At 49.3% G+C, this 70831-nt stretch overlaps 1 protein-coding gene and 1 long non-coding RNA gene across 2 annotated transcripts; one reads left to right on the top strand and one right to left on the bottom strand.

The window, feature by feature from the left end:
- The first annotated feature begins 23114 nt into the window (after nucleotides 1-23114).
- On the top strand, nucleotides 23115-37022 carry LOC135548037 (solute carrier family 46 member 2-like). The gene is made up of 6 exons (XM_064977232.1): nucleotides 23115-23541; nucleotides 23667-24242; nucleotides 24525-24696; nucleotides 25783-25866; nucleotides 31828-31984; nucleotides 35867-37022. The coding sequence occupies exons 1-6, from the start codon at nucleotides 23299-23301 to the stop codon at nucleotides 35922-35924; spliced, it is 1290 nt and encodes a 429-aa protein (XP_064833304.1). The 5' UTR covers nucleotides 23115-23298; the 3' UTR covers nucleotides 35925-37022.
- Nucleotides 37023-61481: 24459 nt separating this feature from the next.
- LOC135547895 (uncharacterized) lies at nucleotides 61482-68092 on the bottom strand. Its single transcript, XR_010456746.1, has 3 exons — nucleotides 67965-68092; nucleotides 65871-66026; nucleotides 61482-61512 (listed from the first exon to the last, which is right to left on the bottom strand). It is a non-coding gene; the product is annotated as an uncharacterized LOC135547895 (long non-coding RNA).
- Between the last annotated feature and the right edge of the window lie 2739 nt (nucleotides 68093-70831).

Here is a 70831-nt window from a genome sequence, read left to right as displayed (position 1 = left end):
GGGTACTACTAGTGCCTCAGGGTGTAGGGTAATATGTTGAGGGTACTACTAGTGCCTCAGGGTGTAGGGTAAAATGTTGAGGGTACTACTAGTTCCTCAGGGTGTAGGGTAATATGTTGAGGGTACTACTAGTTCCTCAGGGTGTAGAGTAATATATTGAGGGTACTACTAGTGCCTCAGGGTGTAGGGTAATATGTTGAGGGTACTACTAGTTCCTCAGGGTGTAGGGTAATATGTTGAGGGTACTACTAGTGCCTCAGGGTGTAGGGTAATATGTTGAGGGTACTACTAGTGCCTCAGGGTGTAGGGTAATATGTTGAGGGTACTACTAGTTCCTCAGGGTGTAGGGTACTATGTTGAGGGTACTACTAGTGCCTCCAGGGTGTAGGGTAATATGTTGAGGGTACTACTAGTTCCTCAGGGTGTAGGGTAATATGTTGAGGGTACTACTAGTGCCTCAGGGTGTAGGGTAATATGTTGAGGGTACTACTAGTGCCTCAGGGTGTAGGGTAATATGTTGAGGGTACTACTAGTGCCTCAGGGTGTAGGGTAATATGTTGAGGGTACTACTAGTGCCTCAGGGTGTAGGGTAATATGTTGAGGGTACTACTAGTGCCTCAGGGTGTAGGGTAATATGTTGAGGGTACTACTAGTGCCTCAGGGTGTAGGGTAATATATTGAGGTACTACTAGTGCCTCAGGGTGTAGGGTAATATGTTGAGGGTACTACTAGTGCCTCAGGGTGTAGGGTAATATGTTGAGGGTACTACTAGTGCCTCAGGGTGTAGGGTGATATGTTGAGGGTACTACTAGTGCCTCAGGGTGTAGGGTAATATGTTGAGGGTACTACTAGTTCCTCAGGGTGTAGGGTAATATGTTGAGGGTACTACTAGTGCCTCAGGGTGTAGGGTAATATGTTGAGGGTACTACTAGTGCCTCAGGGTGTAGGGTAATATGTTGAGGGTACTACTAGTTCCTCAGGGTGTAGGGTAATATGTTGAGGGTACTACTAGTGCCTCAGGGTGTAGGGTAATATGTTGAGGGTACTACTAGTGCCTCAGGGTGTAGAGTAATATGTTGAGGGTACAACTAGTGCCTCAGGGTGTAGGGTAATATGTTGAGGGTACTACTAGTTCCTCAGGGTGTAGGGTAATATGTTGAGGGTACTACTAGTGCCTCAGGGTGTAGGGTAATATGTTGAGGGTACTACTAGTGCCTCAGGGTGTAGGGTAATATGTTGAGGGTACTACTAGTGCCTCAGGGTGTAGGGTAATATGTTGAGGGTACTACTAGTGCCTCAGGGTGTAGGGTAATATGTTGAGGGTACTGCTAGTGCCTCAGGGTGTAGGGTAATATGTTGAGGATACAACTAGTGCCTCAGGGTGTAGGGTAATATGTTGAGGGTACTACTAGTGCCTCAGGGTGTAGGGTAATATGTTGAGGGTACTACTAGTGCCTCAGGGTGTAGGGTAATATGTTGAGGGTACTACTAGTGCCTCAGGGTGTAGGGTAATATGTTGAGGGTACTACTAGTTCCTCAGGGTGTAGGGTACTATGTTGAGGGTACCACTAGTTCCTCAGGGTGTAGGGTAATATGTCGAGGGTACTACTAGTTCCTCAGGGTGTAGGGTAATATGTCGAGGGTACTACTAGTGCCTCAGGGTGTAGGGTAATATGTTGAGGGTACTACTAGTTCCTCAGGGTGTAGGGTAATATGTCGAGGGTACTACTAGTGCCTCAGGGTGTAGGGTAATATGTTGAGGGTACTACTAGTTCCTCAGGGTGTAGGGTAATACGTTGAGGGTACTACTAGTGCCTCAGGGTGTAGGGTAATATGTTGAGGGTACTACTAGTTCCTCAGGGTGTAGGGTAAAATGTCGAGGGTACAACTAGTTCCTCAGGGTGTAGGGTAATATGTGAGGTACTACTAGTGCCTCAGGGTGTAGGAGTAATATGTCGAGGGTACTACTAGTGCCTCAGGGTGTAGGGTAATATGTTGAGGGTACTACTAGTGCCTCAGGGTGTAGGGTAATATGTTGAGGGTACTACTAGTGCCTCAGGGTGTAGGGTAATATGTTGAGGTACTACTAGTTCCTCAGGGTGTAGGGTAATATGTTGAGGGTACTACTAGTGCCTCAGGGTGTAGGGTAATATGTTGAGGTACTACTAGTTCCTCAGGGTGTAGGGTAATATGTTGAGGGTACTACTAGTGCCTCAGGGTGTAGGGTAATATGTTGAGGGTACTACTAGTTCCTCAGGGTGTAGGAGTAATATGTTGAGGGTACTACTAGTGCCTCAGGGTGTAGGGTAATATGTTGAGGGTACTACTAGTGCCTCAGGGTGTAGGGTAATATGTTGAGGGTACTACTAGTGCCTCAGGGTGTAGGGTAATATGTTGAGGGTACTACTAGTTCCTCAGGGTGTAGGGTAATATGTTGAGGGTACTACTAGTGCCTCAGGGTGTAGGGTAATATGTTGAGGGTACTACTAGTTCCTCAGGGTGTAGGGTAATATGTTGAGGGTACTACTAGTGCCTCAGGGTGTAGGGTAATATGTTGAGGGTACTACTAGTGCCTCAGGGTGTAGGGTAATATGTTGAGGGTACTACTAGTGCCTCAGGGTGTAGGGTAATATGTTGAGGGTACTACTAGTGCCTCAGGGTGTAGGGTAATAAGTTGAGGGTACTACTAGTGCCTCAGGGTGTAGGGTAATATGTTGAGGGTACTACTAGTTCCTCAGGGTGTAGGGAGTAATATGTTGAGGGTACTACTAGTTCCTCAGGGTGTAGGGTAATATGTTGAGGGTACTACTAGTTCCTCAGGGTGTAGGGTAATATGTTGAGGGTACTACTAGTTCCTCAGGGTGTAGGGTAATATGTTGAGGGTACTACTAGTGCCTCAGGGTGTAGGGTAATATGTTGAGGGTACTACTAGTTCCTCAGGGTGTAGGGTAATATGTTGAGGGTACTACTAGTTCCTCAGGGTGTAGGGTAATATGTTGAGGGTACTACTAGTGCCTCAGGGTGTAGGGTAATATGTTGAGGGTACTACTAGTTCCTCAGGGTGTAGGGTAATATGTTGAGGGTACTACTAGTTCCTCAGGGTGTAGGGTAATATGTTGAGGGTACTACTAGTGCCTCAGGGTGTAGGGTAATATGTTGAGGGTACTACTAGTGCCTCAGGGTGTAGGGTAATATGTTGAGGGTACTACTAGTTCCTCAGGGTGTAGGGTAATATGTTGAGGGTACTACTAGTGCCTCAGGGTGTAGGGTGATATGTTGAGGGTACTACTAGTTCCTCAGGGTGTAGGGTAAAATGTTGAGGGTACTACTAGTTCCTCAGGGTGTAGGGTGATATGTTGAGGGTACTACTAGTTCCTCAGGGTGTAGGGTACTATGTTGAGGGTACTACTAGTGCCTCAGGGTGTAGGGTAATATGTTGAGGGTACTACTAGTTCCTCAGGGTGTAGGGTAATATGTTGAGGGTACTACTAGTGCCTAGGGTAATATGTTGAGGGTATTACTAGTGCCTCAGGGTGTAGGGTAATATGTTGAGGGTACTACTAGTGCCTCAGGGTGTAGGGGTAATATATTGAGGGTACTACTAGTGCCTCAGGGTGTTGGGTAATATGTTGAGGGTACTACTAGTGCCTCAGGGTGTAGGGTAATATGTTGAGGGTACTACTAGTGCCTCAGGGTGTAGGGTGATATGTTGAGGGTACTACTAGTGCCTCAGGGTGTAGGGTAATATGTTGAGGGTACTACTAGTTCCTCAGGGTGTAGGGTAATATGTTGAGGGTACTACTAGTGCCTCAGGGTGTAGGGTAATATGTTGAGGGTACTACTAGTGCCTCAGGGTGTAGGGTAATATGTTGAGGGTACTACTAGTGCCTCAGGGTGTAGGGTAATATGTTGAGGGTACTACTAGTGCCTCAGGGTGTAGGGTAATATGTTGAGGGTACTACTAGTTCCTCAGGGTGTAGGGTAATATGTTGAGGGTACTACTAGTGCCTCAGGGTGTAGGGTAATATGTTGAGGGTACTACTAGTGCCTCAGGGTGTAGGGTAATATGTTGAGGGTACTACTAGTGCCTCAGGGTGTAGGGTAATATGTTGAGGGTACTACTAGTGCCTCAGGGTGTAGGGGTAATATGTTGAGGGTACTACTAGTTCCTCAGGGTGTAGGGTAATATGTTGAGGGTACTACTAGTGCCTCAGGGTGTAGGGTAATATATTGAGGGTACTACTAGTGCCTCAGGGTGTAGGGTAATATGTTGAGGGTACTACTAGTGCCTCAGGGTGTAGGGTAATATGTTGAGGGTACTACTAGTGCCTCAGGGTGTAGGGTAATATGTTGAGGGTACTACTAGTTCCTCAGGGTGTAGGGTAATATGTTGAGGGTACTACTAGTTCCTCAGGGTGTAGGGTAATATGTTGAGGGTACTACTAGTGCCTCAGGGTGTAGGGTAATATGTTGAGGGTACTACTAGTTCCTCAGGGTGTAGGGTAATATGTTGAGGGTACTACTAGTGCCTCAGGGTGTAGGGTAATATGTTGAGGGTACTACTAGTTCCTCAGGGTGTAGGGTAATATGTTGAGGGTACTACTAGTGCCTCAGGGTGTAGGGTAATATGTTGAGGGTACTACTAGTGCCTCAGGGTGTAGGGTAATATGTTGAGGGTACTACTAGTGCCTCAGGGTGTAGGGTAATATGTTGAGGGTACTACTAGTGCCTCAGGGTGTAGGGTAATATGTTGAGGGTACTACTAGTGCCTCAGGGTGTAGGGTAATATGTTGAGGGTACTACTAGTGCCTCAGGGTGTAGGGTAATATGTTGAGGGTACTACTAGTGCCTCAGGGTGTAGGGTAATATGTTGAGGGTACTACTAGTGCCTCAGGGTGTAGGGTAATATGTTGAGGGTACTACTAGTGCCTCAGGGTGTAGGGTAATATGTTGAGGGTACTACTAGTGCCTCAGGGTGTAGGGTAATATGTTGAGGGTACTACTAGTTCCTCAGGGTGTAGGGTAATATGTTGAGGGTACTACTAGTTCCTCAGGTAATATGTTGAGGGTACTACTAGTGCCTCAGGGTGTAGGGTAATATGTTGAGGGTACTACTAGTTCCTCAGGGTGTAGGGTAATATGTTGAGGGTACAACTAGTGCCTCAGGGTGTAGGGTAATATGTTGAGGGTACTACTAGTTCCTCAGGGTGTAGGGTAATATGTTGAGGGTACTACTAGTGCCTCAGGGTGTAGGGTAATATGTTGAGGGTACTACTAGTGCCTCAGGGTGTAGGGTAATATGTTGAGGGTACTACTAGTGCCTCAGGGTGTAGGGTAATATGTTGAGGGTACTACTAGTGCCTCAGGGTGTAGGGTAATATGTTGAGGGTACTACTAGTGCCTCAGGGTGTAGGGTAATATATTGAGGGTACTACTAGTGCCTCAGGGTGTAGGGTAATATGTTGAGGGTACTACTAGTGCCTCAGGGTGTAGGGTAATATGTTGAGGGTACTACTAGTTCCTCAGGTAATATGTGTAGGGTGTAGGGTAATATGTTGAGGGTACTACTAGTGCCTCAGGGTGTAGGGTAATATGTTGAGGGTACTACTAGTTCCTCAGGGTGTAGGGTAATATGTTGAGGGTACAACTAGTGCCTCAGGGTGTAGGGTAATATGTTGAGGGTACTACTAGTTCCTCAGGGTGTAGGGTAATATGTTGAGGGTACTACTAGTTCCTCAGGGTGTAGGGTAATATGTTGAGGGTACTACTAGTGCCTCAGGGTGTAGGGTAATATGTTGAGGGTACTACTAGTTCCTCAGGGTGTAGGGTAATATGTTGAGGGTACTACTAGTGCCTCAGGGTGTAGGGTAATATGTTGAGGGTACTACTAGTTCCTCAGGGTGTAGGGTAATATGTTGAGGGTACTACTAGTTCCTCAGGGTGTAGGGTAATATGTTGAGGGTACTACTAGTGCCTCAGGGTGTAGGGTAATATGTTGAGGGTACTACTAGTGCCTCAGGGTGTAGGGTAATATGTTGAGGGTACTACTAGTGCCTCAGGGTGTAGGGTAATATGTTGAGGGTACTACTAGTGCCTCAGGGTGTAGGGTAATATGTTGAGGGTACTACTAGTTCCTCAGGGTGTAGGGTAATATGTTGAGGGTACTACTAGTGCCTCAGGGTGTAGGGTAATATGTTGAGGGTACTACTAGTGCCTCAGGGTGTAGGGTAATATGTTGAGGGTACTACTAGTGCCTCAGGGTGTAGGGTAATATGTTGAGGGTACTACTAGTGCCTCAGGGTGTAGGGTAATATGTTGAGGGTACTACTAGTGCCTCAGGGTGTAGGCAACTACTAGTAATATGTTGAGGGTACTACTAGTGCCTCAGGGTGTAGGGTAATATGTTGAGGGTACTACTAGTGCCTCAGGTGTAGAATAATATGTTGAGGTACTAGTGCCTCAGGGTGTAGGGTAATATGTTGAGGGTACTACTAGTGCCTCAGGGTGTAGGGTAATATGTTGAGGTACTACTAGTGCCTCAGGGTGTAGGGTAATATGTTGAGGGTACTACTCAGTGCCTCAGGGTGTAGGGTAATATGTTGAGGGTACTACTAGTGCCTCAGGGTGTAGGGTAATATATTGAGGGTACTACTAGTGCCTCAGGGTGTAGGGTAATATGTTGAGGGTACTACTAGTGCCTCAGGGTGTAGGGCAATACTGAGGGCACTACTAGTGCCTCAGGGTGTAGGTAATACGTTAGGGTACTACTAGTTCCTCAGGGTGTAGGGGTAATACGTTGAGGGTACTAGTGCCTCAGGGTGTAGGGTAATATGTTGAGGGTACTACTAGTTCCTCAGGCGTAGGTAATATGTTGAGGGTACAACTAGTGCCTCAGGTTGATACTACTAGTTCCTCAGGGTGTAGGGTAATATGTTGAGGGTACTACTAGTTCCTCAGGGTGTAGGGTAATATGTGAGGGCACTACTAGTGCCTCCAATATGTTGAGGGTACTACTAGTGCCTCAGGGTGTAGGGTAATATGTTGAGGGTACTACTAGTGCCTCAGGGTGTAGGGTAATATGTTGAGGGTACTACTAGTGCCTCAGGGTGTAGGGTAATATGTTGAGGGTACTACTAGTGCCTCAGGGTGTAGGGTAATATGTTGAGGGTACTACTAGTGCCTCAGGGTGTAGGGTAATATGTTGAGGGTACTACTAGTTCCTCAGGGTGTAGGGTAATATGTTGAGGGTACTACTAGTTCCTCAGGGTGTAGGGTATATGTTGAGGGTACTACTAGTGCCTCAGGGTGTAGGGTAATATATTGAGGGTACTACTAGTTCCTCAGGGTGTAGGGTAATATGTTGAGGGTACTACTAGTGCCTCAGGGTGTAGGGTAATATGTTGAGGGTACTACTAGTGCCTCAGGGTGTAGGGTAATATGTTGAGGGTACTACTAGTGCCTCAGGGTGTAGGGTAATATGTTGAGGGTACTACTAGTTCCTCAGGGTGTAGGGTAATATGTTGAGGGTACTACTAGTGCCTCAGGGTGTAGGGTAATATGTTGAGGGTACTACTGAGGGTCCTCAGGGTGTAGGGTAATATGTTGAGGGTACTACTAGTGCCTCAGGGTGTAGGGTAATATGTTGAGGGTACTACTAGTGCCTCAGGGTGTAGGGTAATATGTCGAGGGTACTACTAGTGCCTCAGGGTGTAGGGTAATATATTGAGGGTACTACTAGTGCCTCAGGGTGTAGGGTAATATGTTGAGGGTACTACTAGTGCCTCAGGGTGTAGGGTAATATGTTGAGGGCACTACTAGTTCCTCAGGGGTATATGTTGAGGGTACAACTAGTGCCTCAGGGTGTAGGGTAATATGTGAGGGTACTATATGTTAGGGGTACTACTAGTGCCTCAGGGTGTAGGGTAATATGTTGAGGGTACTACTAGTGCCTCAGGGTGTAGGGTAATATGTTGAGGGTACTACTAGTTCCTCAGGGTGTAGGGTAATATGTTGAGGGTACTACTAGTTCCTCAGGGTGTAGGGTAATATGTTGATGGTACTACTAGTGCCTCAGGGTGTAGGGTAATATGTTGAGGGTACTACTAGTGCCTCAGGGTGTAGGGTAATATGTTGAGGGTACTACTAGTTCCTCAGGGTGTAGGGTAATATGTTGAGGGTACTACTAGTGCCTCAGGGTGTAGGGTAATATGTTGAGGGTACTACTAGTTCCTCAGGGTGTAGGGTAATATGTTGAGGGTACTACTAGTTCCTCAGGGTGTAGGGTAATATGTTGAGGGTACTACTAGTGCCTCAGGGTGTAGGGTAATATGTTGAGGGTACTACTAGTTCCTCAGGGTGTAGGGTAATATGTTGAGGGTACTACTAGTGCCTCAGGGTGTAGGGTAATATGTTGAGGGTACTACTAGTTCCTCAGGGTGTAGGGTAATATGTTGAGGGTACTACTAGTTCCTCAGGGTGTAGGGTAATATGTTGAGGGTACTACTAGTGCCTCAGGGTGTAGGGTAATATGTTGAGGGTACTACTAGTGCCTCAGGGTGTAGGGTAATATGTTGAGGGTACTACTAGTGCCTCAGGGTGAGGGTAATATGTTGAGGTACTACTAGTGCCTCAGGGTGTAGGGTAATATGTTGAGGGTACTACTAGTGCCTCAGGGTGTATGTTGAGGGTAATATGTTGAGGGTATATGTTAGGGTACTACTAGTGCCTCAGGGTGTAGGGTAATATGTTGAGGGTACTACTAGTGCCTCAGGGTGTAGGGTAATATGTTGAGGGTACTACTAGTGCCTCAGGGTGTAGGGTAATATGTTGAGGGTACTACTAGTGCCTCAGGGTGTAGGGTAATATGTTGAGGGTACTACTAGTGCCTCAGGGTGTAGGGTAATATGTTGAGGGTACTACTAGTGCCTCAGGGTGTAGGGTAATATATTGAGGGTACTACTAGTGCCTCAGGGTGTAGGGTAATATGTTGAGGGTACTACTAGTGCCTCAGGGTGTGAGGGCACTACTAGTGCCCAGGGGTAATATGTTGAGGGTACTACTAGTGCCTCAGGGTGTAGGGTAATATGTTGAGGGTACTACTAGTGCCTCAGGGTGTAGGGTAATATGTTGAGGGTACTACTAGTGCCTCAGGGTGTAGGGTAATATGTTGAGGGTACTACTAGTTCCTCAGGGTGTAGGGTAATATGTTGAGGGTACTACTAGTTCCTCAGGGTGTAGGGTAATATGTTGAGGGTACTACTAGTGCCTCAGGGTGTAGGGTAATATGTTGAGGGTACTACTAGTGCCTCAGGGTGTAGGGTAATATGTTGAGGGTACTACTAGTGCCTCAGGGTGTAGGGTAATATGTTGAGGGTACTACTAGTTCCTCAGGGTGTAGGGTAATATGTTGAAGTGCCTCAGGGTGTAGGGCAATATATTGAGGGTACTACTAGTTCCTCAGGGTGTAGGGTAATATGTTGAGGGTACTACTAGTGCCTCAGGGTGTAGGGTAATATGTTGAGGGTACTACTAGTGCCTCAGGGTGTAGGGTAATATGTTGAGGGTACTACTAATATGTTGAGGGTGTGCCTCAGGGTGTAGGGATATGTAGGGTAATATATGTTGAGGGAGTGCCTCAGGGGTAGGGTACTACTAGTTCCCAGGGTGTAGGGTAATATGTTGAGGGTACCACTAGTGCCTCAGGGTGTAGGGTAATATGTTGAGGGTACTACTAGTGCCTCAGGGTGTAGGGTAACATGTTGAGGGTACTACTAGTGCCTCAGGGTGTAGGGTAATATGTTGAGGGTACTACTAGTGCCTCAGGGTGTAGGGTAATATGTTGAGGGTACTACTAGTGCCTCAGGGTGTAGGGGTAATATGTTGAGGGTACTACTAGTGCCTCAGGGTGTAGGGTAATATGTTGAGGGCACCTACTAGTGCCCCAGGTGTAGGGTAACATGTTGAGGGTGCCTCAGGGTGTAGGGTAATATGTTGAGGGTACTACTAGTGCCTCAGGGTGTAGGGTAATATGTTGAGGGTACTACTAGTGCCTCAGGGTGTAGGGTAATATGTTGAGGGTACTACTAGTGCCTCAGGGTGTAGGGTAATATGTTGAGGGTACTACTAGTTCCTCAGGGGTAGGGTAATATGTTGAGGGTAATATGTTGAGGGTAATACTACTAGTGCCTCAGGGTGTAGGGTAATATGTTGAGGGTACTACTAGTTCCTCAGGGTGTAGGGTAATATGTTGAGGGTACTACTAGTGCCTCAGGGTGTAGGGTAATATGTTGAGGGCACTACTAGTGCCTCAGGGTGTAGGGTAATATGTTGAGGGCACTACTAGTGCCTCAGGGTGTATGCTGAGGGTAAGTCCTCATGTTGAGGGTACTACTAGTGCCTCAGGGTGTAGGGTAATATGTTGAGGGTACTACTAGTTCCTCAGGGTGTAGGTAATATGTTGAGGGTACTACTAGTTCCTCAGGGTGTAGGGTAATATGTTGAGGGTACTACTAGTGCCTCAGGGTGTAGGGTAATATGTTGAGGGTACTACTAGTCCTCAGGGTGTAGGGTAATATGTTAGGGTACTACTAGTGCCTCAGGGTGTAGGGTAATATGTTGAGGGTACTACTAGTGCCTCAGGGTGTAGGGTAATATGTTGAGGGTACTACTAGTCCTCAGGGTGTAGGGTAATATGTTGAGGGTACTACTAGTGCCTCAGGGTGTAGGGTAATATGTTGAGGGCACTACTAGTTCCTCAGGGTGTAGGGTAATATGTTGAGGGTACTACTAGTGCCTCAGGGTGTAGGGTGATATGAGGGTACTACTAGTGCCTCAGGGTGTAGGGTAATATGTTGGGGGCACTACTAGTGCCTCAGGGTGTAGGGTAATATGTTGAGGGTACTACTAGTTCCTCAGGGTGTAGGGTAATATGTTGAGGGTACTACTAGTGCCTCAGGGTGTAGGGTAATATGTTGAGGGTACTACTAGTGCCTCAGGGTGTAGGGTAATATGTACTAGTGCCTCAGGGTGTAGGGTAATATGTTGAGGGTACTACTAGTGCCTCAGGGTGTAGGGTAATATGTTGAGGGTACTACTAGTGCCTCAGGGTGTAGGGTAATATAGGGTAGTGCCTCATAGGGTAATATGTTGAGGGTACTACTAGTGCCTCAGGGTGTAGGGTAATATGTTGAGGCCTCAGGGTAGGGTAATATATTGATGGGCACCACTAGTGCCTCAGGGTCAGGGTAATATGTTGAGGGTACTACTAGTGCCTCAGGGTGTAGGGTAATATGTTGATGGTACTACTAGTGCCTCAGGGTGTAGGGTAATATGAGGGCACCACTTGCCTCAGGGTGTAGGGTGTTGAGGGTACTACTCAGTTTCCTCAGGGTGTAGGGTAATATGTTGAGGGTACTACTAGTGTTACTCAGGGTGTAGGGTAATATGTTTGAGGTACTACTAGTGCCTCAGGGTGTAGGGGTGAGGGCACTACTAGTGCCTCAGGGTGTAGGGTAATATGTTGAGGGTACTACTAGTGCCTCAGGGTGTAGGGTAATATGTTGAGGGTACTACTAGTGCCTCAGGGGTGTAGGGTAATATGTTGAGGGTACTACTAGTGCCTCAGGGTGTAGGGTAATATATTGGGGTACTACTAGTGCCTCAGGGTGTAGGAGTAATATGTTGAGGGTACTACTAGTGCCTCAGGGTGTAGGGTAATATGTTGAGGGTACTACTAGTGCCTCAGGGTGTAGGGTAATATGTTGAGGGTACTACTAGTGCCTCAGGGTGTAGGGTAATATGTTGAGGGTACTACTAGTGCCTCAGGGTGTAGGGTAATATGTTGAGGGTACTACTAGTTCCTCAGGGTGTAGGGTAATATGTTGAGGGTACTACTAGTGCCTCAGGGTGTAGGGTAATATGTTGAGGGTACTACTAGTCCTCAGGGTGTAGGGTAATATGTTGAGGGTACTACTAGTGCCTCAGGGTGTAGGGTAATATGTTGAGGGTACTACTAGTTCCTCAGGGTGTAGGGTAATATGTTGAGGGTACTACTAGTGCCTCAGGGTGTAGGGTAATATGTTGAGGGTACTACTAGTTCCTCAGGGTGTAGGGTAATATGTTGAGGGTACTACTAGTTCCTCAGGGTGTAGGGTAATATGTTGAGGGTACTACTAGTGCCTCAGGGTGTAGGGTAATATGTTGAGGGTACTACTAGTGCCTCCAGGGTGTAGGGGTAATATGTTGAGGGTACTACTAGTTCCTCAGGGTGGGTGATATGTTGAGGTACTACTAGTTCCTCAGGGTGTAGGGTAATATGTTGAGGGTACTACTAGTGCCTCAGGGTGTAGGGTAATATGTTGAGGGTACTACTAGTGCCTCAGGGTGTAGGGTAATATGTTGAGGGTACTACTAGTGCCTCAGGGTGTAGGGTAATATGTTGAGGGTACTACTAGTGCCTCAGGGTGTAGGGTAATATGTTGAGGGTACTACTAGTGCCTCAGGGTGTAGGGTAATATGTTGAGGGTACTACTAGTTCCTCAGGGTGTAGGGTAATATGTTGAGGGTACTACTAGTGCCTCAGGGTGTAGGGTAATATGTTGAGGGTACTACTAGTGCCTCAGGGTGTAGGGTAATATGTTGAGGTACTACTAGTGCCTCAGGGTGTAGGGTAATATGTGTACTACTAGTGCCTCAGGGTGTAGGGTAATATGTTGAGGGTACTACTAGTGCCTCAGGGTGTAGGGTAATATGTTGAGGGTACTACTAGTGCCTCCAGGGTGTAGGGGTAATATGTTGAGGGTACTACTAGTGCCTCAGGGTGTAGGGTAATATGTTGAGGGTACTACTAGTGCCTCAGGGTGTAGGGTAATATGTTGAGGGTACTACTAGTGCCTCAGGGTGTAGGGTAATATGTTGAGGGTACTACTAGTTCCTCAGGGTGTAGGGTAATATGTTGAGGGTACAACTAGTGCCTCAGGGTGTAGGGTAATATGTTGAGGGTACTACTAGTTCCTCAGGGTGTAGGGTAATATGTTGAGGGTACTACTAGTTCCTCAGGGTGTAGGGTAATATGTTGAGGGTACTACTAGTGCCTCAGGGTGTAGGGTAATATGTTGAGGGTACTACTAGTTCCTCAGGGTGTAGGGTAATATGTTGAGGGTACTACTAGTTCCTCAGGGTGTAGGGTAATATGTTGAGGTACTACTAGTGCCTCAGGGTGTAGGGTAATATGTTGAGGGTACTACTAGTGCCTCAGGGTGTAGGGTAATATGTTGAGGGTACTACTAGTGCCTCAGGGTGTAGGGTAATATGTTGAGGGTACTACTAGTGCCTCAGGGTGTAGGGTAATATGTTGAGGGTACTACTAGTTCCTCAGGGTGTAGGGTAATATGTTGAGGGTACTACTAGTGCCTCAGGGTGTAGGGGTAATATGTTGAGGGTACTACTAGTGCCTCAGGGTGTAGGGTAATATGTTGAGGGTACTACTAGTGCCTCAGGGTGTAGGGTAATATGTTGAGGGTACTACTAGTTCCTCAGGGTGTAGGGTAATATGTTGATGGTACTACTAGTGCCTCAGGGTGTAGGGTAATATGTTGAGGTACTACTAGTGCCTCAGGGTGAGGGTAATATGTTGAGGGTACTACTAGTTCCTCAGGGTGTAGGGTAATATGTTGAGGGTACTACTAGTGCCTCAGGGTGTAGGGTAATATGTTGAGGGTACTACTAGTTCCTCAGGGTGTAGGGTAATATGTTGAGGGTACTACTAGTGCCTCAGGGTGTAGGGTAATATGTTGAGGGTACTACTAGTGCCTCAGGGTGTAGGGTAATATGTTGAGGGTACTACTAGTGCCTCAGGGTGTAGGGTACTACTAGTGCCTCAGGGTGTAAGGTGATATGTTGAGGGTACTACTAGTTCCTCAGGGTGTAGGGTAATATGTTGAGGGTACTACTAGTGCCTCAGGGTGTAGGGTAATATGTTGAGGGTACTACTAGTGCCTCAGATGGGTGTAGGGTAATATGTTGAGGTACTACTAGTGCCTCAGGGTGTAGGGTAATATGTTGAGGGTACTACTAGTGCCTCAGGGTGTAGGGTAATATGTTGAGGGTACTACTAGTGCCTCAGGGTGTAGGGTAATATGTTGAGGGTACTACTAGTGCCTCAGGGTGTAGGGTAATATGTTGAGGGTACTACTAGTGCCTCAGGGTGTAGGGTAATATGTTGAGGGTACTACTAGTGCCTCAGGGTGTAGGGTAATATGTTGAGGGTACTACTAGTGCCTCAGGGTGTAGGGTAATATGTTGAGGGTACTACTAGTGCCTCAGGGTGTAGGGTAATATGTTGAGGGTACTACTAGTGCCTCAGGGTGTAGGGTAATATGTTGAGGGTACTACTAGTGCCTCAGGGTGTAGGGTAATATGTTGAGGGTACTACTAGTGCCTCAGGGTGTAGGGTAATATGTTGAGGGTACTACTAGTGCCTCAGGGTGTAGGGTAATATGTTGAGGGTACTACTAGTTCCTCAGGTGTAGGGTAATATGTTGAGGGTACTACTAGTGCCTCAGGGTGTAGGGTAATATGTTGAGGGTACTACTAGTGCCTCAGGGTGTAGGGGTAATATGTTGAGGGTACTACTAGTGCCTCAGGGTGTAGGGTAATATGTTGAGGGTACTACTAGTTCCTCAGGGTGTAGGGTAATATGTTGAGGGTACTACTAGTGCCTCAGGGTGTAGGGTAATATGTTGAGGGTACTACTAGTTCCTCAGGGTGTAGGGTAATATGTTGAGGTACAACTAGTGCCTCAGGGTGTAGGGTAATATGTTGAGGGTACTACTAGTTCCTCAGGGTGTAGGGTAATATGTTGAGGGTACTACTAGTGCCTCAGGGTGTAGGGTAATATGTTGAGGGTACTACTAGTGCCTCAGGGTGTAGGGTAATATGTTGAGGGTACTACTAGTTCCTCAGGGTGTAGGGTAATATGTTGAGGGTACTACTAGTGCCTCAGGGTGTAGGGTAATATGTTGAGGGTACTACTAGTGCCTCAGGGTGTAGGGTAATATGTTGAGGGTACTACTAGTTCCTCAGGGTGTAGGGTAATATGTTGAGGGTACTACTAGTGCCTCAGGGTGTAGGGTAATATGTTGAGGGTACTACTAGTGCCTCAGGGTGTAGGGTAATATGTTGAGGGTACTACTAGTGCCTCAGGGTGTAGGGTAATATGTTGAGGGTACTACTAGTGCCTCAGGGTGTAGGGTAATATGTTGAGGGTACTACTAGTTCCTCAGGGTGTAGGGTAATATGTTGAGGGTACTACTAGTGCCTCAGGGTGTAGGGTAATATGTTGAGGGTACTACTAGTGCCTCAGGGTGTAGGGTAATATGTTGAGGGTACTACTAGTGCCTCAGGGTGTAGGGTAATATGTTGAGGGTACTACTAGTGCCTCAGGGTGTAGGGTAATATGTTGAGGGTACTACTAGTGCCTCAGGGTGTAGGGTAATATGTTGAGGGTACTACTAGTGCCTCAGGGTGTAGGGTAATATGTTGAGGGTACTACTAGTGCCTCAGGGTGTAGGGTAATATGTTGAGGGTACTACTAGTGCCTCAGGGTGTAGGGTAATATGTTGAGGGTACTACTAGTGCCTCAGGGTGTAGGGTAATATGTTGAGGGTACTACTAGTGCCTCAGGGTGTAGGGTAATATGTTGAGGGTACTACTAGTGCCTCAGGGTGTAGGGTAATATGTTGAGGGTACTACTAGTGCCTCAGGGTGTAGGGTAATATGTTGAGGGTACTACTAGTGCCTCAGGGTGTAGGGTAATATGTTGAGGGTACTACTAGTGCCTCAGGGTGTAGGGTAATATGTTGAGGGTACTACTAGTGCCTCAGGGTGTAGGGGTAATATGTTGAGGGTACTACTAGTGCCTCAGGGTGTAGAGGGTAACTAGTGCCTCAGGGTGTGTAATAGGGTACTACTAGTGCCTCAGGGTGTAGGGTAATATGTTGAGGGTACTACTAGTGCCTCAGGGTGTAGGGTAATATGTTGAGGGTACTACTAGTGCCTCAGGGTGTAGGGTAATATGTTGAGGGTACTACTAGTGCCTCAGGGTGTAGGGTAATATGTTGAGGGTACTACTAGTGCCTCAGGGTGTAGGGTAATATGTTGAGGGTACTACTAGTGCCTCAGGGTGTAGGGTAATATGTTGAGGGTACTACTAGTTCCTCAGGGTGTAGGGTAATATGTTGAGGGTACTACTAGTGCCTCAGGGTGTAGGGTAATATGTTGAGGGTACTACTAGTGCCTCAGGGTGTAGGGTAATATGTTGAGGGTACTACTAGTGCCTCAGGGTGTAGGGTAATATGTTGAGGGTACTACTAGTGCCTCAGGGTGTAGGGTAATATGTTGAGGGTACTACTAGTGCCTCAGGGTGTAGGGTAATATGTTGAGGGTACTACTAGTGCCTCAGGGTGTAGGGTAATACGTTGTAGGGTACTACTAGTTCCTCAGGGTGTAGGGTAATATGTTGAGGTACTACTAGTTCCTCAGGGTGTAGGGTACTAGTAGTGCCTCAGGGTGTAGGGTAATATGTTGAGGGTACTACTAGTGCCTCAGGGTGTAGGGTAATATGTTGAGGGTACTACTAGTGCCTCAGGGTGTAGGGTAATATGTTGAGGGTACTACTAGTTCCTCAGGGTGTAGGGTAATATGTTGAGGGTACTACTAGTGCCTCAGGGTGTAGGGTAATATGTTGAGGGTACTACTAGTTCCTCAGGGTGTAGGGTAATATGTTGAGGGTACTATAGTTCCTCAGGGTGAGGGTATATGTTGAGGGTACTACTAGTGCCTCAGGGTGTAGGGTAATATGTTGAGGGTACTACTAGTGCCTCAGGGTGTAGGGTAATATGTTGAGGGTACTACTAGTGCCTCAGGGTGTAGGGTAATATGTTGAGGGTACTACTAGTGCCTCAGGGTGTAGGGTAATATGTTGAGGGTACTACTAGTGCCTCAGGGTGTAGGGTAATATGTTGAGGGTACTACTAGTGCCTCAGGGTGTAGGGTAATATGTTGAGGGTACTACTAGTGCCTCAGGGTGTAGGGTAATATGTTGAGGGTACTACTAGTGCCTCAGGGTGTAGGGTAATATGTTGAGGGTACTACTAGTGCCTCAGGGTGTAGGGTAATATGTTGAGGGTACTACTCGTGCCTCAGGGTGTAGGGTAATATGTTGAGGGTACTACTAGTGCCTCAGGGTGTAGGGTAATATATTGAGGGTACTACTAGTGCCTCAGGGTGTAGGGTAATATGTTGAGGGTACTACTAGTGCCTCAGGGTGTAGGGTAATACGTTGAGGGTACTACTAGTGCCTCAGGGTGTAGGGTAATACGTTGAGGGTACTACTAGTTCCTCACTACGTTGAGGGTACTACTAGTGCCTCAGGGTGTAGGGTAATATGTTGAGGGTACTACTAGTGCCTCAGGGTGTAGGGTAATATGTTGAGGGTACTACTAGTCCTCAGGGTGTAGGGTAATATGTTGAGGGTACTACTAGTGCCTCAGGGTGTAGGGTAATATGTTGAGGGTACTACTAGTGCCTCAGGGTGTAGGGTAATATGTTGAGGGTACTACTAGTGCCTCAGGGTGTAGGGTAATATGTTGAGGGTACTACTAGTGCCTCAGGGTGTAGGGTACTACTAGTTCCTCAGGGTGTAGGGTAATATGTTGAGGGTACTACTAGTGCCTCAGGGTGTAGGGTAATATGTTGAGGGTACTACTAGTGCCTCAGGGTGTAGGGTAATATGTTGAGGGTACTACTAGTGCCTCAGGGTGTAGGGTAATATGTTGAGGGTACTACTAGTGCCTCAGGGTGTAGGGTAATATGTTGAGGGTACTACTAGTGCCTCAGGGTGTAGGGTAATATGTTGAGGGTACTACTAGTTCCTCAGGGTGTAGGGTAATATGTTGAGGGTACTACTAGTGCCTCAGGGTGTAGGGTAATATGTTGAGGGTACTACTAGTTCCTCAGGGTGTAGGGTAATATGTTGAGGGTACTACTAGTGCCTCAGGGTGTAGGGTAATATGTTGAGGGTACTACTAGTTCCTCAGGGTGTAGGGTAATATGTTGAGGGTACTACTAGTGCCTCAGGGTGTAGGGTAATATGTTGTACTACTAGTGCCTCAGGGTGTACAGGGTGTAAGTAATATATTGAGGGTACTACTAGTGCCTCAGGGTGTAGGGTAATATGTTGAGGGTACTACTAGTGCCTCAGGGTGTAGGGTAATATGTTGAGGGTACTACTAGTTCCTCAGGGTGTAGGGTAATATATTGAGGGTACTACTAGTGCCTCAGGGTGTAGGGTAATATGTTGAGGGTACTACTAGTACCTCAGGGTGTAGGGTAATATGTTGAGGGTACTACTAGTGCCTCATGGTGTAGGGTAATATGTTGAGGGTACTACTAGTACCTCAGGGTGTAGGGTAATATGTCGAGGGTACTACTAGTGCCTCAGGGTGTAGGGTAATATGTTGAGGGTACTACTAGTCCTCAGGGTGTAGGGTAATATGTTGAGGGTACTACTAGTGCCTCAGGGTGTAGGGTAATATGTTGAGGGTACTACTAGTGCCTCAGGGTGTAGGGTAATATGTTGAGGGTACTACTAGTACCTCAGGGTGTAGGGTAATATGTTGAGGGTACTACTAGTGCCTCAGGGTGTAGGGTAATATGTTGAGGGTACTACTAGTTCCTCAGGGTGTAGGGTAATATGTTGAGGGTACTACTAGTGCCTCAGGGTGTAGGTAAGATGTTGAGGGTACTACTAGTACCTCAGGGTGTAGGGTAATATGTTGAGGGTACTACTAGTGCCTCAGGGTGTAGGGTAATATGTTGAGGGTACTACTAGTGCCTCAGGGTGTAGGGTAATATGTTGAGGGTACTACTAGTTCCTCAGGGTGTAGGTAATATGTTGAGGGTACTACTAGTGCCTCAGGGTGTGTAATTGAGGGTACTACTAGTTCCTCAGGGTGTAGGGTAATATGTTGAGGGTACTACTAGTGCCTCAGGGTGTAGGGTAATATGTTGAGGGTACTACTAGTGCCTCAGGGTGTAGGGTAATATGTTGAGGGTACTACTAGTGCCTCAGGGTGTAGGGTAATATATTGAGGGTACTACTAGTCCTCAGGGTGTAGGGTAATATGTTGAGGGTACTACTAGTGCCTCAGGGTGTAGGGTAATATGTTGAGGGTACTACTAGTTCCTCAGGGTGTAGGGTAATATGTTGAGGGTACTACTAGTGCCTCAGGGTGTAGGGTAATATGTTGAGGGTACTACTAGTTCCTCAGGGTGTAGGGTAATATGTTGAGGGTACTACTAGTGCCTCAGGGTGTAGGGTAATATGTTGAGGGTACTACTAGTGCCTCAGGGTGTAGGGTAATATGTTGAGGGTACTACTAGTGCCTCAGGGTGTAGGGTAATATGTTGAGGGTACTACTAGTGCCTCAGGGTGTAGGGTAATATGTTGAGGGTACTACTAGTGCCTCAGGGTGTAGGGTAATATGTTGAGGGTACTACTAGTTCCTCAGGGTGTAGGGGTAATATGTTGAGGGTACTACTAGTTCCTCAGGGTGTAGGGTAATATGTTGAGGGTACTACTAGTGCCTCAGGGTGTAGGGTAATATGTTGAGGGTACTACTAGTGCCTCAGGGTGTAGGGTAATATGTTGAGGGTACTACTAGTGCCTCAGGGTGTAGGGTAATATGTTGAGGGTACTACTAGTGCCTCAGGGTGTAGGGTAATATGTTGAGGGTACTACTAGTGCCTCAGGGTGTAGGGTAATATGTTGAGGGTACTACTAGTGCCTCAGGGTGTAGGGTAATATGTTGAGGGTACTACTAGTGCCTCAGGGTGTAGGGTAATATGTTGAGGGTACTACTAGTTCCTCAGGGTGTAGGGTAATATGTTGAGGGTACTACTAGTTCCTCAGGGTGTAGGGTAATATGTTGAGGGTACTACTAGTGCCTCAGGGTGTAGGGTAATATGTTGAGGGTACTACTAGTGCCTCAGGGTGTAGGGTACTACTATGTTGAGGGTACTACTAGTTCCTCAGGGTGTAGGGTAATATGTTGAGGGTACTACTAGTTCCTCAGGGTGTAGGGGTAATATGTTGAGGGTACTACTAGTGCCTCAGGGTGTAGGGTAATATGTTGAGGGTACTACTAGTTCCTCAGGGTGTAGGGTAATATGTTGAGGGTACTACTAGTTCCTCAGGGTGTAGGGTAATATGTTGAGGGTACTACTAGTGCCTCAGGGTGTAGGGTAATATGTTGAGGGTACTACTAGTGCCTCAGGGTGTAGGGTAGGGTATATGTTGAGGGTACTACTAGTGCCTCAGGGTGTAGGGTAATATGTTGAGGGTACTACTAGTTCCTCAGGGTGTAGGGTAATATGTTGAGGGTACTACTAGTGCCTCAGGGTGTAGGGGTAATATGTTGAGGGTACTACTAGTGCCTCAGGGTGTATGTTGGGGTAATATGTTGAGGGTACTACTAGTTCCTCAGGGTGTAGGGTAATATGTTGAGGGTACTACTAGTGCCTCAGGGTGTAGGGTAATATGTTGAGGGTACTACTAGTGCCTCAGGGTGTAGGGTAATATATTGAGGGTACTACTAGTGCCTCAGGGTGTAGGGTAATATGTTGAGGGTACTACTAGTGCCTCAGGGTGTAGGGTAATATGTTGAGGGTACTACTAGTGCCTCAGGGTGTAGGGTAATATGTTGAGGGTACTACTAGTTCCTCAGGGTGTAGGGTAATATGTTGAGGGGTACTACTAGTGCCTCAGGGTGTAGGGTAATATGTTGAGGGTACTACTAGTGCCTCAGGGTGTAGGGTAATATGTTGAGGGTACTACTAGTGCCTCAGGGTGTAGGGTAATATGTTGAGGGTACTACTCGTGCCTCAGGGTACTACTGTTCCTCAGGGTGTAGGGTAATATGTTGAGGGTACTACTAGTTCCTCAGGGTGTAGGGGTAATATGTTGAGGGTACTACTAGTTCCTCAGGGTGTAGGGTAATATGTTGAGGGTACTACTAGTGCCTCAGGGTGTAGGGTAATATGTTGAGGGTATTACTAGTGCCTCAGGGTGTAGGGTAATATGTTGAGGGTACTACTAGTGCCTCAGGGTGTAGGGTAATATGTTGAGGGTACTACTAGTGCCTCAGGGTGTAGGGTAATATGTTGAGGGTACTACTAGTGCCTCAGGGTGTAGGGTAATATGTTGAGGGTATTACTAGTGCCTCAGGGTGTAGGGTAATATGTTGAGGGTACTACTAGTGCCTCAGGGTGTAGGGTAATATACATCTGATAGGTATTATCTTTATCAGGTCGCAGTTGTAAATGAGAATGTGTTCAAATAGCCTACCTGGTTAAATAAAGGTGTTCTCAACTAGCCTACCTGGTTAAATAAAGGTGTTCTCAACTAGCCTACCTGGTTAAATAAAGGTGTTCTCAACTAGCCTACCTGGTTAAATAAAGGTGTTCTCAACTGGCCTACCTGGTTAAATAAAGGTGTTCTCAACTGGCCTACCTGGTTAAATAAAGGTGTTCTCAACTGGCCTACCTGGTTAAATAAAGGTGTTCTCAAATAGCCTACCTGGTTAAATAAAGGTGTTCTCAAATAGCCTACCTGGTTAAATAAAGGTGTTCTCAACTGGCCTACCTGGTTACATAAAGGTGTTCTCAACTAGCCTACCTGGTTAAATAAAGGTGTTCTCAAATAGCCTACCTGGTTAAATAAAGGTGTTCTCAAATAGCCTACCTGGTTAAATAAAGGTGTTCTCAACTGGCCTACCTGGTTACATAAAGGTGTTCTCAACTAGCCTACCTGGTTAAATAAAGGTGTTCTCAACTAGCCTACCTGGTTATTTAAAGGTGTTCTCAACTAGTCTACCTGGTTAAATAAAGGTGTTCTCAACTAGCCTACCTGGTTAAATAAAGGTGTTCTCAACTAGCCTCCCTGGTTAAATAAAGGTGTTCTCAACTAGCCTACCTGGTTAAATAAAGGTGTTCTCAACTGGTCTACCTGGTTAAATAAAGGTGTTCTCAACTGGCCTACCTGGTTAAATAAAGGTGTTCTCAACTAGCCTACCTGGTTAAATAAAGGTGAACATCCCTGGTCATCCCTACTGCCTCTGATCTGGAGGACTCACTAAACAGAGAACATCCCTGGTCATCCCTACTGCCTCTGATCTGGAGGACTCACTAAACAGAGAACATCCTTGGTCATCCCTACAGCCTCTGATCTGGAGGCCTCACTAAACAGAGAACATCCCTGGTCATCCCTACTGTCTCTGATCTGGAGGCCTCACTAAACAGAGAACATCCCTGGTCATCCCTACTGCCTCTGATCTGGAGGACTCACTAAACAGAGAACATCCCTGGTCATCCCTACTGCCTCTGATCTGGAGGACTCACTAAACAGAGAACATCCCTGGTCATCCCTACTGTCTCTGTTCTGGAGGCCTCACTAAACAGAGAACATCCCTGGTCATCCCTACTGCCTCTGATCTGGAGGACTCACTAAACAGAGAACATCCCTGGTCATCCCTACTGCCTCTGATCTGGAGGACTCACTCAACACAAATGCTATGTTTGTAAATGATGCCTGAGTGTTGGAGTCCCTGGCTATCCTTCAATAAATAAATCAAATACAAATGGGGCCGTGTTGTTTACTTAATACAAGGAATATGAAAGTATTCAAACTTTTACTTTTGATACTTAAGGATATTTAAAACCAAATAATTTTACTCAAGTAGTATTTTACTGGGTGACTTTCACTTTTACTTCAGTAACTTTCTATTAAGGTATTTATACTTTTAATCAAGTCTGGTACTTTTTCCTCCACTGGTCATTATTCAAATGATAAAACATGTGATTGAATTATATTTTTGTCAAAATGACCAAGACTAGACTATATCACAAAAACGAATGCCAAAATTAACACTGTGCAGTTAGGCTTGTTTTAATATTTGTTCTGAGCCAACTTCCCTAAGAAGCTGTCGTACCACTCCCAGTCCCACCCAGTCTTTTGTCATCATGTACGTACATAATCTACTATGTGAGCTCATGGCTCCGTTTGAAACACGGAACTAGACATGAATGGGTATTGGATAGGGTATGTCGTGATCAGTAAAGCGCAAATGTCTACAGTCACCCAGACATGGACAGGTGACAGTCCTTGGTTAGTTTAGGCGTTGGGAGTGTACTCTCTCCATTTCTTTTTTATAGTCTGCCTGTCGGTTTCTATCGGGACTAATCATGTTGTCATTCGGGAAAATGCGTAAACGCATCGAGCCGGTGGTTTTATGTGCCCAAATAGCCAGCGCGTTTTTCGACACCGGTTTGCAGATGGTGGTCAAGGAGAGATGCGCCAACATGACCGACGCGCTCTCTCCCACCCCCACCGAAGACAGCCGGCAGAAAGCTATGTCCAACTTCTACATGATATATAATATGCTGGCCAAATTCGTACCGATCCTACCCGCTATTCTATTAGCCAAGGTAAATCGATACATTGTTTTACTCCTGGATCGTTTTTTTTATATAGCCTATTGTCGTACTTAAATGGCAACTTTGTGTGTGTCATTAAATATGTCTAATACAATTCATTCATTCATCCATCCAAGGTAGGGGACCTGGGGTACCGGAAGATCCCCATCGTGATCCCTCTGGTGGGCTACCTGGTCTCCAGAGTGGTCCTGCTCCTGGTCATAGTGATGGATCTCCCGATACAGGCTATGTTCGGCGGGGTGGTGGTCCACGGACTCAGCGGCGGGTTCTGCTCCTACTGGGCCGGGGTCATGGCCCTGGTGTCGCTCACCTCCACCGAGGAGGACCGCTCTCTCCACATGATGCATATCGAACTGGTCTACGGAGTAGCCGGTCTCATGGGTAGTCTAGCGTCCGGGCACCTCTTCCAGTTGTACAGTGTGGATTTTAAACAGGGGACTCTGTTAGTGAGCCTGAGTGTTTTCCTCTACTTTTTGTGTCTTATCTACACAACCTTCTTCTTTCTAATGCCAAGTGTCTCGACAAGCGCGCACGAGCCCAATGGCTTCTTCACTGAGCGAAATTCCAGGAATATATTGAACATTCTGCTTCTCTTCGCGAGCGGTATTTTATATGACGTGGCCGTCGGAGGTGGGATGGAGATACTGGTGACCTTTGAGATGAAGGAGCCCCTGAACTGGAGTGCTACACAGGTACATTCAAATATATTTTATTTTGGTGTAATATATATATATATATATTACATGATTAGTCCTGATTAAATCAAACAAGATGTGCATTTTGTAGCCTGGTTTTACCAGTCTGCTTGTGCCATCATGCCACTCCTTGCCCTGTCATGCCAAACATGTTAGACAAAGGGTTGGAATGATAGCACAAAACAAAGATCTAGGACAGAAACCTTATTTCAGAGTTGTGACTTGTGAGAATTAACTCTTGCAATATCGGGCTCTGGTTAAACCAAAACACATCAACAGGTAGGTTACGGTAACGCCGCCGGGTTCGTGGTCTTCCTGACGAGCTTCCTGGGTGTCATGGTAATGTCCAGATGGGTGAGTGACGTCACCCTCATCATCATCGGCATGGTGTCCTTCGCTGCCGGCATCTACTTCATGGCCTTCGTCACGGCAACGTACATGTTCTATCTGGGTAAGATAATAATATGTTTTATTTACAGTGCCCTTATCAGAGTGTAATTACATGTATTTACAGTAGCCAATTACATTTAGTACAGTATTCAGGCAGGCAGGCAGGCAGGGACGTCTCCGCCTGCAGTAACTCTGTCATTGAGTTGGAATGAGGAAGGAGACTGGCTAAACTAAATGGAGTTCCAGGCCAACACAATGTAGCATGGTGTGGGGTGACTTTACTGCAGCAGTGAGAAGATAAGACTTGTTTTTAAATAAACAAGGTGACGCTGTCTTTTTAAATATACTAAATCAGACATCCTCCTCTACGTTTCGGCTTCTCGTTTCTGACAGGGTTTACAGGTTGTGTAGATCAATGGTGTGGAGGGGAGGGAGGGTGTGTGTGTGTGTGTGTGTGTGTGTGTGTGTGTGTGTGTGTGTGTGTGGAGGGAGGTAGGGTAGTGTGTGTGTGTGTGTGTGTGTGTGTGTGTGTGTGTGTGTGTGTGTGTGTGTGTGTGTGTGTGTGTGTGTGTGTGTGTGTGTGTGTGTGTGTGTGTGTGTGTGTGTGTGTGTGTGTGTGTGTGTGGAGGGGGAGGTAGGGTAGTGTGTGTGTGTGTGTGTGTGTGTGTGTGTGTGTGTGTGTGTGTGTGTGTGTGTGTGTGTGTGGAGGGGAGGTAGGGTAGTGTGTGGAAGGGGAGGTAGGGTATTGTGTGTGTGTGTGTGTGTGTGTGTGTATGTGTGTGTGTGTAGGGGGGGTAGTGTGTGTGTGTGTGTGTGTGTGTGTGTGTGTGTGTGTGTGTGTGTGTGTGTGTGTGTGTGTGTGTGTGTGTGTGTGTGTGTGTGTGTGTGTGTGTGTGTGTGTGTGGGGAGGTAGGGTAGTGTGTGTGTGTGAGGGAGGTAGTTACTACAGGGAGAGGTAGTTACTACAGGGAGAGGTAGTTACTACAGGGAGAGGTAGTTACTACAGGGAGAGGTACCCTGGAGGCTGAATAGACTAGGACACAATAGACACTAAACATATTCTGCTGGAATGGTCACCTGATCTTGTCTGTAATTCTTCACCTGAATTGTTTTTGTATTGACACCCTTCCTCACATTTTTGTTTCAGCTCGAGCCCTGACCCTGTTCGCTCTGATTCCCATGCCAACCATCCGGGCTCTGCTGTCTAAACAGGTGAACGGCTCATCGTATGGTAAGTCCTATAGTTCATGTCTGTCTCTCAACCATAACAGTGGGCGTGTCAAGCGTCTCAAAGTTAACGGTGCTGATTTAGGATCCGTTTGAACTTTTTAGATCACAATGAATATGATTACATGGATCTAGACCTGTTTGTGTTTACATTCCAGATCTAGACCTGTTTGTGTTTACATTCCAGATCAAGACCTGTTTGTGTTTACATTCCAGATCTAGACCTGTTTGTGTTTACATCCCAGATCTAGACCTGTTTGTGTTTACATCCCAGATCTAGACTTGTTTGTGTTTACATTCCAGATCTAGACCTGTTTGTGTTTACATTCCAGATCTAGACCTGTTTGTGTTTACATTCCAGATCTAGACCTGTTTGTGTTTACATTCCAGATCTAGACCTGTTTGTGTTTACATTCCAGATCTAGACCTGTTTGTGTTTACATTCCAGATCTAGACCTGTTTGTGTTTACATTCCAGATCTAGACCTGTTTGTGTTTACATTCCAGATCTAGACCTGTTTGTGTTTACATTCCAGATCTAGACCTGTTTGTGTTTACATTCCAGATCTAGACCGGTTTGTGTTTACATCCCAGATCTAGACTTGTTTGTGTTTACATTCCAGATCTAGACCGGTTTGTGTTTACATTCCAGATCTAGACCTGTTTGTGTTTACATTCCAGATCTAGACCTGTTTGTGTTTACATTCCAGATCTAGACTTGTTTGTGTTTACATTCCAGATCTAGACCGGTTTGTGTTTACATCCCAGATCTAGACTTGTTTGTGTTTACATTCCAGATCTAGACCGGTTTGTGTTTACATTCCAGATCTAGACCTGTTTGTGTTTACATTCCAGATCTAGACCTGTTTGTGTTTACATTCCAGATCTAGACCTGTTTGTGTTTACATTCCAGATCTAGACCTGTTTGTGTTTACAAACCAGTCCTTGCCACTCCATTCATAATATGCCACACATATTTGGCAAATGACATAGAGGACAAGGAGGCGTCATTACAGACCCTGGTTCGAATCCAGGCTGTATCACAACCGTATGGTAACCTGGAGAAACCTGTAGGTTAGATTAGGGTCATGTTAGGGGGAAACCAGTAGGGTAGATTAGTGTCATGTTAGGGTGAAACCAGTAGGGTAGATTAGTGTCATGTTAGGGAGAAACCAGTAGGGTAGATTAGTGGCATGTTAGGGGGAAACCAGTAGGGTAGATTAGTGTCATGTTAGGGAGAAACCAGTAGGGTAGATTAGTGTCATGTTAGAGAGAAACCAGTAGGGTAGATTAGTGTCATGTTAGGGGGAAACCAGTAGGGTAGATTAGTGTCACCAGTAGGGTAGAATAGTGTCATTTTAGGGAGAAACCTGTAGGTTAGATCAGGGTCATGTTAGGGGGAAACCAGTAGGGTAGATTAGTGTCATGTTAGGGTGAAACCAGTAGGGTAGATTAGTGTCATGTTCGGGAGAAACCATAAGGGTATATTAGTGTCACCAGTAGGGTAGATTAGTGTCATGTTAGGGAGAAACCAGTAGAGTAGATTAGTGTCACCTGTAGGGTAGATTAGTGTCATGTTAGGGGGAAACCAGTAGGGTAGATTAGTGTCATGTTAGGGGGAAACCAGTACGGTATATTAGTGTCATGTTTGGGAGAAACCAGTAGGGTAGATTAGTGTCATGTTAGGGGGAAACCAGTAGGGTAGATTAGTGTCATGTTAGGGGGAAACCAAGTAGGGTAGATTAGTGTCATGTTAGGTAGAAACCAGTAGGGTAGATTTGTGTCATGTTAGGGGGAAACCAGTAGGGTAGATTAGTGTCACCAGTAGGGTAGATTCGTGTCATGTTAGGGGAAAACCAGTAGTGTAGATTAGTGTCATGTTAGGGGGAAACCAGTAGGGTAGATTCGTGTCATGTTAGGGGGAAACCAGTAGGGTAGATAAGTGTCACCAGTAGGGTAGATTCGTGTCATGTTAGGGGGAAACCAGTAGTGTAGATTAGTGTCATGTTAGGCAGAAACCAGTTTGGTAGATTAGTGTCATGTTAGGGAGAAACCAGTAGGGTAGATTAGTGGCATGTTAGGGGGAAACCAGTAGGGTAGATTAGTGTCATGTTAGGTAGAAACCAGTAGGGTAGATTCGTGTCATGTTAGGGGGAAACCAGTATGGTAGATTAGTGTCATGTTAGGGAGAAACCAGTAGGGTAGATTAGTGTCATGTTCGGGAGAAACCAGTAGGGTAGAATAGTGTCACCAGTAGGGTAGATTAGTGTCATGTTAGGTGGAAACCAGTAGGTTAGATTAGTGTCACCAGTAGTGTAGATTAGTGTCATGTTAGGGAGAAACCTGTAGGTTAGATTAGGGTCATGTTAGGGGGAAACCAGTAGGGTAGATTCGTGTCATGTTAGGGAGAAACCAGTAGTGTAGATTAGTGTCATGTTAGGGAGAAACCAGTAGTGTAGATTCGTGTCATGTTAGGGGGAAACCAGTAGGGTAGATTAGTGTCACCAGTAGGGTAGAATAGTGTCATGTTAGGGAGAAACCTGTAGGTTAGATTAGGGTCATGTTAGGGGGAAACCAGTAGGGTAGATTCGTGTCATGTTCGGGAGAAACCAGTAGGGTAGAATAGTGTCACCAGTAGGGTAGATTAGTGTCATGTTAGGTGGAAACCAGTAGGTTAGATTAGTGTCACCAGTAGTGTAGATTAGTGTCATGTTAGGGAGAAACCAGTAGGGTAGATTAGGGTCATGTTAGAGGAAAACCAGTAGGGTGGATTAGTGTCATGTTAGGGGAAAACCAGTAGGTTGGATTAGTGTCATGTTAGGGGGAAACCAGTAGGGTCGATTCGTGTCATGTTTGGGGGAAACAAGTAGGGTAGATTAGTGTCACCAGTAGGGTAGATTAGTGTCATGTTAGGGAGAAACCTGTAGGTTAGATTAGTGTCATGTTAGGGGGAAACCAGTAGGGTCGATTCGTGTCATGTTAGGGAGAAACCAGTAGGGTAGATTAGTGTCACCAGTAGGGTAGATTATTGTCATGTTAGGGAGAAACCAGTAGGGTAGATTATTGTCATGTTAGGGAGAAACCAGGAGGGTAGATTATTGTCATGTTAGGGAGAAACCAGTAGGGTAGATTATTGTCATGTTAGGGAGAAACCAGGAGGGTAGATTATTGTCACAGTAGGGTAGATTAGTGTCATGTTAGGGAGAAACCAGTAGGGTAGATTAGTGTCATGTTAGGGAGAAACCAGTAGGGTAGATTAGTTTCATGTTATGGGGAAACCAGTAGGGTAGATTAATGTCACAGTAGGGTAGATTAGTGTCATGTTAGGGAGAAACCAGTAGGGTAGATTAGTGTCATGTTAGGGAGAAACCAGTAGGGTAGATTAGTTTCATGTTAGGGGGAAACCAGTAGGGTAGATTAGTGCCACCAGTAGGGTAAATTAGTGTCATGTCGGACCACTACGTATACCACACTAAATTTTATTTCTAGTTTCACCGAGATTAGGTCCCAATATAGTCCACTACTAAGCCTTTCATATCTGTAGGGGTTAAGGTGCCATGTGGGGCTCAACCCTGTTTTCTGACGAGGGGAATAACAATGAGCACGCTGTCGTTAGTATGTGGTTTAAACAGAACAGGCGGTGATCCTCTTCCCTGTTCTGCTGTTACGAGGTTAAAAAGGGGAAGTTACAACTGGCATGCGGACACGTCAAGATGCTGAACACCACCGGCATGAAGAGGTGTGCTTTCCTTCTGACACCATCTTTAGCCAGTCGTCTTCAACGGACCTGACGAGCTTGTTCATCCAGTTCTGGTTTAATTATAACACACCATCCCCAATGGAACCCTATTCCCTATATAGTGCACTACTTTAGACCAGAGCCCTATGGAACCCTATTCCCTATATAGTGCACTACTTTAGACCAGAACCCTAGGGAACCCTATTCCCTATATAGTGCACTACTTTAGACCAGAGCCCTATGGAACCCTATTCCCTATATAGTGCACTACTTTAGACCAGAGCCCTATGGAACCCTATTCCCTATATATAGTGCACTACTTTAGACCAGAGCCCTATGGAACCCTATTCCCTATATAGTGCACTACTTTAGACCAGAACCCTATAGAACGCTATTCCCTATATAGTGCACTACTTTTGACCAGAGCCCTATAGAACCCTATTCCCTATATAGTGCACTACTTTAGACCAGAGCCCTATGGAACCCTATTCCCTATATAGTGCACTACTTTTGACCAGAGCCCTATGGGTTAAGTTTACACCCTAGGCAATAGGGTGCCATTTGAGATGGAGACTGCCTGTTATTATAACCCTCTCCATGATAATTATACAGACAGGATGGCTTTCTGTTTGTTAAGAATTGAATAGACTTGGAAACGAGAGAAAATAGGAAATGTCTTTTACCCATTGACATAAACCAAGCTGCTCCATTCTCAGACCAACAGTAGCACCCTCTATATTCTAGTTTGTAAGTACCAAATATACCTCCCTTTTTGATACAAGTACCAAACTTGGTACACTAATAGCAGATCCCTTTAAGGAGCATTGATACGATTGGAGGCAGTCAACCAGGACATTTGAATAGATTTCCTGGCAGAATAAAATAAATAATAAATATTTCCAAATGACTTTGTAATGTCATCTACCCAAATAAATCAACCCCACCAATAATACAGACAACACTTCTGATCATAAAATACCAAAGACCTCCATGGAGGTCATATTGAGGTCTTTGTGATAGTGCCATCAAATTTCACACAGTCAGGGCAGGTCTAAAGAAGTATTTTTGGTGGGCAGACTACACATTAGGTTAGCAGATTACACATTAGATTGGAGCAGGCAGACTACACATTAGGTTAGCAGACTACACATTAGATTGGAGCAGGCAGACTACACATTAGATTGGAGCAGGCAGACTACACATTAGATTTGAGCAGGTAGACTACACATTAGGTTGGAGCTAACACAGACAACAAAGTGGACGAGTGTAGTGCATCCACGACAGTGGAAAGTTGCACGCTGTTGTGGTGTTCTAACAACAAGGCTCAGATCAACATGGCAATACTGCCATTAAAGTTTTTTCTTTAACATGTCAAAATAAACATGTTTCTAACCCCCATGATATCAATATTACATAAGTATTCAGACCCTTTACTCAGTACTTTGTTGAAGCACCTTTGGCAGTGATTACAACCTTGAGTCTTCCTGGGTATGACGCTACAAGTTTGGCACACCTGTATTTGGGGAGGTTCTCCCACTCTTCTCTGCAGATCCTCTCAAGATCTGTCAGGTTGGATGGGGAGCATCACTGCACAGCTATTTTCAGGTCTCTCCAGAGATGTTCGATCAGGTTCAAGTCCTCTGGGCTCTGGTTGGGCTACTCAAGGACATCCAGAAGCCACTCCTGCATTGTCTCGGCTGTGTGCTTTGGGTTGTTGTCCTGTTGGAAGGTGAACCTTCGCCCCAGTCTGAGGTCCTGAGCACTCTGGAGCAGGTTTTCATCAAGGATCTCTCTGTACTTTGCTCCGTTCATCTTTCCCTCGATCCTGACTAGTCTCCCAGTCCCTGCCGCTGAAAAACATCCCCACAGCATGATGCTGCCACCACTATGCTTCACCATAGAGATGGTACCAGGTTTCCTCCAGACGTGACGCTTGGCATTCAGGCCAAAGACTTCAAACTTGGTTTCATCTGAGCCTCTAATTGAGGCAAAGTTGGTTCCTGTCTTGGTCACGTTCGCGCTGTTGAACCCCGCAAAAAAAAAGGTTTGATAATAGCGCCTCCCACGAGCCACTGCTGCACGGTGCAGCCGCCAAAACGCAGAAGCAGTGAACATGACCTTCGATCACAAGAAGGCAACAGTCAAACAATTTGTATCCCATAATGCAACACATTTTGAAAGGCGGTGACATTTTTGGGGCCATTGACATGTAATTTGTGCTTCACAGGGATCACCCTCATCTCACTGCAGCTGTCCTTTAAGATCGCCAGCCTGGCCTACACTCCCATCTACACCAAGGTGTACCAGGCTACGCTGGACTGGTTCCCCGGGTTCGTCTTCACCCTGTCCAGCATTATCACCGTCCTGGCCACCATACCTGTCAGGTACGTTATGACATCATCAGTCCTGGCCACCATACCGGTCAGGTACGTTATGACATCATCTGTCCTGGCCACCATACCTGTCAGGTACATTATGACATCATCAGTCCTGGCCACCATACCTGTCAGGTACATTATGACATCAGTCCTGGCCACCATAACTGTCAGGTACATTATGACATCATCAGTCCTGGCCACCATACCTGTCAGGTACATTATGACATCATCAGTCCTGGCCACCATACCTGTCAGGTACGTTATGACATCCATCAGTCCTGGCCACCATACCTGTCAGGTACGTTATGACATCATCAGTCCTGGCCACCATACCTGTCAGGTACGTTATGACATCCATCAGTCCTGGCCACCATACCTGTCAGGTACATTATGACATCATCAGTCCTGGCCACCATACCTGTCAGGTACATTATGACATCAGTCCTGGCCACCATAACTGTCAGGTACATTATGACATCATCAGTCCTGGCCACCATACCTGTCAGGTACATTATGACATCATCAGTCCTGGCCACCATACCTGTCAGGTACGTTATGACATCCATCAGTCCTGGCCACCATACCTGTCAGGTACATTATGACATCATCAGTCCTGGCCACCATACCTGTCAGGTACGTTATGACATCCATCAGTCCTGGCCACCATACCTGTCAGGTACATTATGACATCAGTCCTGGCCACCGTACCTGTCAGGTACATTATGACATCATCAGTCCTGGCCACCATACCTGTCAGGTACGTTATGACATCAGTCCTGGCCACCATACCAGTCAGGTACGTTATGACATCAGTCCTGGCCACCATACCTGTCAGGGACATTATGACATCATCAGTCCTGGCCACCATACCTGTCAGGTACATTATGACATCATCAGTCCTGGCCACCATACCTGTCAGGTACATTATGACATCATCAGTCCTGGCCACCATACCTGTCAGGTACGTTATGACATCCATCAGTCCTGGCCACCATACCTGTCAGGTACGTTATGACATCAGTCCTGGCCACCATACCTGTCAGGTACGTTATGACATCATCAGTCCTGGCCACCATACCTGTCAGGTACGTTATGACATCCATCAGTCCTGGCCACCATACCTGTCAGGTACATTATGACATCAGTCCTGGCCACCATACCTGTCAGGTACGTTATGACATCCATCAGTCCTGGCCACCATACCTGTCAGGTACGTTATGACATCAGTCCTGGCCACCATACCTGTCAGGTACGTTATGACATCATCAGTCCTGGCCACCATACCTGTCAGGTACATTATGACATCAGTCCTGGCCACCATACCTGTCAGGTACATTATGACATCATCAGTCCTGGCCACCATAACTGTCAGGTACGTTATGACATCCATCAGTCCTGGCCATCATACCTGTCAGGTACATTATGACATCATCAGTCCTGAACACCTTACCTGTCAGGTACGTTATGACATCATCTGTCCTGGCCACCATACCTGTCAGGTACGTTATGACATCATCAGTCCTGGCCACCATACCTGTCAGGTACGTTATGACATCAGTCCTGGCCACCATACCTGTCAGGTACGTTATGACATCAGTCCTGGCCACCATACCTGTCAGGTACGTTATGACATCAGTCCTGGCCACCATACCTGTCAGGTACGTTATGACATCCATCAGTCCTGGCCACCATACCAGTCAGATACGTTATGACATCATCAGTCCTGGCCACCATACCTGTCAGGTACGTTATGACATCATCAGTCCTGGCCACCATACCTGTCAGGTACATTATGACATCAGTCCTGGCCATCATACCTGTCAGGTACATTATGACATCATCAGTTCTGGCTACCATACCTGTCAGGTACGTTATGACATCCATCAGTCCTGGCCACCATACCAGTCAGATACGATGTGACATCATCAGTCCTGGCCACCATACCAGTCAGATACGATATGACATCATCAGTCCTGGCCACCATACCGGTCAGGTACGTTATGACATCAGTCCTGGCCACCATACCTGTCAGGTACGTTATGACATCATCAGTCCTGGCCACCATACCAGTCAGATACGATGTGACATCATCAGTCCTGGCCACCATACCTGTCAGGTACGTTATGACATCATCAGTCCTGGCCACCATACCTGTCAGGTACGTTATGACATCATCAGTCCTGGCCACCATACCGGTCAGGTACGTTATGACATCATCAGTCCTGGCCACCATACCTGTCAGGTACGTTATGACATCATCAGTCCTGGGCACCATACCTGTCAGGTACGTTATGACATCAGTCCTGGCCACCATACCTGTCAGGTACGTTATGACATCAGTCCTGGCCACCATACCGGTCAGGTACGTTATGACATCATCAGTCCTGGCCACCATACCTGTCAGGTACGTTATGACATCATCAGTCCTGGCCACCATACCTGTCAGGTACGTTATGACATCAGTCCTGGCCACCATACCAGTCAGATACGTTATGACAGCATCAGTCCTGGCCACCATACCTGTCAGGTACGTTATGACATCATCTGTCCTGGCCACCATACCTGTCAGGTACATTATGACATCATCAGTCCTGGCCACCATACCTGTCAGGTACGTTATGACATCAGTCCTGGCCACCATACCTGTCAGGTACGTTATGACATCAGTCCTGGCCACCATACCAGTCAGATACGTTATGACATCATCAGTCCTGGCCACCATACCTGTCAGGTACATTATGACATCATCAGTCCTGGCCACCATACCTGTCAGGTACGTTATGACATCATCAGTCCTGGCCACCATACCTGTCAGGTACATTATGACATCATCAGTCCTGGCCACCATACCTGTCAGGTACATTATGACATCATCAGTCCTGGCCACCATACCTGTCAGGTACGTTATGACATCCATCAGTCCTGGCCACCATACCTGTCAGGTACATTATGACATCATCAGTCCTGGCCACCATACCGGTCAGGTACGTTATGACATCATCAGTCCTGGCCACCATACCTGTCAGGTACGTTATGACATCATCAGTCCTGGCCACCATACCAGTCAGGTACGTTATGACATCATCAGTCCTGGCCACCATACCTGTCAGGTACATTATGACATCAGTCCTGGCCACCATACCTGTCAGGTACGTTATGACATCATCAGTCCTGGCCTCCATACCTGTCAGGTACGTTATGACATCATCAGTCCTGGCCACCATACCAGTCAGATACGATGTGACATCATCAGTCCTGGCCACCATACCTGTCAGGTACATTATGACATCATCAGTCCTGGCCACCATACCTGTCAGGTACGTTATGACATCATCAGTCCTGGCCACCATACCTGTCAGGTACATTATGACATCATCAGTCCTGGCCACCATACCGGTCAGGTACGTTATGACATCATCAGTCCTGGCCACCATACCTGTCAGGTACGTTATGACATCATCAGTCCTGGCCACCATACCTGTCAGGTACATTATGACATCAGTCCTGGCCACCATACCTGTCAGGTACGTTATGACATCATCAGTCCTGGCCACCATACCTGTCAGGTACGTTATGACATCATCAGTCCTGGCCACCATACCAGTCAGATACGATGTGACATCATCAGTCCTGGCCACCATACCAGTCAGATACGATATGACATCATCAGTCCTAGCCACCGTTTTTTTACCCTGAGTTTCCACTTGCCTTGAACTCACTGAAGTGGGAGAGTTCCCTGTTCCCAGCTGTTTTGAACACGGCACCAGTACGGGGTTGAAAAGAACATTTCCAATACTTGTTACGCGGTACAGGAATAATGACAGAAATAAGGACCCTGTAATGTGAAGCGTCACCACATTTCCTCTGTACGATGTTTCTCTCCTCCAGCGTGGTGGGCTGCAGAGCTGGTCGGGCTGACGGTTACGAGAGGATCCTGGGGGACTGACGGTGACGAGAGGATCCTGGGGGACTGACGGTGACGAGAGGATCCTGGGGGACTGACGGTGACGAGAGGATCCTGGGGGACTGACGGTTACGAGAGGATCCTGGGGGACTGACGGTTACGAGAGGATCCTGGAGGACTGACGGTGACGAGAGGATCCTGGGGGACTGACGGTTACGAGAGGATCCTGGGGGACTGACGGTTACGAGAGGATCCTGGAGGACTGACGGTGACGAGAGGATCCTGGGGGACTGACGGTGACGAGAGGATCCTGGGGGACTGACGGTGACGAGAGGATCCTGGAGGACTGACGGTGACGAGAGGATCCTGGGGGACTGACGGTTACGAGAGGATCCTGGAGGACTGACGGTGACGAGAGGATCCTGGGGGACTGACGGTTACGAGAGGATCCTGGGGGACTGACGGTGACGAGAGGATCCTGGGGGACTGACGGTGACGAGAGGATCCTGGGGGACTGACGGTTACGAGAGGATCCTGGGGGACTGACGGTGACGAGAGGATCCTGGGGGACTGACGGTGACGAGAGGATCCTGGGGGACTGACGGTGACGAGAGGATCCTGGGGGACTGACGGTTACGAGAGGATCCTGGGGGACTGACGGGTACGAGAGGATCCTGGGCGACTGACGGCGGCGACGATGTGATTGTGACAGCTTTGAGATTGAGCCACGTTAACGTCCTTGGTACCGCCATCACAGGCCCTCCTCGCCGTCTCGGTGACACTGGAGCCGACGTCAGCAGCACTTACCATGAATGCAATCGCTGCAAAAACGCATTGTTGTTAGTTACACAACGCGTCTTTTGAACGAATCCCAGGCCTGAGCCCAATCAACATGTCCAACAGGGCTGATACAGGGCACTATTGAAAACACTGATATTCTCTAGAGCCCTCAAATTCTGGACCTCCAAGCCAGTTCCATGTTCCCGTCACTGTGAAATAACTCTGGTGAAGCAGAGCTGAATTAACTTGAAATACTTTGTCACTTTTTAATACATTATTTTTTTGCATTTCAACTATTGTGTTCTTTATTGTGTATCAAAAGCACTTGAGTGAACAGATTAAACACTTTTCTTTATTGGTCTAATATCTAAAGTTATTTGAGGTAAAGATATTTGCATCAAAACAACATCCATATACAGGCTATTATTTAAATATGTTGTTCCAACATCAAAATGTACATACAGTATTATGATTCAATAGTAAACAATGCACACTGAAAAGGAGAACAGTAGAAAGAGAGAGAACAACAGGAGGACGAAAGAGAGAGAGTACAACAGGAGGACAGTAGAGAGAGAGAGAGTACAACAGGAGGACAGTAGAGAGAGAGAACAACAGGAGGACAGTAGAGAGAGAGAACAACAGGAGGACAGTAGAGAGAGAGAACAACAGGAGGACAGTAGAGAGAGAGAACAACAGGAGGACAGTAGGGAGAGAGAGAACAACAGGAGGACAGTAGAGAGAGAGAACAACAGGAGGACAGTAGAGAGAGAGAACAACAGGAGGACAGTAGAGAGAGAGAACAACAGGAGGACAGTAGAGAGAGAGAACAACAGGAGGACAGTAGAGAGAGAGAACAACAGGAGGACAGTAGAGAGAGAACAACAGGAGGACAGTAGAGAGAGAGAGAACAACAGGAGGACAGTAGAGAGAGAGAGAACAACAGGAGGACAGTAGAGAGAGAGAGAACAACAGGAGGACAGTAGAGAGAGAGAGAAACAGGAGGACAGTAGAGAGAGAGAACAACAGGAGGACAGTAGAGAGAGAGAGAACAAGAGGAGGACAGTAGAGAGAGAGAACAACAGGAGGACAGTAGAGAGAGAGAACAACAGGAGGACAGGAGAGAGAGAGAGAACAACAGGAGGACAGTAGAGAGAGAGAGAGAGAGAGAGAGAGAACAACAGGAGGACAGTAGAGAGAGAAAGAGAAACACAGGAGGACAGTAGAGAGAGAGAGAGAGAGAACAACAGGAGGACAGTAGAGAGAGAGAGAGAGAGAACAACAGGAGGACAGTAGAGAGAGAGAACAACAGGAGGACAGTAGAGAGAGAGAGAGAGAACAACAGGAGGACAGTAGAGAGAGAGAGAGAGAACAACAGGAGGACAGTAGAGAGAGAGAACAACAGGAGGACAGTAGAGAGAGAGAGAACAACAGGAGGACAGTAGAGAGAGAGAGAGAGAACAACAGGAGGACAGTAGAGAGAGAGAGAACAACAGGAGGACAGTAGAGAGAGAGAGAACAACAGGAGGACAGTAGAGAGAGAGAGAACAACAGGACAGTAGAGAGAGAGAGAGAACAACAGGAGGACAGTAGAGAGAGAGAGAGAACAACAGGAGGACAGTAGAGAGAGAGAGAGAACAACAGGAGGACAGTAGAGAGAGAACAACAGGAGGACAGTAGAGAGAGAGAGAGAGAACAACAGGAGGACAGTAGAGAGAGAGAGAACAACAGGAGGACAGTAGAGAGAGAGAGAGAACAACAGGAGGACAGTAGAGAGAGAGAGAGAACAACAGGAGGACAGTAGAGAGAGAGAGAGAGAACAACAGGAGGACAGTAGAGAGAGAGAGAGAGAGAGAACAACAGGAGGACAGTAGAGAGAGAGAGAACAACAGGAGGACAGTAGAGAGAGAGAGAGAACAACAGGAGGACAGTAGAGAGAGAGAGAGAACAACAGGAGGACAGTAGAGAGAGAGAGAACAACAGGAGGACAGTAGAGAGAGAGAGAGAGAGAACAACAGGAGGACAGTAGAACAACAGGAGACAGAGAGAGAGAGAACAACAGGAGGACAGTAGAGAGAGAGAGAACAACAGGAGGACAGTAGAGAGAGAGAGAACAACAGGAGGACAGTAGAGAGAGAGAGAGAGAGAGAGAACAACAGGAGGACAGTAGAGAGAGAGAGAGAGAGAACAACAGGAGGACAGTAGAGAGAACAACAGGAGGACAGTAGAGAGAGAGAACAACAGGAGGACAGTAGAGAGAGAACAACAGGAGGACAGTAGAGAGAGAGAGAGAACAACAGGAGGACAGTAGAGAGAGAGAGAGAGAGAGAAACAGGAGGACAGTAGAGAGAGAGAGAGAGAAACAGGAGGACAGTAGAGAGAGAGAGAGAGAAACAGGAGGACAGTAGAGAGAGAGAGAGAGAGAAACAGGAGGACAGTAGAGAGAGAGAGAGAGAACAACAGGAGGACAGTAGAGAGAGAGAGAGAACAACAGGAGGACAGTAGAGAGAGAGAGAGAACAACAGGAGGACAGTAGAGAGAGAGAGAGAACAACAGGAGGACAGTAGAGAGAGAGAGAGAGAACAACAGGAGGACAGTAGAGAGAGAGAGAGAACAACAGGAGGACAGTAGAGAGAGAGAGAACAACAGGAGGACAGTAGAGAGAGAGAGAGAGAACAACAGGAGGACAGTAGAGAGAGAGAGAGAGAGCAACAGGAGGACAGTAGAGAGAGAGAGAGAGAACAACAGGAGGACAGTAGAGAGAGAGAGAGAGAGAACAACAGGAGGACAGTAGAGAGAGAGAGAGAGAACAACAGGAGGACAGTAGAGAGAGAGAGAGAACAACAGGAGGACAGTAGAGAGAGAGAGACAACAGGAGGACAGTAGAGAGAGAGAGAACAACAGGAGGACAGTAGAGAGAGAGAACAACAGGAGGACAGTAGAGAGAGAGAGAACAACAGGAGGACAGTAGAGAGAGAGAGAGAGAGAACAACAGGAGGACAGTAGAGAGAGAGAGAGAACAACAGGAGGACAGTAGAGAGAGAGAGAGAGAGAACAACAGGAGGACAGTAGAGAGAGAGAGAGAGAGAACAACAGGAGGACAGTAGAGAGAGAGAACAACAGGAGGACAGTAGAGAGAGAGAACAACAGGAGGACAGTAGAGAGAGAGAGAACAACAGGAGGACAGTAGAGAGAGAGAACAACAGGAGGACAGTAGAGAGAGAGAGAGAACAACAGGAGGACAGTAGGGAGAGAGAACAGGAGGACAGTAGAGAGAGAGAGAGAGAACAACAGGAGGACAGTAGAGAGAGAGAGAGAGAACAACAGGAGGACAGTAGAGAGAGAGAGAGAACAACAGGAGGACAGTAGAGAGAGAGAGAGAGAACAACAGGAGGACAGTAGAGAGAGAGAGAGAGAACAACAGGAGGACAGTAGAGAGAGAACAACAGGAGGACAGTAGAGAGAGAGAGAACAACAGGAGGACAATAGAGAGAGAGAACAACAGGAGGACAGTAGAGAGAGAGAGAGAGAACAACAGGAGGACAGTAGAGAGAGAGAGAGAGAGAACAACAGGAGGACAGTAGAGAGAGAGAGAGAACAACAGGAGGACAGTAGAGAGAGAGAGAGAACAACAGGAGGACAGTAGAGAGAGAGAGAGAGAACAACAGGAGGACAGTAGAGAGAGAGAGAGAGAACAACAGGAGGACAGTAGAGAGAGAGAACAACAGGAGGACAGTAGAGAGAGAGAACAACAGGAGGACAGTAGAGAGAGAGAACAACAGGAGGACAGTAGAGAGAGAGAGAGAACAACAGGAGGACAGTAGAGAGAGAGAGAGAGAACAACAGGAGGACAGTAGAGAGAGAGAACAACAGGAGGACAGTAGAGAGAGAGAACAACAGGAGGACAGTAGAGAGAGAGAGAGAACAACAGGAGGACAGTAGAGAGAGAGAGAGAACAACAGGAGGACAGTAGAGAAAGAGAGAGAGAGAGAGAACAACAGGAGGACAGTAGAGAGAGAGAGAGAGAGAGAGAGAACAACAGGAGGACAGTAGAGAAAGAGAGAGAGAGAACAACAGGAGGACAGTAGAGAGAGAGAGAGAGAACAACAGGAGGACAGTAGAGAAAGAGAGAGAGAGAACAACAGGAGGACGGTAGAGAGAGAGAGAACAACAGGAGGACAGTAGAGAGAGAGAGAGAGAGAGTACAACAGGAGGACAGTAGAGAAGAGAGAACAACAGGAGGACAGTAGAGAGAGAGAGAGGAGAGTACAACAGGAGGACAGTAGAGAGAGAACAACAGGAGGACAGTAGAGAGAGAGAGAACAACAGGAGGACAGTAGAGAGAGAGAGAGAACAACAGGAGGACAGTAGAGAGAGAGAGAACAACAGGAGGACAGTAGAGAGAGAGAACAACAGGAGGACAGTAGAGAGAGAGAGAACAACAGGAGGACAGTAGAGAGAGAGAACAACAGGAGGACAGTAGAGAGAGAGAACAACAGGAGGACAGTAGAGAGAGAGAGAACAACAGGAGGACAGTAGAGAGAGAGAGAACAACAGGAGGACAGTAGAGAGAGAACAACAGGAGGACAGTAGAGAGAGAGAACAACAGGAGGACAGTAGAGAGAGAGAAACAGGAGGACAGTAGAGAGAGAGAACAACAGGAGGACAGTAGGGAGAGAGAACAACAGGAGGACAGTAGAGAGAGAGAACAACAGGAGGACAGTAGAGAGAGAGAGAGAACAACAGGAGGACAGTAGAGAGAGAGAACAACAGGAGGACAGTAGAGAGAGAGAGAGAACAACAGGAGGACAGTAGGGAGAGAGAACAACTAGGAAGCCCACATAATCATAGGCGTCATTGGATCTGATTGTGGGTAAAGCCACACCACAGCCACACCAGATCTGACCCACTCTAAAACAGTAGGACCCAATCAGGGATTCCTGGGGGTACTTAGCCCATCCACATGGGGTGCTTGACAATAGTCATGAGACCATAGACAAAACTGTCCAGCTGCTTGAAGAAGAGAAAACCATCTATTCTGGTCTGGTCGGAAGGACTGGTCGGTTGACTAGTTCAGAGACAGGTTGAAGGACTGGTCGGTTGACTAGTTCAGACAGGTTGAAGGACTGGTCGGTTGACTAGTTCAGAGACAGGTTGAAGGACTGGTCGGTTGACTAGTTCAGAGACAGGTTGAAGGACTGGTCAGTTGACTAGTTCAGACAGGTTGAAGGACTGGTCGGTTGACTAGTTCAGAGACAGGTTGAAGGACTGGTCGGTTGACTAGTTCAGAGACAGGTTGAAGGACTGGTCGGTTGACTAGTTCAGAGACAGGTTGAAGGACTGGTTGGTTGACTAGTTCAGAGACAGGTTGAAGGACTGGTCGGTTGACTAGTTCAGAGACAGGTTGAAGGACTGGTTGGTTGACTAGTTCAGAGACAGGTTGAAGGACTGGTCGGTTGACTAGTTCAGAGACAGGTTGAAGGACTGGTTGGTTGACTAGTTCAGACAGGTTGAAGGACTGGTCGGTTGACTAGTTCAGACAGGTTGAAGGACTGGTCGGTTGACTAGTTCAGAGAAAGGTTGAAGGACTGGTCGGTTGACTAGTTCAGAGTAAACCAAAAGGGGTGTATTCATTAGTGCACACCGTAGCTAAACATTCTTCAATAGAAAACTGTTTGCAATGAAAACGAGAGCATCTTACTGGGCAAATTCAGGTCGGTCCCTCCTCATTTGGTCTTGTTTGCTTCTGTTTGGTTCCGAGAGAATTGTTCCCTCTTTCCGGGTAGGGGGTTTCATCAAGCTGGTACAGACCCACCTATGAACCCTGGTCTAAAGTAGTGCACTATATAGGGAATAGGGTTCCATAGGGCTCTGGTCTAAAGTAGTGCACTATATAGGGAATAGGGTTCTATAGGGCTCTGGTCTAAAGTAGTGCACTATATAGGGAATAGGGTTCAATAGGGCTCTGGTCTAAAGTAGTGGACTATATAGGGAATAGGTTTCCATAGGGCTCTGGTCTAAAGTAGTGCACTATATAGGGAATAGGTTTCCATAGGGCTCTGGTCTAAAGTAGTGCACTATATAGGGAATAGGGTTCCATAGGGCTCTGATCTAAAGTAGTGCACTATATAGGGGACAGGGTTCCACTTGGGACACAGGCAGAGAGCAGGAAGGTTTATATCTGGTGTCTCCAAAGCAACATGATGAAGATGAAGACGATGAAACAAGTATTGTATTTCTTTATTCCAACTGGTTTTAGAACATAAACATAAAACGCATGAGAATAGTTCCTTCCTGCTGAAGGGTCATGAACAATCAATGAGGGAGGAAGTACAGTTTCACCATGGTAGAAACAACATTATACAGAGAATCCAAATGTGTAACTGTGCATCCCAAATAGAACCCTGTTCCCTATATAGTGCACTACTTTAGACCAGAGCCCTATGGAACACTATCCCCTATATAGTGCACTGCTTTACACCAGACCTATGGAACCTATTCCCTATGTGCTACTTTAGACCAGAGCCTATGGAACCCTATTCCCTATATAGTGCACTACTTTAGACCAGAGCCCTATGGAACCCTATTCCCTATATAGTGCACTACTTTAGACCAGGGCCCTATGGAACCCTATTCCCTATATATAGTGCACTACTTTAGACCAGAGCACTATGGAACCCTATTCCCTATATATAGTGCACTACTTTAGACCAGAGCCCTATGGAACCCTATTCCCTATATATAGTGCACTACTTTAGACCAGAGCCCTATGGAACCCTTTGCCCACTACTCAGAGATGTCAACACCCACACTGTGTTACATAAGTAAGTAGGGAAGGAGGAAGAGCCCAACACTAGTTGGCACAACATAGAATGCATCCCAAATGGGACCCTAATACCTATATTGTGCTTTCCTATTTTTTTTAAAACAAAAAGTAGTGCACTATACAGGAAATAGGGTGCCATTTGCTCAGTGGGCGCTGCGGTCTAAGGCGCTGCATCTCAGTGCAAGAGGCGTCACTACAGTCCCTGGTTCGAATCCAGGGACTGTGATTGGGAGTCCCATTGGGCGGTGCACACTTCCGGGTTTGGCCCCGGTAGGCAGTCATTGTAAATAAGAATGTGTTCTTAACTGACTTGCCTAGTTAAATAAAAAGGTTAAATAAAAAAATAAACAACTCATTTGGGACACAGATATGGGTTCCACCAGTTAAACTCCAACCTCATCCCCAGACTATTTGGCACGGGAGGAAGTGTCTGGGCACGGGAGGAAGTGTCTGGGCACGGGAGGAAGTGTCTGGGCACGGGAGGAAGTGTCTGGGCACGGGAGGAAGTGTCTGGGAACAGGAGGAAGTGTCTGGGAACAGGAGGAAGTGTCTGGGCACGGGAGGAAGTGTCTGGGAACAGGAGGAAGTGTCTGGGAACGGGAGGAAGTGTCTGGGAACGGGAGGAAGTGTCTGGGCACGGGAGGAAGTGTCTGGGAACGGGAGGAAGTGTCTGGGCACGGGAGGAAGTGTCTGGGCACGGGAGGAAGTGTCTGGGAACGGGAGGAAGTGTCTGGGAACGGGAGGAAGTGACTGGGAACAGGAGGAAGTGTCTGGGAACAGGAGGAAGTGTCTGGGCACGGGAGGAAGTGTCTGGGAACAGGAGGAACGGGAGGAAGTGTCTGGGAACAGGAGGAAGTGTCTGGGAACAGGAGGAAGTGTCTGGGAACAGGAGGAAGTGTCTGGGAACAGGAGGAAGTGTCTGGGAACAGGAGGAAGTGTCTGGGAACAGGAGGAAGTGACTGGGAACGGGAGGAAGTGTCTGGGAACAGGAGGAAGTGTCTGGGAACGGGAGGAAGTGTCTGGGAACAGGAGGAAGTGTCTGGGAACAGGAGGAAGTGACTGGGAACAGGAGGAAGTGTCTGGGAACAGGAGGAAGTGTCTGGGAACAGGAGGAAGTGTCTGGGAACAGGAGGAACAGGAGGAAGTGTCTGGGCACGGGAGGAAGTGTCTGGGAACGGGAACAGGAGGAAGTGTCTGGGAACAGGAGGAAGTGTCTGGGAACAGGAGGAAGTGTCTGGAAACAGGAGGAAGTGTCTGGGAACAGGAGGAAGTGTCTGGGAACAGGAGGAAGTGTCTGGGAACAGGAGGAAGTGTCTGGGAACAGGAGGAAGTGTCTGGGAACAGGAGGAAGTGTCTGGGCACGGGAGGAAGTGTCTGGGAACAGGAGGAACAGGAGGAAGTGTCTGGGCACGGGAGGAAGTGTCTGGGAACAGGAGGAAGTGTCTGGGAACGGGAGGAAGCGTCTGGGCACGGGAGGAAGTGACTGGGAACAGGAGGAACAGGAGGAAGTGTCTGGGAACAGGAGGAACAGGAGGAAGTGTCTGGGAACGGGAGGAAGTGTCTGGGCACGGGAGGAACAGGAGGAAGTGTCTGGGAACAGGAGGAAGTGTCTGGGAACAGGAGGAAGTGTCTGGGAACAGGAGGAACAGGAGGAAGTGTCTGGGAACAGGAGGAAGTGTCTGGGAACAGGAGGAAGTGTCTGGGAACAGGAGGAAGTGTCTGGGAACAGGAGGAAGTGTCTGGGAACAGGAGGAAGTGTCTGGGAACGGGAGGAAGTGTCTGGGAACAGGAGGAAGCGTCTGGGCACGGGAGGAAGTGTCTGGGAACAGGAGGAACAGGAGGAAGTGTCTGGGAACGGGAGGAAGCGTCTGGGCACGGGAGGAAGTGACTGGGAACAGGAGGAACAGGAGGAAGTGTCTGGGAACAGGAGGAACAGGAGGAAGTGTCTGGGAACGGGAGGAAGTGTCTGGGCACGGGAGGAACAGGAGGAAGTGTCTGGGAACAGGAGGAAGTGTCTGGGAACAGGAGGAAGTGTCTGGGAACAGGAGGAACAGGAGGAAGTGTCTGGGAACAGGAGGAAGTGTCTGGGAACAGGAGGAAGTGTCTGGGAACAGGAGGAAGTGTCTGGGAACAGGAGGAAGTGTCTGGGAACAGGAGGAAGTGTCTGGGAAGTGTCGGGAGGAAGTGTCTGGGAACAGGAGGAAGTGTCTGGGCGTCTGGGCACGGGAGGAAGTGTCTGGGAACAGGAGGAACAGGAGGAAGTGTCTGGGAACAGGAGGAAGTGTCTGGGAACAGGAGGAAGTGTCTGGGAACAGGAGGAAGTGTCTGGGAACGGGAGGAAGTGTCTGGGAACGGGAGGAAGTGTCTGGGAACAGGAGGAAGCGTCTGGGCACGGGAGGAAGTGTCTGGGAACAGGAGGAACGGGAGGAAGTGTCTGGGAACGGGAGGAAGTGTCTGGGAACAGGAGGAAGTGTCTGGGAACAGGAGGAACAGGAGGAAGTGTCTGGGCACGGGAGGAAGTGTCTGGGAACAGGAGGAAGTGTCTGGGAACAGGAGGAAGTGTCTGGGAACAGGAGGAAGTGTCTGGGAACAGGAGGAAGTGTCTGGGAACTGGGAGGAAGTGTCTGGGAACAGGAGGAAGTGTCTGGGAACAGGAGGAAGTGTCTGGGAACAGGAGGAAGTGTCTGGGAACAGGAGGAAGTGTCTGGGAACAGGAGGAACAGGAGGAAGTGTCTGGGCACAGGAGGAAGTGTCTGGGAACAGGAGGAAGTGTCTGGGAACAGGAGGAAGTGTCTGGGAACGGGAGGAAGTGTCTGGGAACGGGAGGAAGTGTCTGGAACGGGAGGAAGTGTCTGGGAACGGGAGGAAGTGTCTGGGAACGGGAGGAAGTGTCTGGGAACGGGAGGAAGTGTCTGGGAACGGGAGGAAGTGTCTGGGAACGGGAGGAAGTGTCTGGTGATAGGAGGAAGTGTCTGGGAACAGGAGGAAGTGTCTGGGAACAGGAGGAAGTGTCTGGGAACAGGAGGAAGTGTCTGGGAACGGGAGGAAGTGTCTGGGAACAGGAGGAACAGGAGGAAGTGTCTGGGCACGGGAGGAAGTGTCTGGGAACAGGAGGAACAGGAGGAAGTGTCTGGGAACAGGAGGAAGTGTCTGGGAACAGGAGGAAGTGTCTGGGAACAGGAGGAAGTGACTGGGAACGGGAGGAAGTGTCTGGGAACGGGAGGAAGTGTCTGGGAACGGGAGGAAGTGTCTGGGAACGGGAGGAAGTGTCTGAGGAACAGGAGGAAGTGTCTGGGAACAGGAGGAAGTGTCTGGGAACGGGAGGAAGTGTCTGGGAACGGGAGGAAGTGTCTGGGAACGGGAGGAAGTGTCTGGGAACGGGAGGAAGTGTCTGGGAACGGGAGGAAGTGTCTGGGAACGGGAGGAAGTGTCTGGGAACGGGAGGAAGTGTCTGGGAACAGGAGGAACAGGAGGAAGTGTCTGGGCACGGGAGGAAGTGTCTGGGAACAGGAGGAAGTGTCTGGGAACAGGAGGAAGTGTCTGGGAACAGGAGGAAGTGTCTGGGAACAGGAGGAAGTGTCTGGGAACAGGAGGAAGTGTCTGGGAACAGGAGGAAGTGTCTGGGAACAGGAGGAAGTGTCTGGGAACAGGAGGAAGTGTCTGGGAACAGGAGGAAGTGTCTGGGAACAGGAGGAACAGGAGGAAGTGTCTGGGCACGGGAGGAAGTGTCTGGGAACAGGAGGAAGTGTCTGGGAACGGGAGGAAGTGTCTGGGAACAGGAGGAAGTGTCTGGGAACGGGAGGAAGTGTCTGGGAACGGGAGGAAGTGTCTGGGAACGGGAGGAAGTGTCTGGGAACGGGAGGAAGTGTCTGGGAACGGGAGGAAGTGTCTGGGAACGGGAGGAAGTGTCTGGGAATGGGAGGAAGTGTCTGGGAACAGGAGGAAGTGTCTGGGAACAGGAGGAAGTGTCTGGGAACGGGAGGAAGTGTCTGGGAACGGGAGGAAGTGTCTGGGAACGGGAGGAAGTGTCTGGGAACGGGAGGAAGTGTCTGGGAGGAAGTGTCTGGGAACAGGAGGAAGTGTCTGGGAACGGGAGGAAGTGTCTGGGAACGGGAGGAAGTGTCTGGGAACAGGAGGAAGTGTCTGGGAACAGGAGGAAGTGTCTGGGAACGGGAGGAAGTGTCTGGGAACGGGAGGAAGTGTCTGGTGATAGGAGGAAGTGTCTGGGAACAGGAGGAAGTGTCTGGGAACAGGAGGAAGTGTCTGGGAACAGGAGGAAGTGTCTGGGAACAGGAGGAAGTGTCTGGGAACGGGAGGAAGTGTCTGGGAACAGGAGGAACAGGAGGAAGTGTCTGGGCACGGGAGGAACTGTCTGGGAACAGGAGGAAGTGACTGGGAACAGGAGGAAGTGTCTGGGAACAGGAGGAAGTGTCTGGGAACAGGAGGAAGTGTCTGGGAACAGGAGGAAGTGTCTGGGAACAGGAGGAAGTGTCTGGGAACAGGAGGAAGTGTCTGGGAACAGGAGGAAGTGTCTGGGAACAGGAGGAAGTGTCTGGGAACAGGAGGAAGTGTCTGGGAACAGGAGGAAGTGTCTGGGAACAGGAGGAACAGGAGGAAGTGTCTGGGCACACAGGAGGAAGTGTCTGGGAACAGGAGGAAGTGTCTGGGAACAGGAGGAAGTGTCTGGGAACGGGAGGAAGTGTCTGGGAACGGGAGGAAGTGTCTGGAACGGGAGGAAGTGTCTGGGAACGGGAGGAAGTGTCTGGGAACGGGAGGAAGTGTCTGGGAACGGGAGGAAGTGTCTGGGAACGGGAGGAAGTGTCTGGGAACGGGAGGAAGTGTCTGGTGATAGGAGGAAGTGTCTGGGAACAGGAGGAAGTGTCTGGGAACAGGAGGAAGTGTCTGGGAACAGGAGGAAGTGTCTGGGAACGGGAGGAAGTGTCTGGGAACAGGAGGAACAGGAGGAAGTGTCTGGGCACGGGAGGAAGTGTCTGGGAACAGGAGGAACAGGAGGAAGTGTCTGGGAACAGGAGGAAGTGTCTGGGAACAGGAGGAAGTGTCTGGGAACAGGAGGAAGTGACTGGGAACGGGAGGAAGTGTCTGGGAACGGGTAGAAGTGTCTGGGAACGGGAGGAAGTGTCTGGGAACGGGAGGAAGTGTCTGGGAACGGGAGGAAGTGTCTGGGAACAGGAGGAAGTGTCTGGGAACGGGAGGAAGTGTCTGGGAACGGGAGGAAGTGTCTGGGAACGGGAGGAAGTGTCTGGGAACGGGAGGAAGTGTCTGGGAACAGGAGGAAGTGTCTGGGAACAGGAGGAAGTGTCTGGGAACGGGAGGAAGTGTCTGGGAACAGGAGAACAGGAGGAAGTGTCTGGGCACGGGAGGAAGTGTCTGGGAACAGGAGGAAGTGTCTGGGAACAGGAGGAAGTGTCTGGGAACAGGAGGAACTGGGAGGAGGAAGTGTCTGGGAACGGGAGGAAGTGTCTGGGAACAGGAGGAAGTGTCTGGGAACAGGAGGAAGTGTCTGGGAACAGGAGGAAGTGTCTGGGAACAGGAGGAAGTGTCTGGGAACAGGAGGAAGTGTCTGGGAACAGGAGGAAGTGTCTGGGAACAGGAGGAAGTGTCTGGGAACAGGAGGAAGTGTCTGGGAACAGGAGGAAGTGTCTGGGAACAGGAGGAAGTGTCTGGGAAGGAGGAAGTGTCTGGGAACGGGAGGAAGTGTCTGGGAACGGGAGGAAGTGTCTGGGAACGGGAGGAAGTGTCTGGGAGGCGGGAGGAAGTGTCTGGGAACGGGAGGAAGTGTCTGGGAACGGGAGGAAGTGTCTGGGAACAGGAGGAAGTGTCTGGGAACAGGAGGAAGTGTCTGGGAACAGGAGGAAGTGTCTGGGAATGGGAGGAAGTGTCTGGGAACGGGAGGAAGTGTCTGGGAACGGGAGGAAGTGTCTGGGAACGGGAGGAAGTGTCTGGGAATGGGAGGAAGTGTCTGGGAACAGGAGGAAGTGTCTGGGAACAGGAGGAAGTGTCTGGGAACAGGAGGAAGTGTCTGGGAACGGGAGGAAGTGTCTGGGAACAGGAGGAAGTGTCTGGGAACAGGAGGAAGTGTCTGGGAACGGGAGGAAGTGTCTGGGAACGGAGGAACGGGAGGAAGTGTCTGGGAACGAGAACTGTCTGGGGGAGGAAGTGTCTGGGAACAGGGAGGAAGTGTCTGGGAACAGGAGGAAGTGTCTGGGAACAGGAGGAAGTGTCTGGGAACGGGGAGGAAGTGTCTGGGAACGGGAGGAAGTGTCTGGGAACGGGAGGAAGTGTCTGGGAACAGGAGGAAGTGTCTGGGCAGGAGGAAGTGTCTGGGAACAGGAGGAAGTGTCTGGGAACAGGAGGAAGTGTCTGGGAACAGGAGGAAGTGTCTGGGGAGGAAGTGTCTGGGAACAGGAGGAAGTGTCTGGGAACAGGAGGAAGTGTCTGGGAACGGGAGGAAGTGTCTGGGAACAGGAGGAACAGGAGGAAGTGTCTGGGAACAGGAGGAAGTGTCTGGGAACAGGAGGAAGTGTCTGGGAACAGGAGGAAGTGTCTGGGAACAGGAGGAAGTGTCTGGGAACAGGAGGAAGTGTCTGGGAACAGGAGGAAGTGTCTGGGAACGGGAGGAAGTGTCTGGGAACAGGAGGAAGTGTCTGGGAACGGGAGGAAGTGTCTGGGAACAGGAGGAAGTGTCTGGGAACAGGAGGAAGTGTCTGGGAACAGGAGGAAGTGTCTGGGAACAGGAGGAAGTGTCTGGGAACGGGAACTGGGAACAGGAGGAAGTGTCTGGGAACAGGGAGGAAGTGTCTGGGAACAGGAGGAAGTGTCTGGGAAGGAGGAGGTGTCACAGGGAACAGGAGTGTCTGGGAACAGGAGGAAGTGTCTGGGAACAGGAGGAAGTGTCTGGGAACAGGGAAGTGTCTGGGAACGGGAGGAAGTGTCTGGTGTCTGGGAACAGGAGGAAGTGTCTAGGAACAGGAGGAAGTGTCTGGGAACAGTGTCTGGGAGGAAGTGTCTGGGAACAGGAGGAAGTGTCTGGGAACGGGAGGAAGTGTCTGGGAACAGGAGGAACAGGAGGAAGTGTCTGGGCACGGGAGGAACTGGGAACAGGAGGAAGTGTCTGGGAACAGGAGGAAGTGTCTGGGAACAGGAGGAAGTGTCTGGGAACAGGAGGAAGTGTCTGAAGTGAACAGGAGGAAGTGTCTGGGAACGGGAGGAAGTGTCTGGGAACAGGAGGAAGTGTCTGGGAACAGGAGGAAGTGTCTGGGAACAGGAGGAAGTGTCTGGGAACAGGAGGAAGTGTCTGGGAACAGGAGGAAGTGTCTGGGAACAGGAGGAAGTGTCTGGGAACAGGAGGAAGTGTCTGGGAACAGGAGGAAGTGTCTGGGAACAGGAGGAAGTGTCTGGGAACAGGAGGAAGTGTCTGGGAACAGGAGGAAGTGTCTGGGAACGGGAGGAAGTGTCTGGGCACGGGAGGAAGTGTCTGGGAACAGGAGGAAGTGTCTGGGAACGGGGAGGAAGTGTCTGGGAACAGGAGGAAGTGTCTGGGAACAGGAGGAAGTGTCTGGGAACAGGAGTGTCTGGGAACAGGAGGAAGTGTCTGGGAACGGGGAGGAAGTGTCTGGGAACAGGAGGAACAGGAGGAAGTGTCTGGTGTCTGGGAACAGGAGGAAGTGTCTGGGAACAGGAGGAAGTGTCTGGGAACAGGAGGAAGTGTCTGGGAACAGGAGGAAGTGTCTGGGAACGGGAGGAAGTGTCTGGGAACGGGAGGAAGTGTCTGGGAACGGGAGGAAGTGTCTGGGAACGGGAGGAAGTGTCTGGGAACAAGGAGGAAGTGTCTGGGAACAGGAGGAAGTGTCTGGGAACAGGAGGAAGTGTCTGGGAACAGGAGGAAGTGTCTGGGAACGGGAGGAAGTGTCTGGGAACGGGGAGGAAGTGTCTGGGAACAGGAGGAGGAGGAAGTGTCTGGGAACAGGAGGAAGTGTCTGGGAACAGGAGGAAGTGTCTGGGAACAGGAGGGGGAGGAAGTGTCTGGGAACAGGAGGAGGAAGTGTCTGGGAACAGGAGGAAGTGTCTGGGAACAGGAGGAAGTGTGTCTGGGAACAGGAGGAAGTGTCTGGGAACAGGAGGAAGTGTCTGGGAACAGGAGGAAGTGTCTGGGAACAGGAGGAAGTGTCTGGGAACAGGAGGAAGTGTCTGGGAACGGGAGGAAGTGTCTGGGAACAGGAGGAAGTGTCTGGGAACAGGAGGAAGTGTCTGGGAACAGGAGGAAGTGTCTGGGAACAGGAGGAAGTGTCTGGGAACAGGAGGAAGTGTCTGGGCAGCGGGAGGAAGTGTCTGGGAACGGGAGGAAGTGTCTGGGAACTGGGACGGGAGGAAGGAGGAGGAAGTGTCTGGGCACGGGAGGAAGTGTCTGGGAACAGGAGGAAGTGTCTGGGAACAGGAGGAAGTGTCTGAACGGAAGGAACGGGAGGAAGTGTCTGGGAACGGGAGGAAGTGTCTGGGAACGGGAGGAAGTGTCTGGGAACGGGAGGAAGTGTCTGGGAACGGGAGGAAGTGTCTGGGAACGGGAGGAAGTGTCTGGGGAACGGGAGGAAGTGTCGGGAGGGTGACTGAGACGCAGTGGAAGTGACTGGGAACAGGAGGAAGTGTCTGGGAACAGGAGGAAGTGTCTGGGAACGGGAGGAAGTGTCTGGGAACGGGGGAACAGGAGGAAGTGTCTGGGAACGGGAGGAAGTGTCTGGGAACAGGAGGAAGTGTCTGGGAACAGGAGGAAGTGTCTGGGCACGGGAGGAAGTGTCTGGGAACAGGAGGAAGTGTCTGGGAACAGGAGTGTCTGGGAACAGGAGGAGGAAGTGTCTGGGAACAGGAGGAAGTGTCTGGGAACGGGAGGAAGGTCAGGAGGAAGTGTCTGGGAACAGGAGGAAGTGTCTGGGAACAGGAGGAACACGGGAGGAAGTGTCTGGGAACAGGAGGAAGTGTCTGGGAACAGGAGGAAGTGTCTGGGAACAGGAGGAAGTGTCTGGGAACAGGAGGAACAGGAGGAAGTGTCTGGGAACAGGAGGAAGTGTCTGGGAACAGGAGGAAGTGTCTGGGAACAGGAGGAAGTGTCTGGGAAACAGGAGGAAGTGTCTGGGAACAGGAGGAAGTGTCTGGGAACGGGAGGAAGTGTCTGGGAACAGGAGGAAGTGTCTGGGAACAGGAGGAAGTGTCTGGGAACAGGGAGGAAGTGTCTGGGAACGGGAGGAAGTGTCTGGGAACGGGAGGAAGTGTCTGACTCTGGGAACGGGAGGAAGTGTCTGGGAACAGGAGGAAGTGTCTGGGAAGGAGGAAGTGTCTGGGAACAGGAGGAAGTGTCTGGGAACAGGAGGAAGTGTCTGGGAACAGGAGGAAGTGTCTGGGAACGGGAGGAAGTGAACTGAGGAACAGAGGAGGAAGTGTCTGGGAACGGGAGGAAGTGTCTGGGAACAGGAGGAAGTGTCTGGGAACAGGAGGAAGTGTCTGGGGGAGGAAGTGTCTGGGAACAGGAGGAAGTGTCTGGGAACGGGAGGAAGTGTCTGGGAGCGGAGGAAGTGTCTGGGAACGGGAGGAAGTGTCTGGGAACGGGAGGAAGTGTCTGGGAACAGGGAACGGGAAGTGTGGGAACAGGAAGTGTCTGGGAAGTGTCTGGGGGAGGAAGTGTCTGGGAACAGGAGGAAGCGAACAGGAGGAAGTGTCTGGGAACGGGAGGAAGTGTCTGGGAACGGGAGGAGTGGAGGAAGTGTCTGGGAACTGGAGGAAGTGTCTGGGCACGGGAGGAAGTGTCTGGGAACAGGAGGAAGTGTCTGGGAACAGGAGGAAGTGTCTGGGAACGGGAGGAAGTGTCTGGGAACGGGAGGAAGTGGAACGGGAGGAAGTGTCTGGGAACGGGAGGAAGTGTCTGGGAACAGGGAGGAAGTGTCTGGGAACAGGAGGAACAGGAGGAAGTGTCTGGGAACAGGGAGGAAGTGTCTGGGAACAGGGGAACAGGAGGAAGTGTCTGGGAATAGGAGGAAGTGTCTGGGAACAGGAGGAAGTGTCTGGGAACAGGAGGAAGTGTCTGGGAACAGGAGGAAGTGTCTGGGAACAGGAGGAAGTGTCTGGGAACAGGAGGAAGTGTCTGGGAACAGGAGGAAGTGTCTGGGAACAGGAGGAAGTGTCTGGGAACAGGAGGAAGTGTCTGGGAGCGGGGGAAGTGTGTCTGGGAACGGGAGGAAGTGTCTGGGAACGGGAGGAAGTGTCTGGGAACAGGAGGAAGTGTCTGGGAACAGGAGGAAGTGTCTGGGCACGGGAGGGGAACAGGAGGAAGTGTCTGGGAACAGGAGGAAGTGTCTGGGAACAGGAGGAAGTGTCTGGGAAGTGTCTGGGAGGAAGTGTCTGGGAACAGGAGGAAGTGTCTGGGAACAGGAGGAAGTGTCTGGGAACAGGAGGAACACGGGGGAGGAAGTGTCTGGGAACAGGAGGAAGTGTCTGGGAACAGGAGGAAGTGTCTGGGAACGGGAGGAAGTGTCTGGGAACGGGAGGAAGTGTCTGGGAACAGGAGAAGTGTCTGGGAACAGGAGGAACGGGAGGAAGTGTCTGGGAACGGGAGGAAGTGTCTGGGAACGGGAGGAAGTGTCTGGGAACGGGAGGAAGTGTCTGGGAACAGGAGGAAGTGTCTGGGACAGGAGGAAGTGTCTGGGAACAGGAGGAAGTGTCTGGGAACAGGAGGAAGTGTCTGGGAACAGGAGGAAGTGTCTGGGAACAGGAGGAAGTGTCTGGGAGGAAGTGTCTGGGAACGGGAGGAAGTGTCTGGGAACAGGAGGAACAGGAGGAAGTGTCTGGGAACGGGAGGAAGTGTCTGGGAACGGGAGGAATTGTCTGGGAACAGGAGGAAGTGTCTGGGAACAGGAGGAAGTGTCTGGGAACAGGAGGAAGTGTCTGGGAACAGGAGGAAGTGTCTGGGAACAGGAGGAAGTGTCTGGGAACGGAGGAAGTGTCTGGGAACAGGAGGAAGTGTCTGGGAACGGGAGGAAGTGTCTGGGAATAGGAGGAAGTGTCTGGGAACAGGAGGAAGTGTCTGGGAACAGGAGGAAGTGTCTGGGAACAGGAGGAAGTGTCTGGGAACAGGAGGAAGTGTCTGGGAACAGGAGGAACTGGGAGGAGGAAGTGTCTCGGGAGGAACTGGGAAGGAGGAAGTGTCTGGGAACAGGAGGAAGTGTCTGGGAACAGGAGGAAGTGTCTGGGAACAGGAGGAAGTGTCTGGGAACAGGAGGAAGTGTCTGTCTGGGGCACGGGAGGAAGTGTCTGGAACGGGAGGGAAGTGTCTGGGAACGGGAGGAAGTGTCTGGGAACGGGAGGAAGTGTCTGGGAACAGGGAGGAAGTGTCTGGGAACGGGAGGAAGTGTCTGGGAACAGGAGGAAGTGTCTGGGAACAGGAGGAGGAGGAAGTGTCTGGGAACAGGAGGAAGTGTCTGGGAACTGAGGAAGTGTCTGGGAACAGGAGGAAGTGTCTGGGAACAGGAGGAAGTGTCTGGGAACAGGAGGAAGTGTCTGGGAACAGGAGGAAGTGTCTGGGAACAGGAGGAAGTGTCTGGGAACAGGAGGAAGTGTCTGGGAACGGGAGGAAGTGTCTGGGAACAGGAGGAAGTGTCAGGAGGAAGTGTCTGGGAACAGGAGGAAGTGTCTGGGAACAGGAGGAAGTGTCTGGGAGGAAGTGTCTGGGAACAGGAGGAAGTGTCTAGGAACAGGAGGAAGTGTCTGGGAACAGGAGGAAGTGTCTGGGAACAGGAGGAAGTGTCTGGGAACAGGAGGAAGTGTCTGGGAACAGGAGGAAGTGTCTGGGAACGGGAGGAAGTGTCTGGGAACAGGAGGAACAGGAGGAAGTGTCTGGGCACGGGAGGAAGTGTCTGGGAACAGGAGGAAGTGTCTGGGAACAGGAGGAAGTGTCTGGGAACAGGAGGAAGTGTCTGGGAACAGGAGAAGTGTCTGGGAACAGGAGGAAGTGTCTGGGAACAGGGAGGAAGTGTCTGGGAACAGGAGGAAGTGTCTGGGGAGGAAGTGTCTGGGAACAGGAGGAACAGGAGGAAGTGTCTGGGAACGGGAGGAAGTGTCTGGGAACAGGAGGAACAGGAGGAAGTGTCTGGGCACGGGAGGAAGTGTCTGGGCACGGGAGGAAGTGTCTGGGCACGGGAGGAAGTGTCTGGGAACAGGAGGAAGTGTCTGGGAACAGGAGGAAGTGTCTGGGAACAGGAGGAGTGTCTGGGAAGTGTCTGGGAACGGGAGGAAGTGTCTGGGAACGGGAGGAAGTGTCTGGTGAACAGGAGGAAGTGTCTGGGAACAGGAGGAAGTGTCTGGGAACAGGAGGAAGTGTCTGGGAACAGGAGGAAGTGTCTGGGAACAGGAGGAAGTGTCTGGGAACAGGAGGAAGTGTCTGGGCACGGGAGGAAGTGTCTGGGAGGAGGAAGTGTCTGGGAACAGGAGGAAGTGTCTGGGAACAGGAGGAAGTGTCTGGGAACAGGAGGAAGTGTCTGGGAACAGGAGGAAGTGTCTGGGAAGTGTCAGGAGGAACGGGAGGGAGGAAGTGTCTGGGAACAGGAGGAAGTGTCTGGGAACAGGAGGAAGTGTCTGGGAACAGGAGGAACTGGGAGGAAGTGTCTGGGAACGGGAGGAAGTGTCTGGGAACGGGAGGAAGTGTCTGGGAGGAAGTGTCTGGGAACAGGAGGAAGTGTCTGGGAAGGAGGAAGTGTCTGGGAACAGAGGAAGTGTCTGGGAACAGGAGGAAGTGTCTGGGAACGGGAGGAAGTGTCTGGGAACAGGAGGAACAGGGAGGAAGTGTCTGGGGAGGAAGTGTCTGGGAACGGGAGGAAGTGTCTGGGAACAGGAGGAAGTGTCTGGGAACGGGAGGGGAAGTGTCTGGGAACGGGAGGAAGTGACTGGGAACGGGAGGAAGTGTCTGGGAGCGGGAGGATGTGTCTGGGAACGGGAAGAAGTGACTGGGAACGGGAGGAAGTGTCTGGGAACGGGAGGAAGTGGGGCGGGAGAAGTGTCTGGGAACGGGAGGAAGTGTCTGGGAACGGGAGGAACTGGGAGGAAGTGTCTGGGAACGGGAGGAAGTGTCTGGGAACGGGAGGAAGTGTCTGGGAACGGGAGGAAGTGTCTGGGAACGGGAGGAAGTGTCTGGGAACGGGAGGAAGTGTCTGGGAACGGGAGGAAGTGTCTGGGAACGGGAGGAAGTGTCTGGGAACGGGAGGAAGTGTCTAGGAACAGGAGGGGAAGTGTCTGGGAACAGGAGGAAGTGTCTGGGAACAGGAGGAAGTGTCTGGTGATAGGAGGAAGTGTCTGGGAACAGGAGGAAGTGTCTGAGGAACAGGAGGAAGTGTCTGGGAACGGGAGGAACAGGAGGAAGTGTCTGGGAACAGGAGGAAGTGTCTGGGAACAGGAGGAAGTGTCTGGGAACAGGAGGAAGTGTCTGGGAACAGGAGGAAGTGTCTGGGAACGGGAGTCTGGGAACGGGAGGAAGTGTCTGGGAACAGGAGGAAGTGTCTGGGAACAGGGAGGAAGTGTCTGGGAACAGGAGGAAGTGTCTGGGAACAGGGGAACAGGAGGAAGTGTCTGGGAACAGGAGGAAGTGTCTGGGAACAGGAGGAAGTGTCTGGGAACGGGAGGAAGTGTCTGGGAACAGGAGGAAGTGTCTGGGAACGGGAGGAAGTGTCTGGGAACGGGAGGAAGTGTCTGGGAACGGGAGGAAGTGTCTGGGAACAGGAGGAACAGGAGGAAGTGTCTGGGCACGGGAGGAAGTGTCTGGGAACGGGAGGAAGTGTCTGGGAACGGGAGGAACGGGAGGAAGTGTCTGGGAACAGGAGGAAGTGTCTGGGAACGGGAGGAAGTGTCTGGGAACGGGAGGAAGTGTCTGGGAACGGGAGGAAGTGTCTGGGAACGGGAGGAAGTGTCTGGGAACAGGAGGAAGTGTCTGGGAACAGGAGGAAGTGTCTGGGAACAGGAGGAAGTGTCTGGGAACAGGAGGAAGTGTCTGGGAACAGGAGGAAGTGTCTGGGAACAGGAGGAACTGGGAACAGGAGGAAGTGTCTGGGAACAGGAGGAAGTGTCTGGGAACAGGAGGAAGTGACTGGGAACAAGGAGGAAGTGTCTGGGAACAGGAGGAAGTGTCTGGGAACAGGAGGAAGTGTCTGAACAGGAGGAACAGGAGGAAGTGTCTGGGAACAGGAGGAAGTGTCTGGGAACGGGAGGAACAGGAGGAAGTGTCTGGGAACAGGAGGAAGGAACAGGAGGAAGTGTCTGGGAACAGGAGGAAGTGTCTGGGAACAGGAGGAAGTGTCTGGGAACGGGAGGAAGTGTCTGGGCACGGAGGAAGTGTCAGGAGGAAGTGTCTGGGAACCGGAGGAAGTGACTGGGAACGGGAGGAAGTGTCTGGGAACGGGAGGAAGTGTCTGGGAACGGGAGGAAGTGTCTGGGAACGGGAGGAAGTGTCTGGGAACGGGAGGAAGTGTCTGGGAACAGGAGGAACAGGAGGAAGTGTCTGGGAACAGGAGGAAGTGTCTGGGAACAGGAGGAAGTGTCTGGTGATAGGAGGAAGTGTCTGGGAACAGGAGGAAGTGTCTGGGAACAGGAGGAAGTGTCTGGGAACAGGAGGAAGTGTCTGGGAACAGGAGGAAGTGTCTGGGAACAGGAGGAAGTGTCTGGGAACAGGAGGAACTGGGGAGGAAGTGTCTGGGCACGGGAGGAAGTGTCTGGGAACGGGAGGAAGTGTCTGGGAACAGGAGGAAGTGTCTGGGAACAGGGGAACAGGAGGAAGTGTCTGGGAACGGGAGGAAGTGTCTGGGAACAGGAGGAAGTGTCTGGGAACAGGAGGAAGTGTCTGGGAACAGGAGGAAGTGTCTGGGAACAGGAGGAAGTGTCTGAGGAACTGGGAAGGAGGAAGTGTCTGGGAACAGGAGGAAGTGTCTGGGAACGGGAGGAAGTGTCTGAGGAACAGGAGGAAGTGTCTGGGAACGGGAGGAAGTGTCTGGGAACAGGAGGAAGTGTCTGGGAACAGGAGGAAGTGTCTGGGAACAGGAGGAAGTGTCTGGGAACAGGAGGAAGTGTCTGGGAACAGGAGGAAGTGTCTGGGAACGGGAGGAAGTGTCTGGGAACAGGAGGAAGTGTCTGGGAACAGGAGGAAGTGTCTGGGAACAGGAGGAAGTGTCTGGGAACAGGAGGAAGTGTCTGGGAACGGGAGGAGGAAGTGTCTGGGAACAGGAGGAAGTGTCTGGGAACAGGAGGAAGTGTCTGGGAACAGGAGGAAGTGTCTGGGAACAGGAGGAAGTGTCTGGGAACAGGAGGAAGTGTCTGGGAACAGGAGGAAGTGTCTGGGAACAGGAGGAAGTGTCTGGGAACAGGAGGAAGTGTCTGGGAACAGGAGGAAGGAACAGGAGGAAGTGTCTGGGAACAGGAGGAAGTGTCTGGGAACTGGGAACAGGAGGAAGTGTCTGGGAACGGGAGGAAGTGTCTGGGAACAGGGAGGAAGTGTCTGGGAACGGGAGGAAGTGAACTGGGAACAGGAGGAAGTGTCTGGGAACGGGAGGAAGTGTCTGGGAACGGGAGGAAGTGTCTGGGAACGGGAGGAAGTGTCTGGGAACGGGAGGAAGTGTCTGGGAACGGAGGAAGTGTCTGGGAACAGGAGGAAGTGTCTGGGAACGGGAGGAAGTGTCTGGGAACGGGAGGAAGTGTCTGGGAAGGGAGGAAGTGTCTGGGGAACGGGAGGAAGTGTCTGGGCACGGGAGGAAGTGACTGGGAACGGAGGAAGTGTCTGGGAGGACGGGAGGAAGTGTCTGGGAACGGGAGGAAGTGTCTGGGCACGGGAGGAAGTGTCTGGGAACGGGAGGAAGTGTCTGGGAACGGGAGGAAGTGTCTGGGAACGGGAGGAAGTGTCTGGGAACAGGAGGAAGTGTCTGGGAACGGGAGGAAGTGTCTGGGAACGGGAGGAAGTGTCTGGGAACGGGAGGAAGTGTCTGGGAACGGGAGGAAGTGTCTGGGAACGGGAGGAAGTGTCTGGGAACAGGAGGAAGTGTCTGGGAACGGGAGGAAGTGTCTGGGAACAGGAGGAAGGAACAGGAGGAAGTGTCTGGGAACAGGAGGAAGTGTCTGGGAACGGGAGGAAGGAGGAACAGGAGGAAGTGTCTGGGAACGGGAGGAAGTGTCTGGGAACAGGAGGAAGTGTCTGGGAACGGGAGGAAGTGTCTGGGAACAGGAGGAACAGGAGGAAGTGTCTGGGAACAGGAGGAAGTGTCTGGGGAACAGGAGGAAGTGTCTGGGAACGGGAGGAAGTGTCTGGGAACGGGAGGAAGTGTCTGGGAACGGGAGGAAGTGTCTGGGAACAGGAGGAAGTGTCTGGGAACGGGAGGAAGTGTCTGGGAACGGGAGGAAGTGTCTGGGCACGGGAGGAAGTGTCTGGGAACGGGAGGAAGTGTCTGGGAACAGGAGGAAGTGTCTGGGAACAGGAGGAAGTGTCTGGGAACGGGAGGAAGTGTCTGGGAACGGGAGGAAGTGTCTGGGAACGGGAGGAAGTGTCTGGGAACGGGAGGGAAGTGTCTGGGAACGGGAGGAAGTGTCTGGGAACAGGAGGAAGTGTCTGGGAACGGGAGGAAGTGTCTGGGAACAGGAGGAAGTGTCTGGGAACAGGAGGAAGTGTCTGGGAACAGGAGGAAGTGTCTGGGAACAGGAGGAAGTGTCTGGGAACAGGAGGAAGTGTCTGGGAACAGGAGGAAGTGTCTGGGAACAGGAGGAAGTGTCTGGGAACAGGAGGAAGTGTCTGGGAACAGGAGGAAGTGTCTGGGAACAGGAGGAAGTGTCTGGGAACAGGAGGAAGTGACTGGGAACAGGAGGAAGTGACTGGGAACGGGAGGAAGTGTCTGGGAACAGGAGGAAGTGTCTGGGAACAGGAGGAAGTGTCTGGGAACAGGAGGAACAGGAGGAAGTGTCTGGGAACAGGAGGAAGTGTCTGGGAACAGGAGGAAGTGTCTGGGAACAGGAGGAACAGGAGGAAGTGTCTGGTGAGAGGAGGAAGTGAAGTGTCTGGGAACCCAGAACCAAATCTTGGTGATCAGGCGGTTCATGTTTCTTTGTAACAGAGAGACTAGGTGTGTATTCATTAGGAGAAAACATTTTGCAACAGAAAGGAACCGTTTCTTATTGGATAAGGAGGTTATTGTCTCCCATTTCAGCCTGCTTGCTATACCAGTGAACACGCCCTGGTGTGCAAGACCATCAACCAGGAGAAGTCAGTCGGTATGTTTAACAGTAAGGTTCCTCTATATGTTTGGCCAGAGGATTGCTGCTCTGCACGGGAGGACAGCTGATCGGTTAGTGCTCTTCAACAATCTGTAAACAGACAGAAACACAATGATGCTGCTGCTTCACTCATCAGAGACTTTAGGCTGCATCAGAGACCATCAGAGACCTTAGGCTACATCGAAGACCATCAGAGACCATCAAAGATCAGCATCGTTGGGGAAAAAAGGATCATTGGCAATAAACATTTCTCAACAGACTGAAAATTACAACAGGAATTCAGCCTGTCTGTGGTGTCAGAGTCACATTCATTAGTGGACAAGTTCAAGTAGTCCCTCCTGGTTTCTTTCTCCACCCCCCCGTTTGGTTTCTAGTGAATACGAGGAAGCTAGTTTGGTGTGCAACAAGGAACAAAATGGGCCTTCCAGACAGACACGATCTCATCCATCCACTCTGCTCTTCTGGGTTCCAGGAGGCAAGATGGGACGTGAGACGGACTGGGTTTCACAAATACAAAAAAAACACAGGACTGAAAAGATTTCTGTCTGTAGACCCAAAGGCTCATTTCTGGCAATTTCCCCTTTGAGTGTCCAAACACCGGTAACTCAGGTAGAGAAGTGTTTGAATGTCCAGGAGGAAGAGTGGCAGGCTCTCAGTCTTCCTCTGTTTCTGTCTCCTGTGGCTGCTTGTCCCGTATAGTGGAATGACAGACTCCCACGCTGCAAGGCACTGGGAACAGGAAGGACAGAGAGAGAGGGAGAGAGGAGGACATGAGAGGAGGACATAAGAGAGGGAGAGAGGAGGACATGAGAGGAGGACATGAGAGAGAGAGGGAGAGGAGGACATGAGAGAGAGGGAGAGAGGACCAGAGAGAGAGGGAGAGAGGAGGACATGAAAACAGAAGGAGGACATGAGAGAGCCAGGGAGAGAGGAAGGGACTTATTGAGAGGGAGAGAGGAGGACATGGATTCTTAGGAGGACATCAAGAATCTGGAGAACAGGACAGAGGAGGACATGATGCTGCTGGAGGACATGAGAGATCAGAGACTTTAGGACATGATCAGAGAGGGATCAGGAGGACATGAAGAGAGGGGAGAGGGACATGAGAGAGAGGGAGGAGAGGAGGACCATCAAGGGAGAGGAGGACATGAGTTATAGAACAGAAAGGACATGATTGGGAAGAGGAACATAGAGGGAGAGGGGAGCTCAGAGGAGGACATAGAAGAATTAGAGGGACAGAGAAGGACAGCCTGACAGAGACCAGTCAGAGGAGGACATGAGAGGAGACAGAGGAGAGAGAGAGAGGACATGAGAGAGAGAGAGGGGAGAAGAGAGGAGGACTTTCTCCAGGACAGAGAGAAGGAGGACATGAGAGAATTCAGCCAAGGACTGAGAGAGAGAGGGAGAGAGAGGAGGACAGAGAGAGAACATGAGAATGGAGGACATTAGACAGACAGAGAGAGTCAGGACATCCACGTTTGGTTTCTAGTGAGGGAGAGAGAGTTGGAGGACAGAATGGGAGAGAGAGGAGGACATGAGAGAGAGATGGGAGAGACGGACTGGGAGGGAGGAGGAACACATGAAAAAGGAACACCAAAACTGAAAAGGATTTCTGTCTGTAGACCCAGAAGGACATTTAGAGGGAGAGAGGAGGACATTAGAGGGAGAGAGGAGGACATCGAGAGGAGGACATGACTCAGAGGGAGAGAGGAGGACATGAGTCAGAGGGATGAGAGGAGGACATGAGTTAGAGGGAGGAGGAGGACATGAGTTTCTGGGAGAGAGGAGGCTTGTCAGAGGTAATAGTGGAATGAGAGAGAGAGGAGGCATGAGTTAGAGGGAGAGAGGAGGACATGAGAGGGAGAGAGGAGGACATGAGTTAGAGGGAGAGAGGAGGACATGAGTTAGAGGGAGAGGGAGGACATGAGTCAGAGGAGAGAGGAGGACATGAGTAGAGGGAGAGAGGAGGACATGAGTTAGAGGGAGAGAGGAGGACATGAGTTAGAGAGAGGAGGACATGAGTCAGAGAGAGGAGGACATGAGTTAGAGGGAGAGAGGAGGACATGAGTCAGAGAGGAGGACATGAGTTAGAGGGAGAGAGGAGGGAGAGAGAGAGGGAGAGGGAGAGAGGAGGACAGTTAGGGAGGGAGAGAGGAGGACATGAGTTAGAGGGAGAGAGGAGGACATGAGACATTAGAGGGAGAGAGGAGGGACATGAGTTAGAGGGGAGAGGAGGACATGAGTCAGAGGGGAGAGGAGGACAGAGGAGAGAGGAGGACATGAGTCAGAGGGAGAGAGGAGGACATGAGTCAGAGGGAGAGAGGAGGACATGAGTCAGAGGGAGAGAGGAGGACATGAGTCAGAGGGAGAGAGGAGGACATGAGTTAGAGGGAGAGAGGAGGACATGAGTCAGAGGGAGAGAGGAGGACATGAGTTAGAGGGAGAGAGGAGGACATGAGTCAGAGGGAGAGAGGAGGACATGAGACAGGAGGAGGACATGAGTTAGAGGGAGAGAGGGAGAGAGGAGGACATGAGTCAGAGGGAGAGAGGAGGACATGAGTCAGAGGGAGAGAGGAGGACATGAGTCAGAGGAGAGAGGAGGGACATGAGGAGAGAGGAGGACATGAGTTAGAGGGAGAGAGGAGGACATGAGTTCAGAGGGACAGAGGAGGACATGAGTCAGAGGGAGAGAGGAGGACATGAGTTAGAGGGAGAGAGGAGGACATGAGTTAGAGGGAGAGAGGAGGACATGAGTTAGAGGGAGAGAGGAGGACATGAGAGAGGAGGACATGAGAAGAAGGGAGAGAGGAGGGAGAGAGGGGGACATGAGTTAGAGGGAGAGAGGAGGACATGAGTTGGAGGGAGAGAGGAAAACATGAGTTACAGGGAGAGAGGAGGAGAGAGGAAGACATGAGGGAGAGAGAAAGAGGTTGAGAGGGGGAAGAGAGAGAAAGAGGGGGGAGAGGGGGGAGGGAGGGAGACAACTGAGCGAGAGGGGAGAAACAGGGAGGGGGACATGAGTTGGAGAGAGAGGAGGACATGAGAGAGGGAGAGAGAGAGAGGAGGGAGACGACAGAGAGAGGAGGGAGAAAAGGAGAGAGAGAGAGAGAGAGAGACGACAGAAGGAGAGAGAGAGGGAGACGACAGAGGGAGAGCGAGAGACGACAGAGGGGGAGAGAGAGACGACAGAGGGGGAGAGAGAGACGACAGAGGGAGACGACAGAGGGAGAGAGGGAGACGACAGAGGGGGAGAGAGAGACGACAGAGGGGGAGAGAGAGACGACAGAGGGGGAGAGAGAGACGACAGAGGGGGAGAGAGAGAGACGACAGAGGGAGAGAGAGAGACGAAAGAGGGGGAGAGAGAGACGACAGAGGGGAGAGAGAGACGACAGAGGGGGGAGAGAGAGACGACAGAGGGGGGAGAGGACGACAGAGAGAGAGACGACAGAGGGAGGAGAGAGAGACGACAGAGGGAGACGACAGAGGGGAGACGACAGAGGGAGAGAGAAAGACGACAGAGGGGGAGAGAGAGACGACAGAGGGAGAGAGAGAGAGAGACGACAGAGGGAGAGAGATAGAGAGACAACAGAAAGTACATCCCTGACAACAGAAAGTACATTCTGAATGAATGCAGGACATGAAAATGGTTAAATTCACATACTTATGAAGAGAGCACTTAGTCATCTCTACTGTCTCTGATCTGGAAGACTCACTAAACAGAGAACATCCCTGGTCATCCCTACTGCCTCTGATCTGAGGACTCACTAAACAGAGAACATCCCTGGTCATCCCTACTGCCTCTGATCTGGAGGACTCTAAACAGAGACCCTGGGCAACCCTCCTGCCTCTGATCTGGAGGACTCACTAAACAGAGAACATCCCTGGTCATCCCTACTGCCTCTGATCCTAAACAGAGAACATCCCTGGTCATCCCTACTGCCTCTGATCTGGAGGATTCACTAAACAGAGAACATCCCTGGTCATCCCTACTGCCTCTGATCTGGAGGACTCAGTAAACAGAGAACACCCTGGCACAAGCTTCAGCACTCACCGGTCCCATTCTGTGAGCTTGTGTGGCCTACTACTTCGCAGCTGAGCCATTGTTACTCCTAGACGTCACAATAACAGCACTTATAGTTGACGGGGGAAGCTCTAACAGGTCTTGATGGAAAGGTGACACCCTACGGTGCCACGTTGAACGTCACAGAGCTCTTCAGTCTACCATTCTACTGCCAATGTTTGTCTATGGAGATTGCACTGCTGTGTGGTCGATTTTATACACCTGTCAGCAATGGGTGTGGCTGAAATAACCGGACGATCTAGAGGTTCTACAGGAGGATCTAGAGGTACTACAGGAGGATCTATAGGTTCTACAGGAGGATCTGTAGGTTCTACAGGAGGATCTGTAGGTTCTACAGGAGGATCTATAGGTTCTACAGGAGGATCTAGAGGTTCTACAGGAGGATCTAGAGGTACTACAGGAGGATCTATTGGTTCTACAGGAGGATCTAGAGGTTCTACAGGAGGATCTAGAGGTTCTACAGGAGGAAGTAGAGGTTCAACAGGAGGATCTATAGGTTCTACAGGAGGAAGTAGAGGTTCTATAGGAGGAACTAGAGGTTCTACAGGAGGAAGTAGAGGTACTACAGAGACTAGAGGAACTACGGGTAAAAGAGGAACTAGAGGTTCTACAGGAGGAAGTAGAGGTACTAGAGAGACTAGAGGAACTACGGGTAAAAGAGGGACTAGAGGTATTACAGGAGTTTCTACAGGAGGATCTAGAGGTTCTACAGGAGGATCTAGAGGTTCTACAGGAGGATCTAGAGGTTCTACAGGAGGATCTAGAGGTTCTACAGGAGGATCTAGAGGTTCTACAGGAAGAACTATAGGTTCTACAGGAGGAAGTAGAGGTACTACAGGAGGAACAAGAGGTTCTACAGGAGGAACTAGAGGAGAAATCAGAGCTGAGACCATTTTATTCTAGTTGAACTATGATCACCTGGGTTACACCAAGAAAACCACGACAAACCATTTACCAGGTCAGGGTCGAGATAAGGGCTGGGTCAGTAGGTAGTCTCCCCTCTTACCTTCTCATAGTACTGGATGTTGTGGTCTGCCATGCCAGTGAGTAACTGTCTGAAGTCTTGTCTCTTGTTGTTCTGCCAGCGGTCCCAGTCTGACTTCAGGTCAGCATTGCAACACTCCACTCTGTCATGGCACTTCTCCACGTCTGTAGGCACCTGCTGTAGTGAGGGGAAGGGAAACAGAACTAAACACCTGCTGTAGTGAGGGGAAGGGAAACAGAACTAAACACCTGCTGTAGTGAGGGGAAGGGAAACAGAACTAAACACCTGCTGTAGTGAGGGGAAGGGAAACAGAACTAAACACCTGCTGTAGGGAGGGGACAGGAAACAGAACTAAACACCTGCTGTAGGGAGGGGACAGGAAACAGAACTAAGCACCTGCTGTAGGGAGGGGACAGGAAACAGAACTAAACACCTGCTGTAGGGAGGGGACAGGAAACAGAACTAAGCACCTGCTGTAGGGAGGGGACAGAACTGAGCACCTGCTGTAGGGAGGGGACAGGAAACAGAACTAAACACCTGCTGTAGGGAGGGGACAGGAAACAGAACTAAGCACCTGCTGTAGGGAGGGGACAGGAAACAGAACTAAACACCTGCTGTAGGGAGGGGACAGGAAACAGAACTAAGCACCTGCTGTAGGGAGGGGACAGGAAACAGAACAAAACACCTGCTGTAGGGAGGGGACAGAACTAAGCACCTGCTGTAGGGAGGGGAGAGGAAACAGAACTAAACACCTGCTGTGGGGAGGGGACAGGAAACAGAACTAAACACCTGCTGTAGGGTGGGGACAGAACTAAGCACCTGCTGTAGGGAAGGGACAGAACTGAGCACCTGCTGTAGGGAGGGGACAGGAAACAGAACTAAATACCTGCTGTAGGGAGGGGACAGGAAACAGAACTAAACACCTGCTGTAGGGAGGGGACAGGAAACAGAACTAAACACCTGCTGTAGGGAGGGGACAGGAAACAGAACTAAATACCTGCTGTAGGGAGGGGACAGATCTAAGCACCTGCTGTAGGGAGGGGACAGAACTAAGAACCTGCTGTGGGGAGGGGACAGAACTAAGCACCTGCTGTAGGGAGGGGACAGAACTAAGAACCTGCTGTAGGGAGGGGACAGAACTAAGCACCTGCTGTAGGGAGGGGACAGAACTAAACACCCGCTGTAGGGAGGGGACAGGAAACAGAACTAAACACCTGCTGTAAGGAGGGGAGAGAACTAAACACCTGCTGTAGAAAGGGGAGAGGAACAGAACTAAACACCTGCTGTAGGGAGGGGACAGAACTAAGCACCTGCTGTAGGGAGGGGACAGAACTAAACACCTGCTGTAGGGAGGGGACAGGAAACAGAACTAAGCAAGGCACTGGAGGGCATATGGCTATGCTCTGAACATGTTACAATGAGCATAGCATTACGCAAAAATAGTCCAAATGAATAGTTAGGGAAAAACATAGCTCGTTCGCATTAGCATTGACAGTATACAGAATTGTAAGTAAATCAAATCAAATTGTAAGTACATAGTTAAAGCTAGGTAATGACCATATAGACAGCACAAAAATATCTGAGACCAGGCTAGGAAATTACCATAGGAGTTCGAAAAAAAAAGACCAGGCTAGGTTAGAGTTCAGTAGAGTTGGTAAAACCAAACAGATCTGAGACCAGGAAATAGTCCAGGAGAGTTGGTAAAACCAAACAGATCTAAGACCAGGTAATAGTCCAGAAGAGTTGGTAAAACCAAACAGATCTGAGACCAGGAAATAGTCCAGGAGAGTTGGTAAAACCAAACAGATCTAAGACCAGGTAATAGTCCAGAAGAGTTGGTAAAACCAAACAGATCTGAGACCAGGAAATAGTCCAGGAGAGTTGGTAAAACCAAACAGATCTGAGACCAGGTAATAGTCCAGGAGAGTTGGTAAAACCAAACAGATCTGAGACCAGGTAATAGTCCAGTAGAGTTGGTAAAACCAAACAGATCTGAGACCAGGTAATAGTTCAGAAGAGTTGGTAAAACCAAACAGATATGAGACCAGGTAATAGTCCAGGAGAGTTGGTAAAACCAAACAGATCTGAGACCAGGTAATAGTCCAGTAGACTCACTGTGCATGATGCTCTTTCCTCTTTCCGGAAGGCAGCAGCTTCCAGTTTCGCCTCGTATTCAGCCTGGATGTTATCCCTCTTCTTCAGGACAATCTGGCAGAGCAGAAACACACCAGACTAAATATAAAACACAGTCCCTCTCCTATAGAACAGCCTGATAGAGCAAACACGTCAGAGATGTGAGCAGCCTGCTGCAGAGAGAGGCCAGACTGCTGCAGAGAGGCCAGACTGCTGCAGAGAGAGGCCAGACTGCTACAGAGAGACAGAGCTACAGAGAGACCAGACTGCTACAGAGAGAGGCCAGACTGCTACAGAGAGAGGACAGACTGCTACAGAGAGAGGCCAGACTGCTGCAGAGAGAGAGGCCAGACCACAGAGAGGCCAGACTGCCAGAATGGTTGTGGTTCATAACATCCTCTGCATCAGATCTCACTGAGACTGACACAACGAAAGCCTTGGAGCCATTCACTATACTCATCATTGCAATCTAGTCTTCATAATTAAATCATAGTTTTAATCATAATTTAATATCTGTTTTCATCTCCAATAAAAAAAATAACATGTAACAGTGCCTTGCAAAAAGTATGTTGTTTAAAAATTAAAAATAAAAGATGGATAAAAATGTCAAACTTTAAATATTGCTGCTGCCTAAGTATTATAAGAGCTATGCACACCTGGATTGTACAATATTTAAGATGGCCGTACCTTCATACCATACCTGTGCCATCCTGGGATTTATGGTATTACCGGGAGGCACACAAGGGGCACAATTTCACCCCCCCCCCTCTCCCCTCTGCCAGTGCTATGTTATTTTGATGTTGTGGCAGTATTACTGTTTATTATCCATGCATAGTCACTTTACCTACATATTACCTCAATTACCTCAACTCACCGGTGCCCCCAGTATATAGACTCTGTACCGTAATACCCTGTATACAGTCTCCACATTGACTCTGTACCGTAATACCCTTTATATAGCCTCCACATTGACTCTGTACCGTAATACCCTGTATATAGACTCCACAATGACTCTGTACCGTAATACCCTGTATATAGTCTCCACATTGACTCTGTACCGTAATACCCTGTATATAGCCTCCACATTGACTCTGTACCGTAATACCCTGTATATAGCCTCCACATTGACTCTGTACCGTAATACCCTGTACAGTCTCCACATTGACTCTGTACCGTAATACCCTTTATATAGCCTCCACATTGACTCTGTACTGGTACCCCCTGTATATAGCCTCCACATTGACTCTGTACCGGTACCCCCTGTATATAGCCTCCACATTGACTCTGTACCGGTAACCCCTTTATATAGCCTCCACATTGACTCTGTACCGTACCCCCTGTATATAGCCTCCACATTGACTCTGTACCGGTACCCCTGTATATAGCCTCCACATTGACTCTGTACCGTACCCTGTATATAACCTCCATATTGACTATGTACTGGTACCCCCTGTATATAGCCTCCACATTGACTCTGTACCGGTACCCCCTGTATATAGCCTCCACATTGACTCTGTACCGGTACCCCCTGTATATAGCCTCCACATTGACTCTGTACCGGTACCCCCTGTATATAGCCTCCACATTGACTCTGTACCGGTACCCGCAGTATATATCCTCCATATTGACTATGTACTGGTACCACCTGTATATAGCCTCCAGATTGACTCTGTACCGTAACACCCTGTATATAGCCTCCACATTGACTCTGTACCACATTCATCCCTAAAGCCAACACCTCATTTGGTGTTGGCTTTAGGGAATAGGGTGCCATTTGGGACGGGCCCCTACCGTTACTCTGCTGCCTGTGACTGGAACGAATTGCAAAAATCCCTGAAGTTGGAGACTTTTATCTCCCTCACCAACTTCAAACATCAGCTATCTGAGCAGCTAATTGATCGCTGCAGCTGTACATAGTCTATTGGTAAATAGCCCACCCATTTTCACCTACCTCATCCCCATACTGTTTTTATTTATTTACTTTTCTGCTCTTTTGCACACCAGTATCTCTACCTGTACATGACCATCTGATCATTTATCAATCCAGTGTTAATCTGCAATATTGTAATTATTCGCCTACTCCTCATGCCTTTTGCACACAATGTATATAGACTTTTTTTCTATTGTGTTATTGACTTGTTAATTGTTTACTCCATGTAACTCTGTGTTGTCTGTTCACACTGCTATGCTTTATCTTGGCCAGGTCGCAGTTGCAAATGAGAACTTGTTCTCAACTAGCCTACCTGGTTAAATAAAGGTGAAATAAAATAAATTTTAAAAAATTGACTCTGTACCGTAATACCCTGTATATAGCCTCCACATTGACTCTGTACCGTAATACCCTTTATATAGCCTCCACATTGACTCTGTACCGTAACACCCTGTATATAGCCTCCACATTGACTCTGTACCGTAATACCCTGTATATAGCCTCCACATTGACTCTGTACCGGTACACCCTGTATATAGTATATATGTATATATGCCATCGTTGGTTAAGGGCTTGTCAGTCAGCATTTCACTGTTGTATTTGGCGCATGTGACAAATCAAATATTATTAGATTTTTATAACTTATGTGATTTGTTAAGTTACATTTTCCTCCTGAACTAATTTAGGCTTGCCTAAACAAAGGTGCTAAATGCTTATGCTTATATTTGAGTTATTACATTTTTTATGAATCTTTAAATTGGAAAAGAAAAAAAAAAATCTTCCACTTTGAGAGTATTTTGTGTATACTGTTAACAAAAACTGACAATTATATACATTTTAAACCCACTTTGTAGCACAATAAAACAATAAGAAATCCAAGGGGTCTGAATACTTTCACAAGGCACTGGTATATCTTTTG

Source organism: Oncorhynchus masou, chromosome 11 (assembly GCF_036934945.1).
Source record: "Oncorhynchus masou masou isolate Uvic2021 chromosome 11, UVic_Omas_1.1, whole genome shotgun sequence".
NCBI lineage: Eukaryota > Metazoa > Chordata > Actinopteri > Salmoniformes > Salmonidae > Oncorhynchus > Oncorhynchus masou.
Note: the sequence above shows the minus strand (reverse complement) of the source record. Positions and strands in the feature narration are given on the sequence as shown.

Coding starts and splice junctions, on each gene's coding strand:
- LOC135548037 (XM_064977232.1), top strand. CDS start 23,299: ATGTTGTCATTCGGGAAAATGCGTAAACGCATCGAGCCGGTGGTTTTA. Junction 25,867..31,827: donor GGTGAACGGCTCATCGTATG/GTAAGTCCTATA, acceptor TGTGCTTCACAG/GGATCACCCTCATCTCACTG. Junction 31,985..35,866: donor CTGGCCACCATACCTGTCAG/GTACGTTATGAC, acceptor TCTCTCCTCCAG/CGTGGTGGGCTGCAGAGCTG.